The 71,411-nt window shown below is 47.5% G+C and overlaps 1 protein-coding gene and 1 pseudogene across 11 annotated transcripts; both read left to right on the top strand.

Annotated features, from left to right (window-relative positions):
* Window positions 1–29,134: 29,134 nt before the first annotated feature.
* LOC308251792 (ubiquitin-ribosomal protein eL40 fusion protein-like) lies at window positions 29,135–30,027 on the top strand (annotated as a pseudogene). Its single transcript has 3 exons — window positions 29,135–29,237; window positions 29,325–29,410; window positions 29,855–30,027. The product of its transcript is annotated as a ubiquitin-ribosomal protein eL40 fusion protein-like (transcript).
* A 12,231-nt stretch (window positions 30,028–42,258) lies between these two features.
* Window positions 42,259–70,465, top strand: CERS4 (ceramide synthase 4). Of its 10 annotated transcripts, none has more exons than XM_080675061.1 (13): window positions 42,835–42,941; window positions 43,312–43,438; window positions 62,674–62,767; window positions 62,858–63,031; window positions 65,039–65,156; window positions 65,938–66,056; window positions 66,152–66,209; window positions 66,813–66,863; window positions 67,186–67,278; window positions 67,478–67,606; window positions 68,010–68,116; window positions 69,789–69,945; window positions 70,025–70,465. In XM_080675061.1, the coding sequence occupies exons 4-13, from the start codon at window positions 62,859–62,861 to the stop codon at window positions 70,190–70,192; spliced, it is 1,173 nt and encodes a 390-aa protein (XP_080531187.1). In that variant the 5' UTR covers window positions 42,835–42,941; window positions 43,312–43,438; window positions 62,674–62,767; window position 62,858; the 3' UTR covers window positions 70,193–70,465. The 10 variants fall into 10 exon arrangements, with proteins under 10 accessions (XP_080531188.1, XP_080531183.1, XP_080531185.1 ...); XM_080675056.1 differs by having other exon boundaries at window positions 42,856–42,941; window positions 62,674–62,789; XM_080675062.1 differs by lacking the exons at window positions 42,835–42,941; window positions 43,312–43,438 and adding an exon at window positions 42,259–42,613.
* Window positions 70,466–71,411: the final 946 nt, after the last annotated feature.

Raw genomic sequence — 71,411 nt, 5'->3', positions numbered from 1 at the left:
TTGATTAGAGCAGAAATAGATGATACAGAGACTAAAAAAAAAAAAAATCAATGAAACAAAGAGCTGTTTTCTTTTAAAGGATAAACAAGATTGATGAACCGTTAGCCAGACTCATCAAGAAACAAAGTGAGAGGACCCAAATAAATAAAATCAGAAATGAAAGTGGAGAAGTAACCACCAACACCACAGAAATACAAAGGATTGTAAGAAGATACTATGAAAACTATATGCCAACAAGCTGGACAGTGTGGATGAAATGGAAAAATTCCTAGAAAAATACAATCTCCCAAAATTGAATCAGGAAGAATCAGAAAACCTGAATAAGCCAGTAACAACCAGGGAAATGGAAGCAGTGATTTAAAAAAAGACAACAACAACAAAAAACTCCCAGCAAACAAAAGCTGGAGTCCAGATGGCTTCACAGGGGAGTTTTACCAAACATTCAAAGAACTAACACCTACACTCCTCAAACTATTACAAAAAAAATCCAAGAGGAAGGAATACTTCCAAGCTCTTTTTATGAGGCCAGCATTATCCTAATTCCTAAACCAGATAAAGACACTACAAAGAAAGATAATTACAAGTCAATATCCCCGATGAACATAGATGCTAATATCCTCAACAAAATATTAGCAAATCACATCCAGCAATATATTAAAAAGATCATTCACCATGTCCAAGTGGGATTTAATCCAGAAATGCAAGACTGGTACAATATTTGCAAATCAATAAATGTGATACATCACATAAACAAACTGAAAGACAAAATTCACATGATCATATCAATAGATGAAGAAAAAGCATTTGACAAAATCCAACACCCATTTTTGATAAAAACTCTCATCAAAGTGGGAATAGAAGGAGCATATCTCAAAATGATAAAGGCTATATATGAAAAACCTACAGCCAACATCATACTCAATGGGCAAAAACTAAAAAATTTCCCCTAAGAAAAGGAACAGGACAGAGATGTCCGCTTTCACCACTCTTATTCAACACAGTACTGGAAATTCTAGCCACAGTGATCAGACAAGAAGAAGAAATAAAAGGCATCCAAGTTGGAAAGGAGGGAGTAAAACTCTCATTATTTGCAGATGACATGATACTGTACATAGAAAACCCTAAAGACTACACCAAAAAACTACTAGATTTAATAAATAAATTTGGCAATGTAGCAAAATCAACACCCAAAAATCATGGCTTTTTTATACATCAACTAGAGGCCCGGTGCACAAAATTCGTGCGGGGGGGAGGGGTGTCCCTCAGCCCAGCCTGCACCCTCTCCAATCTGGGACCCCTCAAGGGATGTCCGACTGCCCGTTTAAGCCCGATCCTGGTGGGATTGGGCTTAAACTGGCAGTCGGACATCCCTCTCACAATCCAGGACTGCTGGCTCCCAACTGCTCGCCTGCCTGCCTTCCTGATTGCCCCTAACCGCTTCTGCCTGCCAGCCTGATTGATGACTAACTGCTCCCCTGCCAGCCTGTTTGCCCCTAACTGCCCTCCCCTGCAGGCCTGGTCCCCCCAACTGCTCTCCCCTGCAGGCCTGGGTCCCCCCCAACTGCCCTCCCCTGCAGGCCTGGGTCCCTCCCAACTGCCTTTCCCTGCAGGCCTTGTCACCCCCAACTTCCCTCCTCTGCTGGCTTGGTCACCCCTAACTGCCCTCCCCTGCAGGCTTGATCGCCCACAACTGCCCTCCCTTGCAGGCCTGGTCCCTCCCAACTGCCCTACCTTGCTGGCCATCTTGTGGTGGCCATCTTGTGTCCACATGGGGGCAGGATCTTTGACCACATGGGGGCAGCCATCTTGTGTGTTGGAGTGATGGTCAATCTGCATATTACTCTTTTATTAGATAGGATAATGAATTCTCAGAAAGAGAAACTAAACAAACAATGCCATTTACCATTGCAACAAAAAATTAAGATACTTAGGAATGAAGTTAACCATGGAGGGAAAAGACTTGTACTCAGAAAACTGCAGGATGTTGAAAAAAAGATAGAGGAAGGTATAAACAAGAGGAAGAATATACCGTGTTCATAGATTGGTAGAATCAACATCATTAAAATGTCCATACTACCCAAGGCAATCTACAGATTCAATGTAACCCCTATTAAAATACCAACAGCATATTTCACAGACCTAGAATAAATACTCCAAAAATTTATAAGGAACCAAAAAAGACCCCGATTAGCAGCAGCAATCTTGAGAAATAAGAAAAAAGTTGGAGGAATCACAAAACCAGATATCAAGTTATACTACAAGGTCACCGTAAGCAAAACAGCCTGGTACTGGTACAAGAATAGGCATATAAATCAATGGAACAGAACAGAGACCTCAGAAATTGACACAAGCCATTATGCTCAATTACTATTTGACAAAGGAGGCAAGAGCATACAATGGAGTCAAGACAGTCTCTTCAATGAATGGTGTTGGGAAAATTGGACAGATACATGCAAAAAAAAAAAAAGTGAAACTAAACCACCAACTTACATCATGCACAAGAATAAACTCAAAATGGATAAGACTTAAATGTAAGTCGGGAACCATAAAAATCCTAGAAGAAACCATAGGTAGCAAAATCTCAGACATCTCTCATAGCAGTATGTTTACGGATACATATCCTAGGGCACAGGAAACTAAGGAGAAAATATACAAATGGGACTACATTAAAATAAAAAGCTTCTCACAGCAAAAGAAAACAAAAAAATGAAAAGAGAGCCCACTGTATGGGAGAACATATTTGGCAATGATATATCTGATAAAGGGTTAATATCCAAAATACTATATATGGTACTCATACAACTTAGCTAAAGGAAGACAAACAATCCAATTTTTACATGAGCAAAGGACCTAAATAGACACTTCTCCAAAGAGGACATACAGATGGCCAAGAGACTTGAAGTCACTGATCACCAGAGAGATGCAAATTAAAACGACCATGAGATATGACTTCACACCAGTCAGAATGACTCCCATCAACAAATCAACAAATGACAAGTGCTGGTGAGGATGTGGAGAAAAGGGAACCCTAGTGCACTGCTGGTGGGAATTCAGACTGGTGCAGCCATTATGGAAAACAGTATGGAGTTTCCTCAAAAAATGAAATATGGAACTGCCATTTGACCCATTGATCCCACTTCTAGGAATATATCCTAAGAAACACCAATCAGAACTAATGTATGCACCCCTATGTTCATAGCAGCACAATGTACAATAGCTATGATTTGTACACAGCCCAAGTGCCCATCAGTAGACGAGTAGATTAAAAAGCTGTGGGACATTTACACAATGGAATACTATGCAGCAGTAAAAAAGAAGAATCTCTTATCCTTTGAGACAGCATGGGGGGACCTGGAGAGTATCATGCTAAGTGAAATAAGTTAGTCAGAGAAAGCCAAGTATCACATGATCTCACTCATATGTGGAATCTAATGAACAAAATAAACTGATGAACAGGGAGGATCCAGAGACATGGAAGCATGGGACAGAATGTAGAATCTCAGAGGGAAGGCAGGGGAGGGTGGGTGGGTGGGAGGTAATCAACCAAAGATCTTGTATGTATATATGCATAACCATGAACATGGACAGTTAGGTGGTGAGAGCCTGGGGTGGGGGGCTGAGAGGGCTGGAGAGGTCAATGGGGGGGAAATGGAGACATATGTAATACTTTCAACAATAAAAAAATTTTTTTAAAGGCAGGGATGGAGAGTTTTTACTTCTAATTAGGAAAACAATAGCTTTCAGAAGCCCTAACATCACTTACATCTCATTAGTCACAAATGTGTCACATGACCATTCCTAGCACAAGGGAATCTGGGGACATTTGTATTTTAAATGGAGCATATTACTACCTGGCCTGTGTGTGGCTCAGTGGTTGAGTGTCGACCCATGCACCAAAAGGTCACGGGTTTGATTCCCTTTCAGGGCACATGCCCAGGTTCCAGTTTGATCCCCAGTAAGAGGCAGGCAGGAGGCAAGCAATCAGTGTTTCTCTCTCATCAATTTTTCTAGCTCCCCTTCCCTTCCTCTCTCTAAAATCAATAAAAACGTATTTTTAAGGTTTGCCAGTTTTTTTGATCTTTGCAATATGGAGGACTATGATACACTTGGACAGAGGACTCTGCATTCTTCCCCAGTTTTTCACATTTTAGGATTTTGTGCCTTTTAAACTGGAAAACCTTTTGGCATGCTGAGTTACTGTCATAAGTTGTACCTAGAGGGCTTTATATGTCCTTACCTGTAGCCATGGGACTTCTTGCAGTGCCCACCCCTTCCCCCGGCGAGGAATGTACTTCCCTGAAGAGTCATGGTGTGGAAGGTTCATGTTCTTTTTCCTTTGCCATGAAAACATATTTCCCAGATTAGGGCTGTTCCTTCAGCTTGGGTACCAGAAGGGTAAGACAGTGGAGCAGAGCTGCAGCAGCTGCCCTGCAGCCATGGATTGTAACATGAATGAGTAATAAATGCTTGTTGTGGTAATGGTAAAAAAAAAACAAAAAAAAAAACAACAAAAAAAACAAAAAAACAAAAACAAAAAAAACACGTATTTTTAGAAAAGTAAATAAATAAATAAATGGAGCATATTGCTGCCCCATACAAAATCAATGTTTTTAGTAATGAAGAAGGAAAATGAATATGGGGCAGGCAGCTAAGCATCTTTGCAAAAATACCTGCAAACAAATTTCTGAGGTGGCAGTAAGCCTCCATGATGGCCCCTGTGAGCCTCACCTTCTGGTGTTCAAGTCGCCTCCCCTATGAAGTCAGAGGAGGGGTGATCTGTGTGACTAGTGGAGTTCTGTAGGACAGTATGTGACTTCCAAGGCTAGGCCATAAATAGCATTGTAACTTCTGCCTTGGGCATGTAAAGGACTAGATAGTAACTATATTGTATGCTTTGCCGGCCATATGATCTTTGTTTCAATGGCTTGACTTGCTGTTTCCAGTGCAAATGCAATCACAGGCAACTTGTAAACAAATGAGCATGTGTTCCAATAGAAGTTTATAAAAACAGGCAGTGGGGCCCTAACTGGTTTGACTCAGTGGATAGAGTATCGGCCTGCGGACTCAAGGGTCCCAGGTTCGATTCCAGTCAGGGGCATGTACCTTGGTTGCGGGCACATCCCCAGTGGGGGGTGTGCAGGAGACAGCTGATTGATGTTTCTCTTTCATTGATGTTTCTAACTCTCTCTCCTTCTTCCTTCCTCTCTGTAAAAAATCAATAAAATATATATATATTTTTAAAAAACAACAGGCAGTGGGTCACATTTGATCCATAGCTTTAATTTTCAGCAACTAAATTTTGAGGTAACTTGTTATTCAGCAATAGCTAATGAATACAAGGTGATCTAAAGAGTTAGCCCGGCTGGTATGGTTCAGTGGATTGAGCGTCGACCTGTGCACCCAGAGGTTGCTGGTTCGATTCCGGTCAGGGCACATGCCCAGACTGTGGGCTCATTCCCCAGTGGGGGGTGTGCAGGAGGCAGCTGATCGAGGATTCTCTCTCACCGATGTTTCTATCTCTTCCTCTCTTTTCCTCTCCATCTAAACAATCAATAAAAACATATATTTTTTTAAAAAAAAAGAGTTAAATATCTAGCCCAGCTGGTGTGCCTCAGGGGTTGAGTGTCGACCCATGCACCAAGAGGTTACCAGTTTAATTCTTGATCAGGGCACATGCCCAGGTTGCAGGCTCAACCCCCAATTGGGGCCATACAGGAGGCAGCCAGTTCATATTGATGTTTCTCCATCATTAATATTTCTACCCCTCTCTATTAAAAATATCAATAAAAAGATGTGGTTTTTTTTAAAAAAAATAGTTGAATATCTACAGATCAAACTACACACTTCCATGTGACTAGAAGGAAATGGATTGCAAGTCTCTAAGATTTCAAAGCTCTTTTTAAGCTTAAGAGCAGTGGGAGGAATGGGCAAGAAATGTACTGGGTTATTTCTCTTTAAAACTTAAAGAGCTTATATGAATTGATTGATATGAATATTGCAACCAAGAGACAGAAAAGCCCATGGGCAGAGAAATCACAAATATCCAGGTGAAAAAAGCAAACCAATGGTGCTGATCCATCCAGGAAAGATGTCCAACCTCACAAGTACTCAAAGATAGTAGTTGCTAATTTAAAATGTGATATCTTTTTGTCTATTTTAATAGTGACTTTTGAAAAATTACAAAATTTGGCCCAGCCAGCATGGCGCAGTGGTTAAGCATCGACCTATGAACCAGGAGATCAAGGTCTGATTCCTGGTCAGGACACATGCCCAGGTTGCAGCCTCGATCCCCAGTGGGGGACGTGCAGGAGGCAGCCAATCAATGATTCTCTCTCATCATTGATGTTTCCATTTCTCTCTCCCTCTCCCTTCCTCTCTGAAATCAATAAAAAATATATATATTTAAAAATTACAAAATGTTGCTTTGGCTTGCTGCTTTTCAGCATAAAGCCTTCTGGAGAGCATTTGGCACCATGTGCCAAGAATCATAAAATGTTTATCTTCTGCAAGCCGGTATTTCCACTTCTGAGAATTCATTCTGAAGAAATATGAGAAGTAGGCAAATATGTACACATAATAATACTCGTGGAGCATTATTTTAATGTTCAATTAGCATACAGCCTAAGGGGCATTTTTTAATATATGGAGATTTTTCTAATGACATCAACAGATTTTTTTTCAACAGTGTGGAAAGTGTTTTCATATATTTTAAGAAAAAAGTTGCATACAGGTGGAATCCAATTTTTTTTTCTAAATTTTTCTGTAACTAAAAATCCTGCTGCCCAGGGAATGATGAAGAAGGTAAAGGAGGGTGAAGTTGTGGTGATGGAAGGAGACTAGACTTCAGGTGGTGAGCTCACAGTAGAATACACAGATGTCATATTATAATGCTGTACACTTGAAATTTATATAGTGTTATTAACCAATGCCACCCCAAGAAATTTAATTTTAAAAATTAAATTAAATATTTTAAATTCTGGGTAAATTCTGAGGATCTAATGTACAACATGGTGATTATAGTTAATACTGTGTTATAGATTTGAAGTTGCCAGACTTGAAGAGTGGATGTTTTTTGTTGTTTTTTTTTTAAATCCTCATTCGAGAATATTTTTCCATTGATTTTTAGAGAGAGTAGAAAGGAGAGGGAGAGACAGAGAGAAACATCAATGTGAGAGAGACACATCAATAGGTTGCCTCCTGCATGCATCCTGACCAGGGCTGGGGAACCTGCAACCAAGGTACGTGCCCTTGACCGGAATCGAACACTCTATCCACTGAGCCAAACCCGCTAGGATGAAAAGTGGATCTTTATGTTCTCCACAGAAAGGAAATGGTAATGATGTGAAGTGTTAGCCAGCTCTACCTCAGTTATCAATTTTAGTATATCCATGTATCAAATCCATCAACATCTTGTACACTTTAAACTCACACAATCACGCAAAATGTTCTATGTCAATTATATCACAATAAAGCTGGGGAAAAAAATAAATAAAAGGAGATCCTCCTCTGCCCCCCAAAGAAATAATGTACATAAAATTATTTTATATACAATAAAGGTCTCTAATAAAATTAGCTGTTACTAAAATCCTGCTGCCTGTGGAGCAACAGAAACACTCCATCATTGATGGTGGGGAAAAATGGTGCAGCCACTTGGAAGGTAGTTTGGTGGTTTCTTACAAAACTAAACATATTCACCATATGATCCAGCAACCATGCTCCTTGTATTTACCCAAGTGAGTTGAAATCTATGTCTACATAAAAACCTACTTGTGGATGTTTATAGCAACTTTACTCATAATTACCAAAATCACCAAGATTCCCTTCAGCAGGTGAATGGATAAACAAACTGTGTAAATCCAGACAATGGGGTATTATTCATTGTGAAAAAGAAATGAGCTGTCAGCCATGAAAAGATATGGAGGAAGCTTAAACGTCTGCCACTAAGTGAAAGAAGCCAGTCTGAAAGGCTACACGCTGCATGATTCCAACACTATGACATTCTGGAAAAGATGAAACTATGGAGACAGCAAAAGGATCAGTGGCTGCCAGGGTCTGGGAGCGGGAGGGATGAATAAGCAGGGCACAAAGGATTTTTAGGGCTGTGAAAATATTCTGTGTGATACTGTAATGATGGATGCATATTGTAATACATTTGTTCAAATCTATAGATTGTACAATATCAGGATGAACCCCAATGTAAACTATGAACTTAGGGTGATCCTGGATGCTGGGCAGCACCCAGGGAGGCCAAGGGAGGCCTCAACCCGATCCAGGTCCTTGTCATGGGACAAGAAGGAATTCAAGAGTGTGACACAAAGATTTAACAAAGCACACTAAGTCTATTAAAGCAATGGTGCGCACTTGAGAAGTGAGCGTGGGCAATCTTGGAGAACGAGACACACAGATAAGGTCTGGGGTATAGGTTTTTATTAAAGATTAGAGGCCCAGTGCATGAATTCATGCACAGGTGGGGTCCGGCCACCCGGCCCCAATCAGTGAGGATCATGGCTGGGCCTGTTGGGAAGAGGAGATGGTGGGAGGTTGGCCAACCTGCCCATCAGGGCTGGGCTGGTTGGGGGGAGGGGCTACGGGTGATTGGCCAGCAGCCCCGTCCCTGATTGGGGTGGGGGGCCGATTGGGGGTGGCCTGGCTATGGGGAGGGGCTGTGGGCGGTGGCCCAGCCCCACCCCTGAATGAGGTACGGGGGGGGGGGCCGATTGGGGGCCAACGGCCTGGGGGAGGGGCCATGGATGGTTGGCTGGCTGGCCCTGCCCCTGATTGGAGTGGGGTGGTCGATCGGGGGCAGAGCTGTCTGGGAGAGGGGCAAGTGGGCCAATGGGGTGGTGGGGGCCCTTCAGGGGCGGGGCCGGCTGGGGTCGGGGAGGGGCTGCAGGAGGTTGGCCGTGAGGGAAGGGGGGCCCCATTGGCTGGTTCCATGGCTGCAGTGGGCATCATAGAGACCGGTCATTACAGCATTCCGGTTGCTGGCTTTTTATACATATAGATAGGGTGGTCCTCTGCTTCTGACGCTGGTGGGCTGGTGGGGTGACCCCCCCCCCCCCATGCTGTTCATTCTTGTCTCCACACTCCAGATAACTATTTTTTTTTTGGTCCTCTTAATTATAGGAAATTGGGGAGGGGGAAGCGGGGGAACAGGTGGTCAGTGTGGGTGGAGTCTGCAATGTTCCTACATAGACAGAAAAGGCAGGGGTAGAGCTTGAGTCCTTTGTTCCCTGTTGTAACTTTCCCGCTTCAATAACAATGTGTCAATGTGGGATCACGGATTATAACAAATGCACCACTCTGGTAGTGGATGTGGTTCGTGGGGAGGCTGTGCACCGGTAGGGCAGGGGTTGTATGAGAAATCTCAGTACTTTCTGCTCAACTTTGCTGTGAATCTACAACGGCTCTAATAAAGTCTATTGAAAAAAGTAAAATCCTGTTGCCCTTATGCTGAATGAGAGAAGCCAATTTCTAGAGGCTACACACTGTGATTCTATTTATGCGACAGTCTCAGAAAGACTAGACTCCAGCGACAGAGGACAGAGTTGCCAGGGGAGGGAGGAGGTGAGATGATGAAGGTATAGTGTGAGGGCGTTCTTGGGGAGTGATGGAACTGTTCTATGTCTTGATTGTCATGGGTACATGAATCTATGCATATGTTAAAATTCACAGAACTACATAACAAAGGTAAAATGTTAACTTTACTTTATGATATACTTTTTTTTGGTTAATTCTCACCCAAGGATATTTTCTCCATTGATTATTTTAGAGAGAATGGAGGGGAGGGAGGGGAGAGAGAGGGAGACATTGATGTGAGAGAGACACATCAATTGGTTGCCTCCTGCACATGCCCTGACCTGGGCTGGGGATCAAACCTGCAACCCAGGTACATACCCTTGACTGGGAATCCAACCTGCAACCCTTTGGTCCAGGGGTCTACACTCTAACCACTGAGAAAAACTGGCCATGGCTGATATACTTTTTAAAATTTTAATGTAAAAAAGAAAGTTCTGTTGCCAGATCCTCAGCTAGTCCACAGGACCCTGTTGGGTTTTGTGCTCTGAATCAAGGATTGGCATGTCTGGACCTGCAGTAAGCTGCAGATGCTCGGAAAACACACACACACACACACACACACACACACACACACACACACACAGTTGCACATCTTGCCAACGATGTCTGGGGACTGCAGACCACCCAGGGGCCCTTCCCTACGAGCCCTACTGTGTCCTTGGCACCCCAGGACAAATTCTAGTGGCTCCTCAGATCCACCAACACCTCCCTCATCTGCAGGCCCTCCCATGATCCCACTGGAGTCATGGTCCCATCAGTCACCCTGGCATTTAGCCTGGGGAATCATTCTCCAGCCTTCCTCTCTCTCTCCTCCAGTCAGTCATTCAAGTCTGCTGACCTTACCTCCTGAATACCTCCCAAAATCTCTTCCAAAAGGTCTGCTATAGAAATATCTGGCAAAAGACTTGTGCCTAGCATATATAAAGAGTTCCCACAAATCAAAAAGAAAAAAGCAGAAACCCCAAAGGAAAAAAATTTGCTTTTAATAAAAAGAGATCTCCAAATGGCCATTAAATGAAAATGCTTGATATCATGACTCATTGGGGAAACTCAAATTAAAACCAAAATGCCATGGCACTCTATACCTACCAGAATGGCTAACAGGAGAAAAACAATCTCGAGTCATGCTGTGCTGCTGGTGGAAGTGTAAAATGGCACACTGCTTTCGAATACTGTTTGAAGTATTCATAAAGTTGAACAAACACCTACACTATGACTCTGAGGAATAAGCTAAAAGGAAATGCATATTTATGTTCATAAAAAATCTACAAGAATGTTCATAACACCTCTCCTTGTAATACCCCCAAATTGGAAACAATTTAAATACCCAACAAACAAGATGGGTCAATAAGTGCAGTGACATCACAAAATGGAACACTTTATAGCAGTGATTCTCAACCAGGGGTGACTCCCAACCTAAGGGGACATTTGTGGTTGTCATAATGTGGAGGGGTGGGAGGGGTGTGCTACTGTCATCTATGGGGACAATGCCCAACATCTTACAATGCATACGACAGACACACAAAGAATTATCCAGCCCCAGATGTCATTAGTGATTGAGCGACCCTGCTGTACAACGATGACAATAAACACAGACTAGAACAATTTGGATAACGCTCACCAGCCTAATGCTGTGCAAAGGAAGCCAGACATGAGAGGGAAAATGATTCTATGCTGTGCAAAGTCAAGTTAGTGGCTCCCATGGGTGGGATGAAGGAAAGGAGGCACAGTGGAGACTTCCAGGGGCTGGTGACAGTATGTTGTTGTCCTGGGTGCTGGCTATACAGCATGTTCACATTGTGAAAACTTTGTACTGTACAGTTGTGACTTATGTGCTTTTTCTGTTTGCGTGCTATATGTGAATAAAAGGTTCTAAAGTTAAAAACCCTCCCCCTTCCCTCCACCGCTTTGCCCTGTTCAGGCCTTTGCATTGAGCAACTGCCCTCACCTCTCCCCTGCCTGTCCTCCAGACAGCAGTCAGGGGATATCTAGGGCACAAAAATAAGACTGTGTCCCTTCCTGCTCTAAAACCTTTCATGGCTCCCTATTGCCCCCAAGATCAGATCCAAGTCTTTAAGGACATTCTTGGTGCTTCTTTTGCAGTTCATCTCTGCCTACCCTCTCTGCTACTTGCACCATGAAATTAACCTTTATCCCAGAACATGCTGCTTCAAACCTCCAGTGCTTTGCACCTGCTGTCCTCTTTGCCTGACTGCCCAGACACACTCTTGCCCTTCTAGGTTCAGCTCCAGTGTCCCTGCGCTGGAACCTCACCCCCCACCTTCCCTCTGCCCCAGCTCAGATCTCCAGACAGGAAGCTTTGGGATCGCAGCTGATTTTCTTCTAGTCAACACACACACACACACACACACACACTTTTGCAAAATACAAGAGAAAGCATTGAGTAATATGCAAAAGTTTAGCCACTCACCCTAGGATCCTTTCCTTCAGGAACCCCCTCCCCCCACCAGCCTCTGCCTAAAGACTGCCCCCTCCCCCATTGGCGGAGGACAAGGCAGAGACTCCAAAGGTCCTGAGCTTGAACACTGCCTCTCTGCTTTCCTGGCAGGCCCTTCCTGTGTCCCCCAACCCCACATCCCCAGGCTCCTCTCCCAGCTCTGCCTGTCCAGCCCTGGCTACCTCCTCCCACCTCCCCAATTTCAGAGAGTCCCCCCCCTTCCCCCCACCTCCCAAGCTTGCAGCTGTTGCTAACAGGGAAGTGGTTGGGAAGGAGGTTCCAGGGAAGTGGGTTAGGTCGGTCCCACCTCCAGCTCACACCCCCAGTGACAGGATTCAATCAGAGCCAAACTTTGCCCAGACAATGGGCTCCGTCAGTCCACCTGCCACTGACTCACTGCCAGTAGAGCAGAAACACAGCCCAGGGATTCACTTCCAGCTCAGCCGCTCACAGGCTCTGTGACCTTGGGACAGTGCCCTAACCTCTCTGTGTGTCTGGTTCCTCAGCTGCAAAAAAAAGAGATAAGAATACCCACTTCACAGGGATATTAAGAGATCAGATGAGTTTATTTAAAATAGTGTCTGGATGCTCCCAGGAACAAGCTGGAATTACAACTGAAATATGGAAAGGCTTCCTGAATAATCAATGGAAAACACACAGGAGAGAACCCTGATACCCAAGGACCGAAGATGGAGACCAAATAGAGACTGGTAGGAGGGGCAGAGGCATGAAAGGGCTGGCAAGGTGCCCACAGATGGCAACTGAAGTCCTGGAGAGATACCTCAGCTGTGTGTGTGGCGGAGGTGGGGGGGGGGGTGCCACTGAGAACTCTGGGATCTAATCCCCAAGCTGGGCTCCCCAGCAGAGAGCACCAAATCTGAGGAGGGTACCCACATAACATCTAGCTGTGAAAAGCAGTGGGGTGCTGTCTTCCAGGGAGTGGCAGCTGAAAAGTTTAGGCACCCTCTTGGAGGGCCAATGCACAAAAATTCCCTGTGGAGCCACCCACCTTGTGCTCTGGCAGAGGGAGGGTGAAGTGGAGTTGTGCTGTGAGAGCAGAACCCAGGACTGGGGACTCAGGGGATAGAGCTCAGAAGGCAGACACCCCCAGTTTCCTGGGCTGAGTCATTCCCTCACACAGTGGAGGACATCTTTCCCACATAGACATTCGCCTTGCTGGGGGGAAGACAATAGACACACCCTATTAGAAAACACCTTGCCCTGAGGCCACTTAAGAGATTAAGAGTAACAATTAGCCTCCAGGCAGAGGCAACTGCCCCACCCTGTTGAAAAAACTCTTGATACACCTGAGGATGATTGCTTGGGGGCAATTCAAGTCAGAATCATATTACTCTGTAGACAGAGGCAGTCTCTGGAGGCTTTGAGTCTTTGCCTGATCCAATTAGTTAGAAACAGCCTTTAACACCATCCTGCACTAGAGATTGAGAGGTGTAGAGGACCTACCTAAAACATAGTCACAAACCCAAACAGACAACCAAAATGAGGAGACAAAGAAACAACCCCCAAATGAAAGAACTAGAGAATTCTCCAGAAGAGATAAATGAAGCAGAGATAAGAAATTTATCTGAAACAGAGTTCAGAGTAATGATGGTAAAAATGCTCAACAGTATGAAAAAAGATATGGTAAATATGAAAAAAGAACAGTCTGAGATAAAGAATGACATAACACAAATAAAGAACACATTGGAAGGAACACAGCACATGAGGGGAAGCTGAGGACTGAATCAGTGAATTAGAAGACAGTTGAAAATATCACTCAATCAGAGAACCAAAAAGAAAAAACAATTAAAAAACAGAAGGACTTTTTAAAAAAATATTATTTTATTGTTTTTTACAGAGAGGAAGGGAGAGGGAAAGAGAGTTAGAAACATCGATGAGAGAGAAACATCGATCAGCTGCCTCCTGCACACCCCGCACTGGGGATGTGCCCACAACCAAAGTACATGTCCTTGACCGAAATCAAACCTGGGACCCTTCAGTCTGCAGGCCAATGCTCTATCCACTGAGCCAAACTGGTCAGGGCTAAAAAACAGAATGACTTAATGGAGCTGTGGGACAATGCGAAACATAACAATATTAGAATAGCAGGTGTGCCAGAAGAGGCAGAAAGGAAGAAAGGAATAGAGAAAGTGTTTGAAGAAATAATGGCAGAAAACTTCCCTAACCTGGCAAAGGAAAAAGTCACACAGGTCAGGAGGCACAAAGAACCCCAAACAAGAACCATGCCTAGACACATCATAATTAAAATGCCAAAAATTAAAGACAAAGTAAGAATCTTAAAGGCAGCAAGAGAAAAGAAAACTGTTACCTACAAAAGAGTTCGATAAGGCTGACACTGGATTTCTCATCAGAAACTCTACAGGCCAGAAGGGAATGCCATGAAGTACTCAGGGTAATGGAAAGCAAGGATCTGAGACCAAGATTACTATATCCAGCAAGGCTATAATTCAAAATAGATGGTCAAATAAAGAGCTTCCCAGACAAGAAATGGCTAAAGGAGTTCATTACCACCAAGCCAGCATTACAAGAAATGCTATAGAGATTGCTGTAAGGGATTGCTGAGAAGAAACAGAGAGAGAAACCGAGCTATACAGAATTAAAATGGCTATAAATAAGTACCTCTCAATAATAATCCTAAATGTAAATGGACTAAATGCTCCAATCAAAAGGCATAGGGTAGCTGAATGGATACAAAAACATGAACCAACTATATGCTATCTACAAGAGACCCACCTCAAAACAAAAGACACACACAGGATGAAAGTGAAGGGATGGAAAAAAATTTTCCATGCAAATGGAAAAGAAAAAAAAAGCTAGGGTAGCAATACTCATATATGACAAAATAGACTTTAAAATGAAGGCCATCACAAGAGACAACAAAGGTCACTACATAATACTAAAGGAATTGATCCAACAAGAGGATATAACCCTGGTAAACATATATGCACACAATATTCAGGTAGGTGCACCTAAATATGAAAACAAAACAAAACAAAAACAAACTTCTAGAGGACTTTAATAGAGAGAGTGACAACAATACAGTCATAGTATGGGACTTTAACACCCCGTTGACTTCACTGGACAGATCTTCCAGACAAAAACTTAACAAGAAAATAGACTCTAATGAACACACTGGATAAGATGGACTTAATAGATATTTATAGAACACTAGAGGCCCGGTGCACGAAATTCGTGCACGGCGGGTGTGTCCCTCAGCCCAGCCTGCACCCTCTCCAATCTGGGACCCCTCGAGGGATGTCCGACTGCCCTAAACGGACAGTTGGACATCCCTCTCACAATCCAGGACTGCTGGCTCCCAACTGCTCACCTGCCTGCCTTCCTGATTGCCCCTAACCGCTTCTGCCTGCCAGCCTGATCACCCCCTAACCACTCCCCTGCCAGCCTGATTGATGCCTAACTGCTCCCCTGCCAGCTTGTTTTCCCCTAACTGCCCTCCCCTGCAGGCCTGGTCACCCCCAACTGCTCTCCCCTGCAGGCCTGGGTCCCCTACAACTGCCTTTCCCTGCAGGCCCGGTCACCCCCAACTTCCCTCCTCTGCTGGCCTGGTCACTCCTAACTGCCCTCCCCTGCAGGCTTGATCGCCCCCAACTACCCTCCCTTGCAGGCCTGGTCCCTCCCAACTGCCCTCCCCTGCTGGCCATGTTGTGGCGGCCATCTTGTGTCCACATGGGGGCAGCCATCTTGTGTGTTGGAGTGATGGTCAATTTGCATATTACTCTTTTATTAGATAGGATTTCACCCCAAAGCTGAAGAATATACATTCTTCTCAAGTGCACATGGGTCATTCTCAAAGATAGACCACATGTTAGGACAAAAACAAGTCTCTACAAGTTCAAGAACTTTGAAATCATATCAAGTATCTTCTCAGATCACAGTGGAATGAAATTAGAAATCAACTACAGTAAAAACACCCCAAAACATTCAAACACATGGAGGCTAAATAGCATGTTATTAAACAATGAATGGGTTACCAATGAAATCAAGAAAGAAATGAAAATGAACACACAACAACCCAAAATCCCTGGGACACAGCAAAAGCAGTGCTGGGAGGGAAATTCATAGCACTATAGGCATACCTCACAAAAAAAAAAACAAACAAAACAAAACACAAGAAAAATCAGCAATAAACTATTTAACCCTATAACTTAAAGAACTAGAAAGAGAACAAGAAGAAAAATCCAGAGTAAATGGAAGGAAGAAAATAATAAAGATTTAGAGCAAAAATAAATAACATAGAGACTAAAAAAACAATGCAAAAAATCAATGAAATCAAGAGCTGGTTCTTTGAAAGAAAAAACAAAATTGATAAACCATTAGCCAGACTCATCAAGAAACAAAGATAGAGGACCCAAATAAATAAAATCAGAAACAAAAGTGGAGAAGTAACCACCAACACCACAGAAATACAAAGGATTGTAAGAAAATACTATGAACAACTATATGCCAACAAGCTGGACAATGTGGATGGAATAGACAAATTCCTAGAAAAATACAATCTCCAAAATTAAATCAGGAAGAATATAAAAACCTGAATAGGCCAATAACAACTGATGAAGTAGAAGCAATAATCAAAATGTCCCCAAAAATATTCCCAACAAACAAAAGCCCAGCTCTGGACAGCTTCACAGGGGAGTTTTTCCAAATATTCAAAGAACTAACACCTATACTCCTCAAACTATTTCAGAAAATACAAGAGGAAGGAACAGTTTCAAATTCTTTTTATGAGGCCAGCATGATCCTAATTCCAAAACCAGAAAAGATACAACAAAGAAAAAGAGAATTACAGGCCAATATCCCTGATGAACAAAGATGCTAAAATCCTCAACAAAATATTAGCAAATCGCATCCAGCAATATATTAAAAATATCATACACCATGATCAAGTGGGATTTATTCCAGGGATGCAAGGCTGGTACAATATTCTCAAATCAATAAATGTGATACATCACATACCAGTAAACAAATTGAAAGACAAATATCATATGATCATATCAATAGACAGAAAAAAAACATTCAACAAAATCCAACACCCATTTTTGATAAAAACTCTCAGAAAAGTTGAAATAGAGAAAGCATATCTAAAAATGATAAAGGCCATATATGACAAACCTACTGTCAACATCATACTCAATGGGCAAAAACTGAAACTATTTTCCCTAAGAACAGAAACAAGACAGAAATGCCCACTCTCACCACTCCTGTTCAACATAGTACTGGAAGTGCTAGCCATAGTGATCAGACAACAAGAAGAAATAAAAGGCATACAAATTGGAAAAGAATAAGTAAAACTGTCATTATTCACAGATGACATGATACTGTACATAGAAAACTCCAAAGACCCATCAAAAAACTACTAGATTTAATAAATGAATTTGGCAATGTAGCAGGATACAAAATTAACACCCAGAAATCTATGGCTTTTTTATATACCAATAATGAACTCACAGAAAGAGAAACTAAGAAAAACAATCCAAATAACCATTGCACCAAAAAAATTAAGATACCTAGGAATAAACTTAACTAATGAGGTAAAAGACTACAAGACACTGAAAAAAGAGATAGAGGAAGATGTAAGCAGATGGAAAAATATACCATGTTCATGCACTGGTAGAATCAACATCATTAAAATGTCCATATTACCCAAAGCAATCTATAGATTCAATGCAATCCCCATTAAGATACCAATGGAATATTTCACAGACCTAGAACAAACTCTCCCAAAATTCATCTGGAATTAAAAAAAAAAAAAAAAAAAAGACCCCAAATAGCTGCAGCAAACCTGAGAAAGAAGAACAAAGTTGGAGGGATCACAATACCAGATATCAACCTATATTAAAAAGCCACTGTTCTCAAAACTGCCTGGTATTGGCACAAGAACAGACATATAGACCAATGGAACAGAACAGAGGATCCAGAAATCGACCCAAGCCATTATGCTCAATTAATGTTTGACAAAGGAGGCATGAACATACAATGGAGTCAAGATAGTCTCTTCAATAAATGGTGCTGGGAAAATTAGACAGATACGTGCAAAAAAATGAAGTTAGACTACCAACTTACACCATACACAAGAATAAACTCAAAGTAGATAAAGGACTTAAACGTAAGACAGAAAATCATAAAAAATCTTAGAAGAAGCCATAGGCAGCAAAGTGTCAGACATATGTTGTAGCAATATCTTTACCAATCCAGCTCTGAGGGCAATGGAAACTAAAGAGAGAATAAACAAATGGGACTACATCAAAATAAAAAGCTTCTGCACAGCAAAAGAAACCATCAATAAAACAACAAGAAACCTACTGCATGGGAGAACATATTTGCCAATGTTATCTCCAATAAGGTTTTAATTTCCAAAATTTACAGGGAACTCATACAACTTAACAAAAGGAAGATAAACAATCTAATCAAAAAATGGGCAAAGAGCTCTAGCTGGTTTGGCTCAGTGGATAGAGCGTCGGCCTGTGGACTGAAGGGTCCCAGGTTCGATTCCAGTCAAGGGCATGTACCTTGGTTTCGGGCACATCCCCAGTAGGGGGTGTGCAGGAGGCAGCTGATCGATGTTTCTCTCTCATCGATGTTTCTAACTTTCTATCCCTCTCCCTTCCTGTCTGTAAAAATCAATAAAATACATTTTTTTAAAAATGGGCAAAGGACCTAAATAAACACTTTTCGAAAGAGGAAGTACAGAAGGCCAAGAGATATATGAAAACGTGCTCAAAGTCACTAATCATCCGAGAGATGCAAATCAAAACGACAATGAGGTACCATCTCACACCTGTCAGAATGGCTATCATCAATAAATCAACAAATGACAAGTGCTGGTGAGAATGTGGAGAAAAAGGGACCCTCTTGCACTGCTGGTGGGAATGCAGACTGGTGCAGCCACTGTGGAAAACAGTATGGAGTTTCCTCAAAAAATGTAAAATGGAACTACCATTTGACCCAATAATCCCACTTCTAGGAATATATCCCAAGAAAGCAGAAACCCCAATCAGAAAGGATATATGCACCTCTATGTTCATAGCAGCACAATTTACAATAGCTACAATTTGGAAACAGCCTAAGTGCCCATCAGCAGATGAGTAGATTAAAAAACTGTGGTACATCTACACAATGGAATACTACGCTGCTGTAAAAAAGAAGGAATTCTTACCATTTGCAACAGCATGGATGGACCTGGAGAGCATTATGCTAAGTGGAATAAGCCAGTCAGAGAAAGATAAATATCACATGATCTCACTCATTTGTGGAATATAATGAACAACATAAACTGATGAACAAAACTAGAGCCAGAGGGGGAAAAATATTCTAGAATATAATAGAAGTAACCCTGTTATTTGCAGATTTTTAACATTTCCTACAACTTTTGTGATACCATACTATGTTAGAATAGTTTTGGTAATATTACTATATGCAAAATCCCTTTTTTCTTGAAATATTAATGTTTATTGCATGTAATATTATATTTAAGATAGTTTTTCTTCAATAATTGGTGTTTATTGCATGTAACATTATTATATTTAAAATAGTTTTTCTTGAGATATTAATGTTTATTGTATGTAACATTATATTTAAGATCATTTTTCTTGAAGTGTTAATGTTTATTCCATGTTACTTTATTATATTTAAAATCATTTTTCAATAAATAAATAAAAATAAAATAATGTTTGGCACATGAGCACCCTGTGACAATTGTCAACTGTTGCTGTTTTTACTGGGCAAGAGGTTAGGATATGCCCTGTGTTTGGTAAATGGTCAGTAAGTGCAATAAGTGCTATTTCCCTCCATCCTGCTCCTCCTTTCTGATTGTCTCCATGCAGCTCCTGCCTCACAGTTGTCTGGAGTTTCAAGTTCAAGGTCTTGAAACCAGACAACCAAGGGATCCGGGCTGCCTGTCACTACCTGAGCCAATTAAGTAGAGACAGAGTTGAATCACATAAGGGCATTTACTCCAATAATGCCGGCAGTTCTGCCTCTTCCCATAAACTAGCTACTTGTATTGGGTAGAAAGATAAAGATTTCACAGGAAAGTAGGAATTACAGGCATGGGGAAGTAGACACGTTATAATGGCTGCAGGTTACAGGCAATGTGGGCTGGGTGGGTAGGTCGCAGAGGGCACCTCCAAGGCCAGATTGTTTCAGCAATAAGGTTGTTAATCTTTCCATGAAGATAGGCAGTTCTCAGAAAAGGAGAATGGACTGCATTCCAGTGTTAACTCTCATGTCCCGGGGCGTACAACTCTCAGTCGAGCTAGATGTGCTTTCTTTGACCAGAACAGAATAAGCATGGTTAACAGAGCATAATTAATATTTCTTATAACTATAGCTAGTTCCCACTATTCTAGTTCTGCCCCTAATAGTCTGAATTGGTCTTTCAGCCTCATCTGCCCAGCAAAGCTGCTGAATGGCCTCCTCTGCCTGGATGCTGAGGGTGGCCATGCAGCTGGCATGAGGGGGAAGTGGCGACAAGCACCAGCCAGATGTCCCCCTTGCAGTTAGGCTGAGCCTCCCCCATACGCCTTCCTCTTGCCCTCACCCACAGAGGCTGTCACGCCGGGGCACTGCATCTCCACTCAAACAGACACAGTGGGCTTCCAGCTCATGCCTTCCAGGACATCTGGACCCTCACATCCAGCCTAGCACCTCCCTCCAAATCTGCTGGCACCCTGTGCTGCCCACCGGTCAGCCCAGTCACAGAGGAACATCATGCTAGGTGCACAGTCCAGCCCCGCACAGGAGACCTTCCTCCCATCTCCCTCTCCTTCCTTCCCCTGGTCCTGCCAGCGCCAAGGGCCCTCGTGGAGACAAGGCTCGGGCCTTTCTGTTCCCCCTGGCACCTCCCATGACTCTTGTGAATGCAAACCAGAGCATGGCACTCTCTATAAGAACCTGATAGCGGTCCCATGAAGTCTGAGCCTGGATCCCACAGGCCTGAGTGGACAGTCCGCTTCAGACTGCCCCTCAGGTCACACTGGGCTTTCTGCTTCAATGGAGCCCTGTCTCCCTGGCACCCCCATCCCTGCCCAACTGCCCCTTCAGCAGAGGGACATTCCATCCTTGAGAAGGTCACCCCTACCTCATACCCACGTCCGGAACATTCTGTTCCCCACGCCCCCCATCACTCACCCAGCACACTGACATGGAATGGCCAACGGGCCTCCTCATGACCTTTGGATCACTGATCCCAGAGAAAAGGCACTCCAAAACATGAGCACCAAAACCCAGAGGAGAAAATGAGAGGGTCGGTTGGAAGCAACTGTGTCTTTCAAAAACAGTGTCCAAATTATGACAAAGAATTCATTCTACTTTCTAGTGAACAAGATGAGGGCTATAACTGGAATTACAGGCTAATTCTCAAACAAAAAAAGAAATGAATTCACTGGGGGTTTTTTGGAGGGGGCATTTTTGCCCCTAAAATTTTATATTTAATAATTCACATGCTATATTTCAATAGGGTTCTGACACCACACAGTCATTTAGGGAAAGAGGAACAGATGCACACACACAAAGAAAACAAACAAAAAATGCTTGGAGGGTATTTTAGATCAAATTATGTCCCCCCAAAAGATAAGTTAAAGTCCTGACGCCCAGTATCTGGAAATGTGATCATATTTGGAAATATAGCAGGTCCTTGAATAAGGTCGTGTCAGTCATTTTGTTATAACATTGAAGAGAATGGAACTCTTGCTTATATCAATTAGCTTTTAATAAAATTAGTTTTGTTATAAATCATTTTGCTTAAAGTCATAGAACTTATTGCATTGAGGACTTTACTATAGGGCCTTTGCAGATGTAATCAAGTTAAGATGAGGTCACCCTGGAGTAGAATGGGCCCTCACCGAATGGCTGGTGACCTTGTAAGATAAATTTGGACACAGAGATGGCCATGTGGATACAGACCTAGAAATCGGAATGATGTGTTTTAGAAGCCAAAGAATGCCAAGGAGTGCCAGCAGCACCAGAAGCTGGAAAGGTGCAGGAAAGAGTCTTCCCTAGAGCCTTTGGGGGGAGCATGGACCTGCCAACTCCTTGATTTTGAACTCTCAGAACCGCGAGAGAATAAATTTCTGTTGTTAAGCCACCCAATTTGTGGGACTTGGTTCTGGTGCCTCAGGAAACCATACCTATGTCCTGGTCTGACTCATGTGATATTCTGGTCTCTCCTCCTGGAGCACCCCTTCCCTCTTCACCAGTGGCCATTCTCCCCATGATCGATTATTCTTTGGACTGACCAACAAGTCTTCCTTTGTCAGTAACTCGTAGGCGTTTTCGTTTCCTCTCCACTGTCACTTCCTTCCACCACATAAAATCCCACCAAGTTGCAAGATTTGTCTATCATTGTGTCAATGTTGTTTTTGTGGAATATCTACAGCATTCCACAACCAGAGAGCAGCTGATTTAAAAAAATCCCATGCCAGGGGTGAGTTGGCACTGTAAAAACTTGGAGGTCTGTTTTCCTAAATCACCAATGTAGTAGTAAGCAGTTTCCATGTTGTAAAACCCTAATTTCTCTCCACACTCAGAACTACCCTCCTCGCAGCTGTGACATCCCTACGGATCTTCCCAACACTGCACATCAAAAAGATGGATGATGCAATAAGTGCTGTTGGGACAACTAGGAAAATAAAAGGTAAATCCATAGCTCACAATTGATCTCAGTATAAATTTCTGACAGATCAAAGCATCACATGTGCAAAATAAAATCATAAAAGTGCTAGGGGAAAAAACCACATGGGGGGCCTTTTAAAAATAACAGTTTGAGCCCTGACCAGTGTGGCTCAGTTGGTTGAAGCGTTGTCCCGTGCACCAAAGGATCAAGGATTCAATTCCCGGTCAGGGCACATATCCAGGTTGTGGGTTAGATCTCCCGTGGGGAGCATATGGGAGACAACTGATCAGTGTTTCTCTCTCTCCCTTTCCCTTCCTCTCTCTAAACTCAATTTTTTTAAAAGAGCTTCTATGTGTATTTTACCATCATTTTTTAAAAAGAGCCTCTATAAATAAATTTTTAAAAGTCTGACAGCTAAAAAAAAATTTCCCAGGAAAAGAATAGCAGTCCATCTTTTTTTAAAGAATGAGAAGATGCTCAGTTTCATCCTGTTATGCAAAGAGCCAAGGTCCAGAAGGCTTCAGTGTATAGTGGAACCTCGGTTCCCAAACTTAATTGGGAGGGCTGTTCAAAAACCAAATCATTTTTTCCCATGAGAAATAATACACATTTAATTAATCCATTCCAGACCCTCAAATTACTCCCTGTTTTGACCTTTCTTATACACAGTACATGTCTAATGTACTGTTTAATCTATAAATAAATACTTTAACAAAAAGGATGTGAAATGAAAATTTAACAAAAAGGAAATGAAATACACAGTAAAAAATGAAAATTTAATAATAATAAGCAGCAACAAAAGCAAAAAAAAAAAAAACCCACAAAAATATGCACAGCACAATTTTCTGATGTTAACAATGTGAGGTTTAGTGGTAAACTAACTCAGACTGGCACATCCTCTCCTTTGCTTGTTGCCTGAGAGACACGTTACTGGTCATACAGGTATCAGCATGAAAGGGTTGTCAGGTTGAGAAGTGAATTATTCAAGATGGAAGACAGTTGAGAACTGAGGTTTGACTGTTAATTCTTGCTGATTCAAAAAAATAAAAATAAAACCCAGAGGACTGGCTGTGAAAGACATGCGTTTATTAGGACCTACATGTGCAGAAGGGGAGGGGAGGGGAGGGCAGCCTACTGGTGAAGTCTCTGCCACACAGACTTTCTCACTACAGGATTATATAGAGTACAACAAGCAAAGCAAACAGAGTAATCGTGTTTACAATCCAGGCTCACATCCAGAAACTGTTTCTTTTTGGTCATTTCTTGAATGAGGAGTGGCCAGGCTCCCAAGGTTCCACAGGACACTTACAGATGGCCTTCATTATACAGTTTGCCCAAAGGGTGGGTGGGGGAGTTGGAATTTGGGAAGGGGCCTATGTTCTCACATACAGACAGTCCTCGGGTTATGTCGGACTTGACACAGGTCGTTTCGTGGTTACGTTGCCATCTCCCACTTATTTATTAAAAAAAAAAAAAAAGTTCTGTCATTTCGAAGCATGTACATATGTGCTTTATGTTTTTTATTATTTATTTACCACAAGTAAAGGTCAGGAATTGTTATCTTTCTTTTAAATTTTTTTTACTGTTTCACTTCATTACTGCTATGCATGTGCTCTATGTGAGTGACGTAGGTGCTTATGTAGGTGGGTTCCGACTTACGTCGAAAATCGCGTTACATCGCGCCGTAGGAACAGATCTCCAACATAACCCGAGGACTTATTGTATTCACATATCAATTCACACACTCCATCCCAACATGGGTACCTTTCTTCTCCACTCCATATAATCTGCCCATTACATCTTCCACAAACCCTGGGGAGGGAGAAAAATGGGTGAGGCATTGTATCCATATACCACAGCAACAATATACAGCAAAAGAACAACAGAATTATACATATCAGTATCAGAATATATAAAGCTGATCATCAGACCCAAGACAAGTTTCCAAACCATGTTGAGATAGGATCGTTGACTGGATTTGTGTTCCAAAACAGCCCAGCAGTAGCAGAGAGGGTAATCTCTGAATATACCCAATAATCCAAAACATTAGACTGGAGATCCACTTCTTCAACCCATCTCACAAAGCTGTCAGCCTGCACTGAATTAAGGAAAATAAGACAAATGTTTAACAGGAATCAACAGAGGCATATCAGCACCAGTGGGGAGTATAAAGACTGTTGCTCTGTCCTGTTTATCCTTGTTCAGGTGGTCTCCCTGGTCTCCTATGCCATAACTTTTACTGGCGACATCCCCTGGCCTAGAATGCCAGCTGTGAGAGGAAGAGTCTGAATCTGCCAGATGGAAATAATTAAGGTACCTACTCAAATAGGTTTCTTAGGGTTATTTACTTGAATAGTGGTTTGCCATTTACCAGTTACGGTAGGTTGTATAAGCAAGTCCTGGGGAAGACCCTCCCCTCATTGGGGCTGCAAGAGTGCACCAAAGGGTACAAGTTCGAGTTTCCCAAGGCCAGGTTAATACAATAGCTCCATGGTGTATGTCCTGGGGTGCTGGCACAACAGGTAATTCTTCATTCCCCAAGAAGGTCTTACCTTAAGATCCATTATTCAAACTTGCACTCTCAGTAAAGATGCCCATGTCTACTGCAGCATCTGGAATGCTGCAGGTCAATCTGGTAAGGCCTTTTTATTTACTTATGTTAATCCTCACCCAAGGATATTTTCCCATTGATTTTTAGAGAGAGTGGTAGGGAGGGGAAGAGACAGAGAGAAAAAAACATTGATGTGAGAGAGACACATTAATTGGTGGGTGGCCTCATGCACGCTCCAGAACCAGGGCTGAGAACAAAGGTTGAGGTTTGAGCCTGCAACCAAGATATACTGTGGAGGACAGTTCTCTCAGGCAGACAATTGCTATCCTGGTGGTATTTGCCTGGGAATAAGACAGTTGACACACCCTATTGGAAAACACCTTGCACCTTGGTGTGGAGTAGGTGAGGCCCATTAAGAGACTGATAATAACAATTAGCCTCGCCCTAACTGGTTTGGCTCAGTGGATAGAGCGTCGGCCTGCGGACTGAAAGGTCCCAGGTTCGATTCCAGTCAAGGGCATGTACCTTGGTTGTGGGCACATCCCCAGTAGGAGGTGTGCAGGAGGCAGCTGATTGATGTTTCTCTCTCATTGATGTTTCTAACTCTCTATCCCTCTCCCTTCCTGTCTGTAAAAAATCAATAAAATATATTTTTTTTAAAAAAACAAAACAATTAGCCTCCAGGCAGAAGTAACTGCCCTACCCTGTTAAAAAATTCTCACCACACCTGTGGAAAATTACCTGAGGGCTATTGAAGACTAAATCCAGCTTGGCCCACATGGCACAGCGGTTGAGCGTAAACCCCTGAACCAGGAGGTCATGGTTCAATTCCCAGTCAGGGCACATGCCTGGGTTGTGGGCTTGATACACAGTGTGGGGCATGCAAGAGGCAGCTGATCAGTGCTTCTCTCTCATCATTGGTGTTTCTATCTCTCTCTCTTCCTTCCTTTCTGATATCAATAATAATTTATTTAAAAAAAAGAAGACTTAATCCAATCAGTCTTCAGGCAGAGGCAGGTCTCTGGACACTTGGAGTCTTTGCCTGATCTAATTAGACCAAAACATCTTTTGACACTATCCTTCACTAGATATTGAGAGATGCAGATCTACCTAATACATAGTCACAAACCCTAACAGGCAGCCAAAATAAGGAGACAAGAAAACAATCCCCAAATGAAAGAACAAGAGAATTATCCAGAAGAGAAGATAAATGAAATGGAGGTAAGAAATTTATTTGAGCCAAAACCGGTTTGGCTCAGTGGATAGAGCATCGGCTTGTGGACTGAAGGGTCCCGGGTTCGATTCCGGTCAAGGGCATGTACCTTGGTTGCGGGCACATCCCCGGTGGGAGGTGTGCAGGAGGCAGCTGATCGATGTTTCTCTCTCATCGATGTTTCTAGCTCTCTATCCCTCTCCCTTCCTCTCTGTAAAAGATCAATAAAAATATATTTTTTTAAAAAAGAAATTTATTTGACATAGAGTTCAGAATAATGATAGTAAACATGTGCAACAGCATGAGAAAATATATAGTAACTATGAAAACAGAAGAGTCAGAAATAAAGAATTACATAGCACAAATAAAGTACACATTGGAAGGAATACACAGCAGATTAGGAGACTGAAGGATTTAATTAGTGAATTAGAAGACAGAGTAGAAAAAAAATCACTCAATCATTTTCCAAAAAGAAAAATCAATTAAAAAACAGGAGGACAAGTTAAGAAAGTTGTGGTACAACATGAAATATAACAATATTCTCATAGTAAGTGTACCAGAGGAGGAAGAAAGGTAGAAAGAGATAGAGAAAGTTTTTGAAGAAGTTATTGCAGAAAAATTCCCTCACCTGGTGAAGGAAAAAGTCACACAAGTTCAAGATGTACAAAGAACCCCAAGCAAGATGAACCTAAAGAGGCCCACTCCCATACACATCATAATTAAAATGCCAAAAATTAAAGACAAAGAGATAATCTTAAAGGCAGCAAGATAAAAGCAAATGGTTAATTACAAAGGAGCTCCCATAAGACTGTCATCTGATTTCTCATCAGAAACTAAAAAAGCCAGAAGGGAATGGCATGAAGTATTTAAGGTAATGGAAAGCAAGGATCTGAGACCAAGATTACTATATCCAGCAAGGCTATCATTCAAATAGACAGTGAAATAAGAACATCCCAGACAAAAAAAAAAAAAAAAAGGCTAAAGGAGTTTATCACAACCAAGCCAGCACTACAAGAAATGCTAAAGGGACTGCTGTAATGAGAAGAAAAAATAGAGAGAAAAATGTAGGCATACAGAATTAAAATGGCAATAAACAAGTACCTATCAATAATAACCTTAACAACTGAAGGACTTGTATGCATGCATATAAGAGTAACCAATGGATTCAAAACATTGGGGGGTGAGGGCATGTATGGGAGTGGGTTGGGGGTGGGGGGCAATGGTAAGATATGTACACATATAATACCTTAATAAAAATTTGAAAAAAAAAATAACCTTAAATGTAAATGGATTAAATGCTCCAATCAAAAGACATAGGTAGCTGAATTGATACAAAAACATGACCCAACTATCTGCTATCTACAAGAGACCCACCTCAGAACAAAAGACACACACACAGGATGAGAGTGAAAGGATGACAAATGTTTCCATGTAAATGGAAAAGAAAAAAAAGCTGGGGTAGCAATACTCATATCTGACAAAATAGACTTCAAAATGAAGGCCATCACAAGAAACAACAAAGGTCACTATATAATACTAAAGGGATCAATCCAACAAGAGGATACAACCCTGGTAAACATATATGTACCCAATATAGGAGCACCTAAGTATATAAAAAATACTTCTAGTGACTTTAAGGGAGAGATAAACAACAAAACAGTCATAGTAGGGGACTTTAACACCCCGTTGATTTCACTGGCTAGATCTTTCAAACAAAAATTTAACAAGTAGCCCTAGCCAGTTTGGCTCAGTGGATAGAGCATTGGCCAGAGGACTGAAGGGTCCCAGGTTCAATTCTGGCCAAGGGCACATGCTAGGGTTGCATGCTCGATCCCCAGTGGGGGACGTGCAGGAGGCAGCCAATCAATGATTCTCTCTCATCATTGATGTTTCTATCTCTCTCTCCCTATCCCTTCCTCTGAAATAAATAAAGAAATATATATTTTTAAAAAATAAATTTAACAAGTAAACAGTGACTCTAAAAGACACACTGGATTAGATGGATTTAATTGACATTTATAGAACATTTCACCCCAAAGCTGCAGAATATACATTTTTCTCAAGTGCACATGGGTCATTCTCAAAAATAGACCACATGTTAGGACACAAAACAAGTCTCTACAAGTTCAAGAACATTGAAATCATATCAAGCATCTTCTCAGATCACAGTAGAATGAAATTAGAAGTCAACTACAGTAAAAACACCCAAAAACATTCAAATACCTGGAAGCTAAATAGTATGTCATTAAATGAAGAATGGGTTACCAATGAGATCAAGAAAGAAATAAAAAACTTCCTAGAAACAAATGAACACACAAAAACCCCAAATCTCTGAGACACAGCAAAAGCAGTCCTGAGAGGGAAGTTCATAGCACTACAGGCCTACCTCAAAAAAACAAGAAAAATTAATAATAAACTATTTAACCTTACAACTTATAGAATTAGAAAGAGAACAACAAGAAAAGCCCAGAGTAAGTAGAAGGAAGGAAATAATAAAGATTACAGCAGAAATAAATGACATAAATACTAAAAAAAAATACAAAAATACAAAAAATAAATAAATAAAAGAAACCAAGAGCTGGTTCTTTGAAAGGATAAACAAGATTGATGAACCATTAGCCACATTCATCGAGAGTGACTTGTCAACGAGGCGGTGCAGCAGCCTCCCCAGCAGACACAGAGATGCAGATCTTTGTGAAGACCCTGACTGGCAAGACCATCACCCTTGAGGTTGAGCTTAGTGACACCATTGGGAATGTCAATGCTAAAATCCAAGACAAGGAGGGCATCCTGCCTGACCAGTACCATCTGATTTTTGCAGGCAAATAGCTAGAGGATGGCCACACTCTCTCAGACCACAATATTCAGAAAGAGTCCACCCTGCACTCGGTGCTTCATCTGAGGAATGGCATCATCGAACCCCCCCTCCGCTGTTGCAGAAGACCAAAGAAAAACCAAGTGATGCTTTAAAGAAAAGGAGTGACACTTTTTATTTACGCCAGCGGACTCAGGGAATAACTTTCCAAATCTGAGTAAAGTAACATGCAGGGGGCTTCTCTTTTATATCTTCCTGGGGTCTTTGTCCCGCAAATATGGATTATGTTTCTGATCCTTTTCGCAGGCCTTGCAAGAAGGCCCCCAAGTGTTGGGGGTCTCCAGGTCATATCTGATGGTCTGGCCTGGCGCCAGCGTTAATAACCCTTCCTCCGGGGCAGTGCACTGTTCACAGTTTTATGGCTTCTGTAACAAGTTCTGCAAGACCAGTTTCTGGGAAAGAGGTAGTGACTTAATTATAGGTTATCAAGAATGTGCACTGAGCTTGCTGGCATGGATTCCGATTGCTAGCCCCCCAAATATCAGGGTTACATTGGAATTAGCCCTTTTTAGCCTTCTCACCGCCAGCTCGCACAAAAGTACAACTGCAACAGGATGATCTGCTGCAAGTATTACACCCCCCTGCACTCCGTGCTGTCAACTGCCACAAGAAGAAGTGCGGCCACACCAACAATCTGCGCCCCAAGAGAATGTTAAATAAGGCCCTTCCACCAACTCCCTGGGTCCACAGGGCAGCCTGAACCTACCTGAACCTTGTGATCCTGGGGCCTCAGTAAAGTTTCTCTTTTGTCAACTGGAGCAGTAAAAAAAAAAAAGAAAAGGAAAGGAAAGGAAACGAAAGAAAAGAAAAGAAGAGAAAAGAAACAACGTGAGAGGACCCAAGTAAATAAAATCAGAAACAAAAGGAGAGAAGTAACCACTGACACCACAAAAATACAAAGGATTGTAAGAAAATACTATGAACAACTATATGCCAACAAACTGGACAATGTGGATGAAATGAACAAATTCCTAGAAAAATACAATCTCCCAAAACTAAATCAGGAAGAATCAGAAAACCTAAATAAGCCAATAACAACTGAGAAAATAGAAGCAGTGACTAAAAAAACAAAAACAAAAAAAACAAACCTCCCAGCAAACAGAAGCTCAGGTTTGGATGGCTTCCCATGGGGAGTTTTACCAAACATTCAAAGAAGAACTAACACCTATACTCCTCAAACTATTACAAAAAATCCAAGAGGAAAGAACACTTTTAAGTTCTTTTTATGTGGTCAGCATTATCTTAATTCCAAAACCAGACAAAGACACTACAAAGAAAGAGAATTTCAGGCCAATATCCCTGATGAACATAGATGCTATAATCATCAACAAAATATTACCAAATTGGATCTAGCAATACATTAAAAATATCATTCACCATGACCAAGTGAGATGCTGGTAAAATATACTCAAATCAATAAACATGATACATCACATAAACAAATTGAAAGACAAAAATCACATGATCAATAGACACAGAAAAAGCATTCAACAAAATCCAACACCCATTTTTGATAAAAACTCTCAGCAAAGTTAGAATAGAAAGAGCATATCTCAAGATGATAAAGGCCATATATGACAAACCTACAGCCAACATCATACTCAATGGGCAAAAACTAAAACCATTTCTGCTAAGAACAGGAACAAGACAGGGATGTCTGCTCTCACCACTCTTATTCAACACAGTACTGGAAGTCATAGCCACAGCGATCAGACAAGAAGAAGAAGTAAAAGGCATTCAAATTGGAAAGCAGGAAATAAAACTCTCATTATTCTCAGATGACATGATATTGTACATAGAAAACCCTAAAGACTTCACCAAAAAACTACTAGATTTAATAAATGAATTTGGCACAGGATACAAAATCCACACCCAAAAATCAATGGCTTTTTTTATACATCAATAATGAATTCTCAGAAAGAGGAACTAAACAAACAATCCCATTGACCGTTGAAACCAAAAAAAAAAAAATTAAGATACTTAGGAATAAACTTAACCATGGAGGTAAAAGACCTGTACTCGGAAAACTACAGAATGTTGAAAAAAGAGATAGAGGAAGATATAAACATGTTCATAAATTGGTAGAATCAACATCATTAACATGTCCATACTACCCAAGGCAATCTACAGATTCAATGTAATCCCTATTAATACCAACAGCATATTTCACAGACCTACAACAAATACTCCAAAAATGTATAAGGAACCAAAAAAGACCCTGAATAGCAGCAGCAATCTTAAGAAAGAAGAACAAAGTTGGAGGAATCACAATATCAGATTTTAAGTTATACTACAAAGCCACTGTAATCAAAAGAGCCTGGTACTGGCACAAGAACAGGCATATAGATCGATGGAATAGAACAGAGACCCCAGAAATTGACCCAAGCTATTATGCTCAATTACTATTTGACAAAGGAGGCAAGAGCATACAATGGAGTCAAGATAGTATATTCAATAAATAGTTTTGGGAAAATTGGACAGATACATGGAAAATAATGAAACTAGACCACCAACTTACACCATACACAAGGATAAACTCAAAATGGATAAAAGACTTAAATGTAAGTCGGAAAAACATAAAAATCCTAGAAGAAACCATAGGCAGTAAAATCTCAGACATCTCTAGTAGCAGTATGTTTACAGATACATATCCTAGGGCACAGGAAACTAAGGAGAAAATAAACAAATGGAACTATCTATATAATAAAGAGCAAGGGTCCTAACAACCGTTACGACCAAAGGCTCAACCAGACCGGAAGTCAGTGCTGGGTTGCCGTGGTGACCCAGCACTGACTGGGGCCACTGCCAGCACCCCGACCCAGCACTGACTGCCTAGGGGGCTGCGATCAGGCCCGAGAGAGGCCTGCAGAGAGAGAGGCAGGGTCTGATCCATAGCCTCTGTGGCAGCCGTTGATCAGAACTTGCCTTTCTTTCTCTCCCAACCTGGCCAACAGCCCTGCCTCCACCAGGGCTGCTGGTAAGCCCCGCCTTTCTGATCAGGCCCTGTTGATAGGCCCAGAGATGCTGACTGGCATAGAAACTGACCAATCAGAACCAAATCTGGGTGAATGTAAGGAGCCAATGGCTGCCTTGGAGGCAGAGCTTTTGACGCTGACTGGCATAGAAACTGACCAATCAGAACCAAATTGTCCAGCAGAGGAGGGCAGTTGGGGGTGAGATCAGGCCAGCAGGGGAGGGCAGTTAGGAGCTAGATCAGGCCAGCAGGGGTGGACAGTTGGGGGCGAGATCAGACCAGCAGAAGAGGGCAGTTAGGGACGATCAGGCAGGCAGAGGCAGTTAGGGGCGATTAGGCAGGCAGGCAGAGAGGTTAGGGGCAATCAGACAAGCAGGCAGAGGCAGGGGAGGGCAGTTGGGCAGTTAGGCAGGCAAGCAGAGGGGTTAGGGGCAATCAGGCAGGCAGGCAGGTAAGTGGTTAGGAGCCAGTGGTCCCAGATTGTGAGAGGAGTGTCCGACCATCGGTTTAGGCCTGATCCCACAGAGGGGTCCCCGATTGGAGTGGGTGCAGGCTGGGCTGAGGGAACTCTCCCCTCCATGCACGAATTTTGTGCACCAGGCCTCTAGTCCTATATAATAAAAGGCTAATATGCAAATCGACCAAATGGTGGAACGACCTGTCGCTATTATGCACACTGACCACCAGGGGGCAGACGCTCAACGCAGGAGGAGCACTGCTCAGCCAGAAGCCAGGCTTATGGCTGGTGAGTGCAGTGATGGTGGCAGGAGCCTCTCCCACCTCTGCAGCAGCAGCGCTCAGGACATCCACTTACTGGCTTATGGCATCAGTCAGACATCTCCCAAGGGCTCCTGGACTGTGAGAGGGCACAGGCCAGGCTGAGGAATGCCCCCCCACCCCGAGTGCCTGAATTTCGTGCACCGGGCCTCTAGTATCAGAATAAAAAGCTTCTGCACAACAACAAAAATGAAAAAGGAGGCCACTATATGGGAGAACATATTTGGCAATGATCCATCTGATAAGGGGTTAATATCCAAAATATATAAGATACTCATACAACTTAACAAAAGGAAGACCAACAATCCAATTAAAAAATGGGCTAAAGATCTAAATAGACACTTCTCCAAAGTGGGCATACAAATGGCCAAGAGACATGAAAAAAATGCTCAGTCACTGATCATCAGAGAGATACAAATTAAAATGACAATGAGTTATCACTTCATACCTATCAGAATGGCTACCATCAACAAATCAACAAATGGCAAGTGCTGGTGAGGATGTGGTGAAAAGGGAACCCTAGTACACTGCTGGTGGGAATGCAGACTGGTGCAGCCATTATGGGAAACAGTATGAAGTTTCCTTAAAAATCTAAATATGGAACTGCCATTTGACCCAGTGATCATACTTCTAGGAATATCTCCTAAGAAACCCGAAACACCAATCAGAACGAATCTATGCACTCCTTTGTTCATAGCAGCACAATTGACAATAGCTAAGATCTGGAAACAGCCCAAGTGCCCATCAGTAGATGAGTGAATAAAACAGCTGCATCCCTAACTGGTTTGGCTCAGTGGATAGAGCGTCGGCCTGCGGACTGAAGGGTCCCAGGTTCGATTCTGGTCAAGGGCATGTACCTTGGATGCGGGCACATCCCCAGTAGGGTGTTGCAGGAGGCAGCTGATCGATGTTTCCCTCTCATCAACGTTTCTAACTCTCTATCCCTCTTCCTTCCTCTCTGTAAAAATTCAATAAAATATATTAAAAAAAAAAAAAAAAAGAACTGTGGTACATTTATACCAAGGAATACTATACAGCAGTAAAAATGAACAATCTGTTACCCTTTGAGACAGCATGGAGGGACCCGGAGAGTATCATGCTAAGTGAAATAAGTCAGTCAGAGAAAGACAAGTATTACCTGATTGCACTCATATGTGGAATCTAATTAACAAAATAAACTGATGATGGGAGTGGATCCAGAGACATGGATGCATGGAACAGAGTGAGGACTCTCAGAGGGAAGGCAGGGGATGGTAGGTGGGAGGGAGGAAATCAACCAAAGACCTTGTATGCATATATGCATAACCCACAGACAATAGGGTCTGAGGCTGGGTGGGGAGGCAGGGGGAGGGGGAGGAGTGTAGGGGCGGGCTAGAGGGGGTTATTGGGGCGGGGGGAGGAAGAGGACATATGTAATACTTTCAAAAATAAAGATTTTTTTCAAAAAGAACAGAGACATGAGCTGAACCAATGGTGCAAAATATCTGGAAACTAGTCCTATTTCTGGGCCTGATGAAGACAAGCTAGGACTCTTGTCACATTGGCAAGAGACAGACCAACAAACACACAAAGAAAACAGAGACATACAGACAGACACACAGGGATACCCCGGAGTCAGACAGACACCTCCATACACAGGCACACATGCACCTAGATACACACCCAGACAATTACAGAGACATAAAGACACAGAAATACAGAGAAACATACAGAGACCCAGCAGACAGACAGATACATAGGCACTCAGCAAGCCCTCTTTCTGAAACCTTTTTCCAACAACCCCTATTTCTTGTCTTGCCTATCTCATCTTCTCTGCCCCTAATAGATATTTATGAAGCACCTGCTGTGCAGTGGGCCCTGTTCTAGGTGTTAGCATCACAGGGCAATCAAAGCAGAGTTCCTGCCCTTGGGGGGCAGACACTGTCCAGGGAGGCTGCCAGTGCAAGGATCAATACTGAACAAGAGGGTCCTGGCCAGTGTTACTCAGTGATTACAGCTGAGGGTTCAATTCCTGGTTAAGGGCACGTACCTGGGTTGCAGGTTCGATCCCTGACCCAGGTTGGGGACGCATGTGGGAGGCAACCAATCGATGTGTCTCTCTCATATAGATGTTTCTCTCTCTCTCTCTCTCTCTCTCTCTCTCTCTCTCTCTCTCTCTCTCTCTCTCTCTCCCTTCTACTCTCTGTAAATAAATCAATAGGAAAAATATCCTCATGTGAGGGTTAGGGTTAAGAAAACAAATTTTAAAAAATACTGAACAAGAGGCAGGAGGACTGGGGAGCCATCATGGGGATGGCAGGATGGAGGAGCTGGGGGCCTTTGACTAAAGGCCCAAGGAGGTGGTGAGGGGGCTTTGTGGACATGTAGGAAGAGCATTCCAGGCAGAGGGAACAGGCAGTGCAGAGGCCTTTCCATTCCCCATTCTTCCCCTCTAATCCCCTCCCCTAGTTCCTACTCAGGCCATTTGGAGGGGAACAGGTAAGACAGGCACACGGAGAAAGTAGTCTCTCCAGGTATCAGCCCCCTGTTGGGCCTGGTTACCTTCCATTCCACAGATGGGGACACCTCAGGGCTCAGAGAGGCTGTGTAACACCCCTGAGGGGGCCCAGGTCTATCTAAACTGGGGGCCTCTGTCTTCAGGGAGTAGATTCACCCCTATTGAGGGCAGGAATTTTTTTCAGTTACAGTTGACATTCAATATTATATTACCGTGTTTCCCCGAAAATAAGACAGTGTCTTATATTAATTTTTGCCCCCAAAGACATGTTAGGTCTTATTTTCAGGGGATGTCTTATTTTTCCATGAAGAATACAGTACACATTTATTGTTAAATGAAAATAAAGGAAATTTATTACCTGTATACGGTAAATAGTACGGTAGTTGTCAACACAAACCAGACAAACTGAATCTTACAGTATCAAGAATTTACTCATTTATTCAATGACAATCATGTCATCATCTTCTGGAACATCATCATAACAATCCAATTCCTGAATTTCCTGGTGAATTTCTTGTGACTCCATTTCTTTCAGAATCAGTGGACCAAATCTCTCATGTTTAGCAATAGCACTGTCTTTAAATGAGTACTTCTTGTCAAGGTAGCCTGCTCGCAGTGCATTTGCAATGCAACTGTCAGTGATTTTCTCCCATGAATTCTTCAAAGTCACAACTTCTTGCAGTTTAGGTTTCACAAAGTTTCCATGCTGATTTCTCTCCATTCTATTTTCAATGTAGTCATTAATTTCCATGCACAAATTGTCTTTGAATGGCTTGTTTATTGCAATATCAAGAGTCTGGAGATAGGCCGTCATTCCTGCGGGAATCATTATCTGATCTATTTCTCTTTCGTGAAGAAATGACTTCATGTCTTTAGCGCTGTGAGTGCTGGCTGCATCCCAGACTAGCAGACCTCTTTGGCTCCCTCGCATAACAAGCGGCAGCATTAAATCGACCCACTTCCTTATAACTGCTTGTGTGGCCCAGGCTTTTTCAGTTTCAAGAATAAAAACGCCCAAAACACGTTCAATCTTTTCCTTCTTGCCCTTAGAAATGATTAAAGGTGGGATTTTAGTGCCATCCAGATGAATTGCCAAAATACAGGAAACACGTGCACCTTCATAAGCAGTGGAGGGAATGTACGCTAAGGAGGCACCCCGCTGTTCAATTGTTGTTTGAGATGATTGGCCCATAAACACTGCAGTTTCATCCATAGCAATCATGTTGGAAAGATTGTGTTTAGAGAAGTCAGCATAATCAATAAAGGACTTGAATGCAAGTGCTTGCTTAATAACTTGAGTATCTTCCAACCTAAACAATGTTGGTAGATCTTCTTAAAGACGGTTCACTTCGCTGAAGGAAATTATCCAGCCAGTGTTGTGATGCTTTGAAGTCTTTGGGGGCTATGTCAAACTGTGGTGCCATTGCAAGGGCAAATTCTTGAATCTGAGCCCTATTCACAACCAAAGCCTTTGCTCTCCTGTCAACAACCCATTCACAGATCAGGTCTTCCAGCTCGGAAAATAATGGTTGCCGACCTGATCCACACTTGCGCTTTTTAGCATTTCCCTTGTCCACTTGTTCAATGAGGTTACCATACTCTGCTCGCCATTTTCGGACCAATCGGATACTCAACATCTTCTCTTTGCAGAAAGCAGTAAGATTTTGGCCCCAAGAGTCTTCCACGATTCCTTTCTTGTACTCCACGGGGTAGCTTTTTTTTTTTTTTTTTTTAAATATATTTTATTGATGTTTTACAGAGAGGAAGGGAGAGGGATAGAAAGTCAGAAACATCGATGAGAGAGAAACATCGATGAGAGAGAAACATCGATCAGCTGCCTCCTGCACATTCCCTACTGGGGATGTGTCTGCAACCAAGGTACATGCCCTTGACCGGAATCGAACCTGGGACCCTTCAGTCCGCAGACCGATGCTCTATCCACTGAGCCACACCAGTTAGGGCTCCACGGGGTAGCTTTTTCTTTTTGCGCTCATTTCTAGGGGTAAAAAAAAGGAATTGGGGTATCAAGGTGGGGGGAGGGGGATCACTCAAAATGACACAGGGGGGATCAGAGGGGGGGATCAAAATGGCACAGGAGAATCAGAGGGGGGATTACCATTTTAGTAACCCCTTTTGATCCTCCTGTGTCATTTTGATTGTCCCCTCTGACCCTCCTGTGTCATTTTGATTGTCCCCTCTGATCCTCCTGTGTCATTTTGATTGTCCCCTCTGATCCTCCTGTGTCATTTTGATTGCCCACTCTGATCCTCCTGTGTCATTTTAAGTGATCCCCCTCCCCCACCCCTGTGCCACTGAATACCTTCACCAGACATCCCCCCTACCCCTTTATCAGACATTTACCCCCTGGGGCCTGCCTGGGGACTGTCACTGGGCTTTCTGGGGCCTGGATCTGGGCTGGAACAGGGTCTGCCACTGACTGAGAACCTTCAGTCATCATGAAGGCGGCCTCGAGCATCAGGTAGTGTCACCAGAGACAGACCAGCACTCACCACCTTCGCCGCGTCCCGTTCACTCTAATCCTCCTGTTCTTCTACACGCATCTGCGAAAGTCTCCTCCTCTCTCCCGCCCCGCGCTCACCGCTCACTTCGACCTCCGCTCCGCCTCCACACAGCAGTGACGTCAGGACTCCGCATAAGGTCACTGGTTGCTAGATGCCAGTCGGGGCGGCCCTAGCGACCAGTTTATGGTAAATTAATTTTCATTCTGAGACAGAGCCTGGGGGCCTTATTTTCGGGGGATGCCTTATATTTCACCCAGAAGGAAACCTGTAAGTAGGTCTTATTTTCAGAGGATGTTTTATTTTTGGGGAAACACGGTAGTTTCAGGTGTACATCATAGTGGTTAGACATTTATATAACTTACAAGATGATCCCCCAATAAGTCTAGTACCCACCTGGCAACATAAATAGTTATTACAATATTATTGACTATATTTCCTATGCTATATATTATATTCCTATGAGTATTTTTAACTACTAATTTGTACTCTTTAATCTCTTCACCTTTTTCACCCAGCCCCCAGCCCCCCACCCATCTGGCAACCATCAAACTGTTTTCTATATCCATGAGTTTGTTTCTGTTTCGTTTGTTCATTTATTTTACTCTTTAGATTCCAAGGGCAGGAATCTTAATTGGCAAAGTCTGGGCCAGACAGGACAGTCAGACCCTGGGACAGCAGACACCTGCCCTGCATGATGCGCTGGAGTGAGAGTTACTTAACTGGATAGATACTGCAGGGCCCAGAGAGGCAGTAACAGACAGACAGACATTCAGGACTTCAGTCCCCAACCCTCCAGAACAGGAGAGCATCAGCCCCGGAGAGGGGGCCAGCCTGGAGCGGTGATAATTTGGAAAATGAGTCAACTTGGGAAGGGAGGGAGTGGAAGCAGGACTGTAAATAGGGGGCTCCGATTCTGTATGAGTCTCCTATGCCATAGGACCTATGGTTACAATAATAATCATCACATATGTATTATCTAATAGTTCTAGAGACCAGAGGTTCAACATGGGTCTCACTGAGATAAAATCAAGGTGTCTGCAGGGCTGTGGTCCTTCTGGAGGCTCGAGGGGAGAACGTTCTGTGACTCTTCCAGCTTCTAGAGCAGCCGTGGGCAAACTCCGTTCGGCTGTTCTATCCGGCCCGCGGAGCCGAAAGAGCGGAGGGTTCTCTTGCTCTCCCCTCTGCTCCTTTACTTTGAATTTATATTAGTTCACACAAACGCTCCATCCATACTTTTGTTCCGGCCCTCTGGTCCAGTTTAAGAACCCATTGTGGCCCTCGAGTCAAAAAGTTTGCCCACCCCTGTTCTAGAGGCTGCCTGCATGCCTTGGCTCATGGTCCCTTCCTCCATCTTCAAAGTCAGCAGCATAGCATCTTCCAGTCTCTCTAACCCTCTTGCCTCCCTGTCATAAGGACACTGGGCCCATCTGGATAATCCAAGATCATCTCCCCATCTCCAGATCCTTAAAATCAGATCTGCAAAGTCCCTTTTGCCATATAAGGTCACATAGTCACAGGTTCCAGGCGTTAGGACCCATGCACAGCACCGGATAGCTATTTTCCACCTATCACAGGGTTCAGAGTCCATGGTCCAGCTTCCAGGCCTGGCCATGATGACCTCAGGGTCTGAAAATGGCCAATGTGGCTGGGACAAGCGGACTGACAAGCAGTAGGGACAAGGAGATCTTTGGGAGTCACCTGGATCCAGGCTTATCAGCCTCCTCCTTCCTACCTCCTTGTTCCTGTGAAGTCCTAGAGGGGAGGAAGGGTAGGCAAGGAGCTCCTTCTCTCCCCTCAGGTCTGAGCTCTGGGCTTTCCTAGGGTCTCCTCCCAAAACACCCCACACTGAACTGGCCAGGCCAGCTTAGAAACAGCCCTATTTCCCCATTCCCACTAACCAGGCCCTGGCCTTCCCTGATTTCCCCCCCCCGACCCTGACAATTTTATCTTTAAATCTCTCTGCAGTCCCTCCTTTCATTCTGTCTGCAACTTCCATATCAGGCCCCAGCTGCTCTCACTGCCCACTCATTTTAAATCTGACCTGCCTGGGTCTAATTTTAAATTGTGCCTCACCCTAGCTAATTTGGCTCAGTGGCTAGTCCAGGGGTGGGCAAACTTTTTTACTCGAGGGCCACAATGGGTTCTTAAACTGGACCAGAGGGCCGGAACAAAAGCATGGATGGAGTGTTTGTGTGAACTAATATAAATTCAAAGTAAAGGAGCGGAGGGGAGAGCAAGAGAACCGGATAGAACAGCCGGATCCGGCCCGTGGGCCGTAGTTTGCCCAAGGCTGGGCTAGAGTGTCGGCCTGTGGACTGAAAGGTCCTGGGTTCGATTCCAGTCAAGGGCACATGCCTGGGTTGCAAGCTTGATCCCCAGTAGGGAGCGTGCAGGAGGCAGCAAATCAATGATTCTCTCTCATCATTGATGTTTCTATCTCTCTCTCCCTGTCCCTTCCACTCTGAAATCAATAAAAATATGTTAAATAAATAAATCTATACTAATAATAGAGGAATATGCAAATTGTCCAGGATGCCGTCACAGTAATGACCGAACAGCAGGCTGCATGGGGCAACCAGGCTGGCAGGGGGTTTAGTAGGGGACGACCAAATGACTGAACAGCAGGCTGCATGGGGCGACCAGGTCGGCAGGGAGATGGGCAGTAAGAGGCAACCAGGCCAGCAGGCAGAGGCGGTTAGGAGTGATCAGGCTGGCAGTCAGGTGAGCAGTTAGGAGCCAGTGGTCCTGGATTGTGAGAGGGATGTCTGACTGCCGGTTTAGGCCTGATCCCTGGGATTGGGCTTAAACCGGCAGTTGGACATCCCCCAAGGGGTCCCAGATTGGAGAGGGTGCAGGCTGGGCTGAGGAGAGTTCCACACCACCACCCCCCGGTGCACAAATTTCGTGCACGGGGCTGCTAGTAAATAACTAAATAACTAAATAAATTGTGCCTCTCCAGAGAGAGCCTTTGAGGGCCTACAGTCCTCTCCTCATTCACTTCCAGACCCTGACTTAGCTTAATCCCTACCCACTGAGGTCACCTCCTCCTCCAGGAAGCATTCCCCTCCATGGAAGGGGAATGGGGAAACCAGGAAAAGGAGAGTACCTCCCACCTGAAATCTTTCCCTGGTCCTGGCTCACCCCATCCTCTTTGGAAGGCCTCTCGCTGCACTTCACCAAGAATCTGCCACTTGTCCCCATTCAGTCATACACATGACTGTCCTGTTCTGAGCAGCCCCAGGTACAAAGCATGTGATACAAGACAGTTCCTAGACGCCACAACTGAGAAAAGTTACTGTTTCCTTTTCTGATATGCAAAGAAGTTCTTGGCTGGAGGGTGGGGCAGAGGTGGAGGTGGGGGATCTTTGGAGGGGACTGAGCCTGAGGGAGATAGGGAGGGGGACAGCAAATGCAAGGCCAGAAGCTGGATTGGAGGGGCAGGTTCCTCCAAACTTGCAACCAAGGCCTCTGCACCACCCCCCTCCAGTTTCTATGTGTGGAAATCAAGTATCAGTGACCAAAGGAACTTGCCTAGGGGCCCCACAGCCAGGAATACCAGGACTTCCCCCACCTCCCAGGGATCTGCTTCAAGGGAGAGGCTTTTTGTCCAAAGGTGAAACTACTTGCCCAGATGACACGGGCTGGCTAGTGGCTCTGGAACCCCCTTCCCTCCAACTGGCAACACCTGGACCCTGAGTGTCAGGTGAGCCTCAGGTGTGCAGAGAAGACTGGGGTTGTCCTCCATACACAGCTGACGCAGGCTTCATGCCCCTGCGCGCCAGCGAACTGCTGATTGGGGTCACTTTAGGTTCCAGTTGCCAAGAGGGGGCCCAGCACCTTCCTCTGTTGCCCTCTGCTGGGCTGCCTGACCCTTACACCCCACCCAACCGCAGACCTTTTTTTTTTCTCTCAAACTTCTTAAATTTATTGAGACTTGTTTTGTGTCCTAACATGTGGTCTATCCTAGAAAATGTTCCGTGTGCACCTGAAAAGAATGTATATTCTCCTGCTTTGGGGTGGAATGCTCTGTAGATATCAATTAGGTCCATCTGATCTAGTGTGTTATTTAAGGCTGCTGGTTCCTTGCTGAGTTTATGTCTGGAAGATCTATCCACTGATGTCAATGGGGTGTTAAAATCTCCTACTGTGACTCCAACCCGCAGACTTTGCCCAGCTGCCCTCCACGCCTCCCAGCCTCCAGAATGGCCTCTGGGCGCGCCTGGGCCCCAAGCTCCACGAACTGGACCCACATGGCCTGCGAGCTGGGACGGGACCTAGACTCCAGGTACTGGGAGGCGGCCTCTGAGGCCTGAGGCGGTGTCTGGGCCTTCTCTGCAACGCCCAGTCGTGCGCTTCAGCAGATCAGGGCGCCTCCGGAGTGTTAGCAGATGCACGGGTCAGAGCCGGGCCAGAAGAGGGGACTCCGGCGGGGAGCAGGAGTACGAGTAGCGAACGAAGGAGAAGCAGGGGGCCAGACTGAGCGCGCAGCGTACAGGACCGTATTCCGAGGCGAGCGGTAAGGTTCCGGCGAGAAATCTGAGGCTGGATCGCAGCCAAGAAAGCCTCGGGGCGGGGCCCGGCGGCGGGGAGGGTCTGCGGCGGCCCGCGGGCGGGAGGGAAGTGGCCCAGTGCCGGGAGGGAGCAGAGCGCCGCCAGGATCCAGCGTCCCGCCGCCCCCGCCCCCAGCCCCGCCCTTCCAGGCCCCGCCCCGCACCCCCCTCTCCAGCCTTTTCCCGCGGCCCCAGCCCGAGCGGTGCTGAGAGTCGGCTACCTAGCGCTCCCTGCGTGTTTCTTTTTGTGGCGTGCGGACCCCAACCCGGAGAGCTCGGCCGCCCGCCCTCCAGGTAAGCGAACCTCCCACCCCCAGAAAGCCGTCCGAAACGCCACCCTCGCGGCCGGCTCCAGCCCCTCCTCCACAGCCATGGCGGCCCCGGCCCGGCCCCCACGTGACTAAGTTCGGCCCCCCAGCGCCCTGCCCGGACGGCATCTTGGGGCTTCCCATCTGGTCCCAGGCCCGGGCTGCCTCCCCGAGAGACCCCTGCTCCCTGGAGGGCCCCGGCGCCGCGCGCTCCCGGGGATGCAGCTGCGAAACGGGCGGGAGGGACTGGGGGCCAGCCTGGCACCGTGACGCGAGGGAATCCGGCTGTGTGGACGCGGGGAGCGCTGCGCGAGTGTCGGTCCCTCACCTGTGAACCCATCCGGAGCGACTACTAGGTGCCACCGACGTGCCAGAGTTGGGGGTGCAGCCGGGGCCGCGTAGACCGCTAGGAACCGCGTAAACAGGAACCGATCGTTCTAGTCCCTGCTGAGTGCGGGGAAGACGACGCATCAGGGCGATGGGGTAAGTTAAGTCAGGGAAGGCTTCTCGGAGAAGGTACCGTCCGGGCCAGAGTAACCAGCCGGCGAGGGTTTTTTAGGCCCAGGAAACAGCAAGATTCTGAGGTAGGGCCCAGCCTGGTGTGTCTGCAAAGGCCAGCGTGGCTGAAGCGCAGGGATTGGAAGTGGGAGAGGTTGGCACAGGCCCCGAAGATGGATGGCGAGGAGTGTGTGGTTTCCATTCTCAAGCCTGTGGGGTCCACAGAGGGCTTAGAACAAAGTGGGTGAGGTAGTCTTAAGAAGATCCAGCAGTTGCTGTGGGCAGAACAGATGGGAGGAGGCTGCTGCTTTGGGCGAGACTGGCAGGGGTGGTGGAAACTAGGTGAATTGGGGGTTAATTTTGTCAGAACATCATTATCTCCTCCCTGCTCAGAAGTGGGGCATGAAGGAAAGTGCCCAGAGGAGATTGTTGGCTTGGGCAGCTGGGAGTGTGGAGGGGCCTTTCATGGCTGGCATAGGGAAACTGAGGGAAAAACGTGTGTGGGAGGTGGCAGGGGGGAGGGGGGGCTGTTTGGCCAAGTCTGATTTGCAAAACCTGAGAATGCCACCTGATGGGGGAGCCCAGGCAAGGTCCCAAGCAGCTGAGCCCCAGCTGGCCCCATGGAGGTGGCCTGGATCTGTTGCATGGGGCCATCTGAGTTAAAAATTCTGGAGGATGGGGCTGTCTTTGAAGCTCCTTGCAACCCCACCTCAACTCAGTCCCCTTCCAAGAGCAGCTGCTGTGAGTGCCTAGAGCCTCACGCAGCACACCTGGATCCCACGGGCCTAGCCAGACCGCAGGAGGAGGCTCTCAGGACCTTCCTTGCCTGCCCTCCCAGCTCCCAGCAAAGATGACTTGAGAGGAGAGGGAAGAGGCAGTGGAAATAAGCCGGGAAGCCTTGGTCCTTGAACTGGCCTTTTGGCCCCAGGGAAAGTTTTCTGAGCTTCAGTTTGTCCATCTGCAAAATGGGTCAGCAGTTCCTATCCCTGGGAGTGTTGGGGGTCAAAGGAAGCCTTGGCTAGGAAAGGACTTGGCCATCCCAGTGGCAGCCTCATGACTAGGGGGAGATGGGGATGACTCCAGCGCCAGTGGGAGTTCACAGCCCCATGAGCCTCCATTTCTTGTTCTGAGAAATGGGAGTAGGAGTTCGTAACTGCACCCATCTCCAGACCCAGGGCCATTTGCAGATTGAGTCAGGCGTGCAAAGTGTTTAGTTGGCCCAGTGCCTGGCATGGAGTGAACACTGGCACAGGAGCCGCTAGGATGACTGTAGTGGGTGGGGGTGGGGGTGGGGGAGCAGGCCTTGGTTCACTCCTCCCACCTTCCACTACCCCTGGGACACCCACAGGAAAGCAGGCGTGGGGGTGGGGAGGCAAGGTTCTCTCTTATCCAGGCACTGCAGGCTGTCCCCTTTCCTGCTGTGGCTGTCTGGAAGTTGCCACAGACCAGGTCCTGCCAGTTTGAGGTCAGTGCCCTCAGGCTAGTGACTTCACTTCCTTTGTGCTTCAGTTTCTTCCTTGCAAAATGGGAATAATAACAATCATCACTTCAGTGGTGAGCACATTGTCCAGCTCTTAGGCAATAGCATCTGGTAAAATAGAATGCCTGGGGTATGGGACCAGAGGAGTGACCTGATTCAGCCTGGGGAGGGGTCAGGAAAGCCTTCTTGGAGGAGGTGGCTGTTGGACTCATGAGTAAGGATGATTAAGAGTTAATGGGCAGAGGGAGGGGAAAAAAAGAAGAGTTACTGGGCAGAGACCAGTGAGCGAAGATGTGGAGGGGAGGAACTGCAGGGTACATGGGAGTTGCTGCCTGTAGGAGCCAGCATGGAGGCAGACACCCTGCTCTGGTCCAGATCATGATGGAGCTGGACCAGGTGGAAGTGTGGATGTGTGAGAAGTGGGTGGGTCCAGGGCAGATTTGCAGTTGGATGGGATGCATAAGCTGCTGCGTGGGAAGCAGGTTCATGTACAAGGTAACGATCTGTTTCTGTGGTGCTACTGGAGGTCCCGGTGGAGGTGAGATGCGGCTGGATGCAGGGCAGGCTTTGGAGAAGCAAGCCTGGAGCTTGGGACACATACCCACCTTGGGGGGTGGGGGAGAGGGGGAGTTTGGAGAGAGAGCGGAAGGAAACTAGGAGTGGGTGACAAGTCAAAAGCCAAAGGAGCCCTAGCTGGTTTGGCTCAGTGGATAGAGCGTCGGCCTGCGGACTGAAGGGTCCCAGGTTGGATTCCCGTCAAGGGCACATGGCCGGGTTGCGGGCTCAATCCCCAGTAGGGGCCTGCAGCAGGCAGCCAATAATTCTCTCTCATCATTGATGTTTCTATCTCTCTCTCCCTCTCCCTTCTTCTCTGAAATCAATAAAAATATATTTAAAAAAAAAAAAAAAAAAGCCAAAGGAGCAAGGGCTTCAAAAAGGAGGATGAGCCTGGCCGGTGTGGCTCAGTGGTTGAGCATTGACTAGGAAGTCACAGTTGGATTCCCTGTTAGGGCACATGCCGGGATTTCTGGCTGGATCCAGTGGGGCGTGTGGGAGGCAGCCAATTGGTGATTCTCTCATCATTGCTGTTTCTCTCTCTCTCTCTCTCTCTCCCTCTCCCTCCACCTTTTCCTCCCTCTCTTTCTTCCTCTCTCTGAAATCACTAAAAAAAAATTTTTTTAAAGGAGGAAGAGGTCAGCCTCAGCCATGTTTCTCAATCCCCCACTTCTAATCCCTCCCCTTGGCAGAGTCTTACTCCCTTATTTGTTTGCCCTTTCTACCCCCACCCCCACCTCAAGTCTTTCAGAATTGCCACTCTTCCTTTTTATTGCCATCCTTGAAGCTGCGCCTGAATCTGCACCTCAGACACAGTCTTATATGATGCCCTCACACCAGTTCCCCACACTGAACCAGCAGGAGTTTGGCTTTCTCCCCACCCTTCCTGGACTTTCAAAACCATATTTTGGCACAGGTCCTATTAGGTGTATCTGAGTAGGGGTCTCCTGTCAGCCATGCCTGGCTTTATCTCCTTTCCACCTTCATTCAGCCTGTACTTAGGAAGTCCCTGCACTGGGAGACAGTGGGGACTAGTAGTGAACAAAATAAAATCTCCCCCCTCCCATGGAATTGATGTTCTGGGAGGAGGGAAGCAGGAAGGTGATAAGAGACCTGAAAGATGAGAAGGAGCCAGTCAGATTGGGCATGGGTGGGCATCTGAAGGAAGAGCATTCAGGCAGAAGGACCAGCATGTTCAAAGGTCCTGAGGCAGGACCAGGCCTGACATGTTAGAGGTAGAGTGAGGGGGCTGGTGTGGCTGGAGCTGAGTGAGCGAGGGGGAGAGTGGAGAGTGGAGCCGATGAAGAGACAGCCTCTCAGATGCAGCAGCAGACCCTGGAGTGTCCTTGCTCCGGGACTGCTTTGCGGTTTGCAGGGAGGGGGTATTGCTTTGGTACTTTGTCCCTTGTGTGCACTGGTCATTCTGCTCTGAAGTCCTGGAACCCTGAAGGCTGAGGGGACTGGCAGGAGGAAAGATCACCCCCTTCCCCCTGCACTTGTGGGGCTCAGCTGACCTGGGAGATTCCCTGGAGGGAGTGGAGGGAAGTAGCCAGGGGGAGGGTAATGATGGGGAATATGGGGGTGCCAGGGGGCCGGCACTGGTGGCTGGGCTGCAGGCCAGGCAGATTGTACAGGGCTCAGAGCTGGGTGTTAAGGTAGGATGCTCTCAAAAGGTGATAGGAGACCTAAGGGACACAGGGATGGCAGGCAGGGGTCTGACTGGGCCTTCAGGACAAGCAGCAAAAACCTAGGCAGGCCCTGTAATGGTCCTGCCACCAGCCCACTGTCACTCCCTTTCCAGGTTGAGGAAAAGGACTTGCCCCTAACCTACCCCCCGCCCCACATACCCTATGAAAAGGCCTGGTCGTCTGAGCCTGGTGACCCTCCACACTCCCATCACTGACCCAGATATTCCCCAAACCCCTCTGGCTTCAGAGGCTTTGGACACTTGGACTCTGGAACCTTAATCGGAGCCAAGACACACCATGGTTGGGACTATTCCCTCCACCACCCCCATTACCCTCCAAAATGAGCAGCTCCCTTAGGCCCTGGCTCAGCCATGGCAGTGATCCTGGCAGGTGCCATGGGACCACAGTTGGAGCAAGGGAGTCAGGCAAAACTATTGAGATGGCAGGATACAGGAGCTTGAGTGGCAGGAGAGAGCAGGTAGGACAAGCTTCTGGAAATGTCTGCCTCTGAGTCTCATTTCTCCATCTGAGATATTGGTTAGATAATGGCTGTCACTTCCCTACCCTCACCTCACCTCTTCCCATTCTCCCCTCTGTTCCAGCCCCATCACTCAGGACCTTTGCACAAGATGTTCTAGCTGCCTAGAATGCTCTGTCCCCTTGGCTTCCTCCCTCACCTCTTTTGTTCAAATATCATCTTGTCAGAGAGGCCTTCCTGTTTAAAATTGCAGCCCTTGCCGAAGCCGGTTTGGCTCAGTGGATAGAGCGTCGGCCTGCGGACTGAAGGGTCCCGGGTTCGATTCCGGTCAAGGGCATGTACCTTGGTTGCGGGCACATCCCCAGTGGGAGGTGTGCAGGAGGCAGCTGATCGATGTTTCTCTCTCATCGATGTTTCTAGCTCTCTATCCCTCTCCCTTCCTCTCTGTAAAAATATCAATAAAATATATTTAAAAAAAATAAAATAAAATAAAATAAAATTGCAGCCCTTACTGATCAACTCCTGATCTTTTTCCTTCCTTATTTTTCTCTCTACTACCTGACATGAAACAAAATCTATATATGTAAAAGGCTAATATGCAAAGTGTCCCCTTGGGTATTTGACCAGGAGACCGGGAGTTCGATTGCTCGCTATGACATGTGCTCACCACCAGGGGGTGGCATGGAACAGGGCAGGCAACCAGTGGCGGTGGTGGGGTGCTGAGGGAGCGAGGGAAGGAGGAGGCGGGGAGGTCGGCAATCTGATTGGCCCTGATTGCTGGCCAGGCCTAGGTAACCTACCCGTGAACGAATTTCGTGCACTGGGCCTCTAGTCCTATCTAATAAAAAAAGTAATATGCAAATTAACCACCACTCCGCTATACTCACAAGCCACGCCCACCAGCCCATCAGGAGCGAATATGCAAATAAACCCAATCAAGATGGCTACGGCCACAGAGAACAGGAGGGAGGCTTGGGTTTCCCTAGCAATGGAGGAAGCCAAGCTTTCCGCCTGCCCTTGCCAGCCTAGGCCTCCACTCAAGGCTACAAAGTTTCAATGATAGAAGATACATAAATCCAAACAGAAATGGCGGCAGCCACGGAGCTGGAAAGAGCAGGAGGCTAGGGTTGCCCCTGGCGATGGAGGAAGCCAAGCTTTCCTCACACCCTGGCCGGCCCAGGCCTCTGCTTAAGGCTACAAAGTTTCAATTATAGAAGATACATAAATTCCAACAGAAATGGCTGCTGCCACGGAGCAAGCAGAAGGCTTGGCTCCGCTCCAGGCTACAAAATTTCAATTGTAGAAGATAAATAAACCCCAGATACCAGGGCTTCTGCTTGGGTCGCTGGGGGGCGTGGCCGGCCTGAAAACCACCACAGGCCCCTCGCCCAGGCCATCCCACGCCCCAAGGGAACCCCCACCCTGATCCGGGACACCCTTCAGGGCAAACCAGCTGGCCCCCACCCGTGCACCAGGTCTCTATCCTAGCTAATAAAAGAGTAATATTCAGATTGACCATCACTCCAACATACAAGATGGCTGCCCCCATGTGGTCAAAGATCCTGCCCCCATGTGGACACAAGATGGCCACCACAAGATGGCCAGCAGGGGAGGGCAGTTGGGGGCGATCAAGCCTGCAGGGGAGGGCAGTTAGAGGTGACCAAGCTGGCAGAGGAGGGAAGTTGGGGGCGACCAGGCCTGCAGGGGAGGGCAGTTAGGGGAAAACAGGCTGGCAAGGAAGCAGTTAGGCATCAATCAGGCTGGCAGGGGAGTGGTTAGGGGGTGATCAGGCTGGCAGGCAGAAGTGGTTAGGGGCAATCAGGAAGGCAGGCAGGCGAGCAGTTGGGAGCCAGCAGTCCTGGATTGTGAGAGAGATGTCCGATTGCCCGTTTAAGCCCGATCCCACCGGAGAGGGTGCAGGCTGGGCTGAGGGACACCCCCTGCCCCCGCCGTGCACGAATTTGGTGCACCAGCCCTCTAGTATATTAATAAAATATTTGTTGTTTGCCATCTCCAGCTCCCACCCTCATGGAGCTGAGGTACTGGATGTGGTGGGAATCCTGTGGTAGTCGGTACCCTGCTGGCAACCCAGTGTATAGCCAGCACCTGGCACACAGTCGGCACCCAATAAATGTTTGTGAAAGGATGACAGGCATCCCAGGTACATCCTAAGAGGCTTGGCTTGAAAGGGCAGGGACTCGGGGGAGGGGGGGGTGCATAGGGTGTCAGGCTGTGGAGACAGGTGGGCTTAGATTCAGATCCCAGCTTTCCACTTTCTATCCCATGCCTCAGTTTCCCCGTTGCAAAATACACACTACAGAAACTCCTGGCACTGGACGTCTGCTGTAGCCTCCTGGGGGCTTAGCTGGAGATTGGAAAAAGCTGGGGGCAAGTCAGACCCAGAGGGAGGACACTTAATACATCCCCACATAGTCCTAGAATTTTCAAGAAATGTGTTGAGAGTGGGCGGGGGGGTACTTTACTTGAGGTAGTCAGAACCTCTCCGAGGAGGTCATGTATATGTTGTTGTTGTTTTCTCTAAATAGATTGTTTATCTTTCGCTTTTGGACACAAAACGTTTCATAGACCATTTTTCAGGACAAATGCCATGACCCTTTAGGATGTGAGATAACAGTATCATTTTCCAAATAGCTTATTTCTGACTAGAGGCCCGATGCACGAAGATTCGTGCAAGAATGGGCCTTCCTTCCCCTGGCTGCCGGCACCGCCTTCACTCCGCCCAGAGCCACCTTCCCGCCTTCCCATGCTGCCCAGAGGCCTGGAGTTGCTGGGGCGGTGCAGAATGCCTGTGTCGTCACCATGGCGAGCAGTGCCTGAGTATGCAAATTAACCTGCCATCTTTGTTGGGTTAATTTGCATACTCACTCCTGATTGGCTGGTGTGCGTTGCAAAGGTATGGTCAATTTGCATCTTTCTCTTTTATTAGTGTAGATTCTGTAGAAGATGATTAAGTCCAATCTCCCCTCCACTGCTGAGTGCCAGGTTTTCTCAGGCGCTAAGAGCCTCTGGACTGCAAGATCATAAGGTGGTTCTTGGAGGAGGGGTCCGGTTGCTCACGCACATGCCTCCTTAATGTAGTTCTTCTCGTTGCCAAAGTCGCCATTCTGAATTTTGAACCTGTTGCCTTTTTTACACCACAAAATTCACATTGGTGGAGTAGTATGTTTATTCGAGAGCCTGTCTCAATAACACAGAGAAAAAGAGCTCTTCCTTGTGGCCCGAGTTGTTCTAGATTTGAAGCTGGCTCTGAGGGTTCAGGGTTTCCAGAACATTCTCCAGGGCTACAGGAAGAGTATTGATGCAATAGGAGAGATGCTTGTAGTGGTGTCTGCATTGAGACAGGAGTGAGACAAACGGGCTGTAACTGTTCACCTGGGTCAGCCTATTTCAACCTTGGGCTGTATTCATCCAGGACTCAAGTGAGCATAGCCAATTGAAGTTTTAGAAATAGGTACAAAGATTATGCCGCAGGACCTTCAGAATTTGGCCAGGAATGAATGTCATCTTGTTTTCACTTTGTTTGTTTTATGCCCACTGTCTGCACATGACGCTACAGCTGGCTTTTTCTTAGCAGGTACAGGGCAATCTGAAAATGAATGTACCTGAAGAAAAAAGTGAGCCTTTTGGGCCCTGGCTGGTGTACTCAGTGGTTAGAGCATTGGGCCATGGACCAAAGGGTTGCAGGTTTAATTCCTGATCAAGGGCACGTGCCTGGGTTGCGGGTTCGACCCCCTACCCCAGTAAGGGTATGCGGGAGGCAACCAGTTGATGTGTCTTTCTCACATCAATGTTTCTCTCCCCCCACCTCACGCCCCCTTCCACTCTCTCTAAAAAGAAATGGAATTAGAAGGAAAAAAAAGCGAGCCTTTGGAAGGAGATTGGTGGGTGTGTAATCACACAGGTGGGACAGGAGTGGGAGAAGTGGGGAGGATTGAGACTGGAGCTAAGTTGTTTTCCGAGGCCCTGGTGTCAGCAACCAATCAGTGTCTCAGCTTAGCCTTTTTTCTTTCAGTCGTCTTTGGTGGCCAGCTTCTGGGCACCTGTCCTGTGTCAGGTGCTGGGGACATGGAGAGGTCAGGCCCCATCATCAGGCTACTGGGGAAGAGACAGAGTTGCCCCACAATTTCTGAGAAAGGTGGTAGGAGAAGCCACGGTAAGGGCCCCTAACCCAGTGTGAGGGCACCTGGCAGGCTTCCTGGAAGAAGTGTGGAGAACATTCTTGAAGAACCAGAGGGGGTTGGCAGGCAGAGAGGGAAGGCATTATTGGTGGGGGAGATGGGGATCCATACTACTCCAGCAATCTGAATACTTCTGTAGAGTCATGTGAATTTTGTGGTGTAAAAAAGGCAACAGTTTCAAAATTCAGAATGGCGGCTTTGGCAACAAGACCTACATTCATTCATAATGTGCAAAGGCCTAAAGATGTGCCTGAGTGTGTGAGGCCAGGTTGGTGGGGGCACGTACAGGATTTAAAGCTTGGGGAGTGTGATGTGCATGGTAGAAGGATGGCATGGATGCTGATGGAGGGTGGTGGCCTAGGCAAAACCCACGGGCAGGGAGACCCGGGCAGAGGCCACAATGATTGAGATGGAGAGATGAGGCAATCAGCAGAGCAGGGACTTCCTCAACAGTAACTAGGGACATGGGTACAATTGCAGGACTTGATGAGTAGCTGAGTGTCCAAGGTGTGTGTGGAGGGGCCTGGGATGGGAAGTGGGATCTTGGCCAAGAAGCCTCAGGAGAAAGAAAGCATGTTCTGTGGGTGGGGGACGACTTGAGTGTGACAGAGCTAAAAGCCCACACCCAACTTTATTTCACATATTGTACTTTTCAGTTTTAGAATTTCTGTTGGTTCATTTTTATAGTTCCTGCTTCTCTGCTGAGGTGTCTTATTTGTTCATTCATTAGGAGGTCATTTTTCTTCACATCCTTGACTATACTAAGTATAATAGCTGCTTCAAAGCCCTTATTTACTCATTACAACATCTGGGTTACCTCAGGGTCAGTCCCCATTGATTTTCTTCTTTCTTGAGTATGGGTCATGGTTTCCTGTTTCTTCATATGTCAAGTATTTTGGATTGTATTCTGGACATTGTGAAAGATATGTTGCTGAGACTCTGGATTCTGTTGTTCCTCAGAAGAAGATTGATTTTTTTTTTTTAATTTTATCAGGCAATTAACCTATCTGGATTCAAGCTCCAAAGTCTGTTTTGCCATGGTGGTGACAGGTGAAATTTCACTCTTTCTTTTACCCTCAGTTGGGCTGGTTGGAGTCTGCCCGGGATATGTAGGGTTCAGCTTCTACAGTTTTTGTATAGAATCTGGAGCTGCTTTTTTTTGTCACTCTTATTTTTTGTACATGTTCCATCTGTTGTTGAGCTGTTACGGTCTCTGTGGGCTCTGTCTTCTCATTTTTCAAGCCAGTTTCTGTTTTCAGTGAATAACAGTAAAAAATGGGAAACTCATTTCATGCTGTTCCCTTTCTCCAGGTATGGCCTCCCATCCACCTTCTCCATGTTTTGGGTCGCCCTCGAGCAGTGATTGTGTGCACTACAGGAATGTTCCCTGTTTGCACTGACCGTGGAGTAGACACAAGCAGCTATTGAGCATAGACAAGTTTCTGGTGCAACTGAGGAACTGAATTTTAAATTGTATTTAATATTTAATTTTAATTAATTGAAATGTAAATAGTCACATATTAGGCTAGTGGCTCCCACATTGGACGTTGCCGCACCAGAGCTTTCAGGTACAGTACGTCCTCACTTAACATTGATCGGTTCTGTGACTTTAAGTGAAATGACGCATACCAAAGCCAATTTACCAAAGGCTAATAAACAGAGTTAAGTTCCTACAGCATTTCATCAACATTATACTGAAATGACATTATTTGAGGACTTGCTATAGTTTTTTTTTGAAATATATTTCTTTATTGATTTCAGAGAGGAAGGGGGAGGGAGAGAGAGATAGAAACATCAATGATGAGAGAGAATCATTGATCGCCTGCCTCCTGCACGCCCCCTACTGGGGATTGAGCCCACAACCCGGGCATGTGCCCTTGGCCGGAATCGAACCTGGGACCCTTCAGTCCACAGGCCGACGCTCTATCCATTGAGCCAAACTGGCTAGGGCAGCTATAGTTGTTTTTTAATATATAGTCTAGCGTTTGTTATCTCTGAGAGGACTGGTCTGATGTGGCTAACTCCGCTGTTACCAGAGCAGAAGTCTTGGAGGTTGTCCATTTTGTAACCTACGTGTCAGGCCATTAGTGTATCTCTATGTCTCTGCTTTTATTTTTTTTAGTTCAATGATCCTCCCAAGTCAGTGAACATAGCTTTTCCTCTTCTTTCCTCCTCCTTTGATAATTTTTCAAATTACAAAATGTTTTTAATTGTGGTAAAATACATATAACAAAAATTGACCATCTTGGCCATGTTTAAGGGCACAATTCAGTACTGTTAAGAATGTTCACATTGTTGTGCAACCTATCTCCACAACTTTTCATCTTGCAAAACTGAAACTCTTACCACATGAAACAATAACTTCCCATTGCTTTGACTCCCCTAGGGACGTCCTGTTGGTTTCCTGTCATATTTGTCCTTTTGTGATTGGCTTATGTCACTGCTCATAATGTCCTCAAGGTTCATCCATGTGTCTTCCTCCTTTTAAACGCATACCTACTATTTCATTGTGTGGAATGCTGAGGCGCCTGATTCCCAGATGTTGGACATCAAAGTTCCTTCCAGTTGTCACTGCAAGGGCAAGAGGGAGGACTCTGAGGGGCACAAGGAAACTAAAGAAGTGATGGTGACCCTTGAACAAGACGGAGTCAGGGACCCTGACCCCATGAACATTTGACAATATGTCTTTAACTTTTCTTTTTTTCAATATATATATATATATACTAGAGGCCCCCGGTGCACGAAAATTTGTGCACTCGGTGAGGGGGCAGGGTCCCTCATCCCGGTCTGTGCCCTCTCGCAGTCCAGGACCCCTCAGGGGATGTCCACCTGCTGGCTTAGGTCCGGTCCCTGGGGGATGGGGCCTAAGCTGGCAGTCAGACATCCCTCTTGCAGCCCAGGAGCTCTCAGGGGATGTCCGACTGATGGCTTAGGCCCGCTCCCTGGAGTGAGCAGGCCTAAGCTATCAGTTGGACATCCTTAGCGCTGCCGAGGAGGTGGGAGAGGCTCCCGCCACCACCGCTGCGCTTTCAGCCATCAGCCTGGCTTTTGGCTGAGCAGAGCTCCCCCTGTGGGAGCGCACTGACCACCAGGGGGCAGCTCCTGCATTGAGTGTATGCCCCCTGGTGGTCAGCGTGCATCATAGCAACCAGTCGTTCCGGGTTGTTCCGCTGTTAGGGTCAATTTACATATTACCCTTTTATTATATAGGATACTAGAGGCCCATTTCCACTTACCTCAGCTGATTGCCCTGCCCATCACTGCTCATAGCTCGTTGCCTTGCCCTCCCCCGCTGGTAGCTCTCTGCCGCTAGTAGCTCACGCCCTGCTCGCTGCGAGAGCCACTGCTGGTTTGGTCATGTTGGCGTTAAGGCGTGACGGCCACAGGCCTTTTATATAAGAGATATATTTTTTATTGATTTCAGAGAGGAAGGAGGGAGAGGAAAAGAGAGACGAAAACATCAATGATGAGAATCATTGATCTGATGCCTCCTGCACATTACCTACTGGGCATGTGCCCTTGACTGGAATTGAACAGGGATCCTTCTGTCCGCAGGCTGACGCTCTATCCATTTAGCCAAACCAGCTAGGGCTATCTTTAACTTTTGACTTCCCCAAAACTTAACTACTAATAGTCTACTGTTGACTGGAAGTCTTACTGATAACAAACAGTCGACAAACGCATCCTATGTTTTTACAGTAAACTAAGTAGATAAAAGATAATGTTATGAAGAAAATCATTAAGAAGAGAAAACATTTTTAGTTCTGTATATATTTATCAATATGTGAGTTTGTCTCTGTTTACAAGATTTGTAAAATCTGCATATAGTGTGGACCAATGTAGATCAAACCTGTGTTGTTTAAGGGTCAGTTGTATTCAATGTCTTGATTAAAGTGATGATTTCATGGTTGTGCATATATGTCAAAACACATTGAATCACATGCTTTAAACATGCCATTTCTTACATGTCAATGATACCTCAATGAAGCTGTGTTGTTGTTTTAATTGTAGTAGTCCAGTAGGGCTGCCTTTATACCCTCATCTGTATTCCTGACCCAACCCTATGCAGGTATCCATCAGATCCGGCTGCCCCCACCTCTGCCTGCCTTTGAGGCTGGGGACTGCTCATTTCCCCCCTCAAACCCCCAAAGACCCGATCCTCCCTCCTCCCTCAGTCCTTGAAAGCTCCCTGACTGTCCCCCAACACACACCCACATTAGGTGATGCTGGGGACCCCAGAGGTCTCTTTACCTGGTGCTCACTGTTGAGGGAGACTCAGAGCTACCTAGCTCTCTAAGCTCCATGGGGTCTGACCAGGGCCAAAACACAGCTCTTAAGAAAGGCTTGAGGCCCTAGCGGGTTTGGCTCAGTGGCTAGCATCGGCCTGTGGGCCAAAGGGTCCCAGGTTTGATGGGTTTGATTCCGGTCCAGGGCCACGTACCTTGGTTGCAGGTTTCTCCCTGGCCTGGGCCCTAATTGGGGCTCGTACAGGAGGCAATCAAGTGTTTCTCTCACATTGATGCTTCTCTCTGTCTTTCCCTCTCTCCACTCTCTCTAAAAATCAATGGAAAAATATCCTCAGGTGAGGATTAAAAAAAAAAAAAAAAGCTTGAGTAGGGGGCTCTGCCGAGGGTGGGAGGGCAGAGAAGGGAAGTTAATCTGATCAAGGTCTTGAAAGGCTAGCAGGAACTGGCCCAGCGAAGGGGTGGAGGCATTTCTGGCAAAAGGCTGATAAAGACCCTGGAGGCTGGACCACCGGGGGAAGTTCTTGAGCATCCTAGGACCTGGGTGGTGGTTTTTTTTTTGGTTTTTTTGTGGTTTTTTTTGGGGGGGGGTGGCGTGGAACACTTGAAAGGAGCTGTGGGAGGGAGGGAGGGAGCAGTGCTAGGAGAGCAGGCCTGCCAGGCAGCTGTAGAGCAGCAACTTCATGGCCCCACTGTTGGTTGTTTGATTGTGGGGGAGGGGGCACCAGGGGAGTGGGTGGGATGGATGAGGTCATGAAGGGTGGCTAGTGGGCTGGGGATACCAGGATATCTGATTCAGTGCACCCAGGCCCCTGAGCTTGCCAGGAAACCTTGATAGGCAGAAGCAGGCCTGGAGAGGCCTCCACAGGGTCCTGATCCCCCTGAGGGAGTTTCCAACCCTGGCTCTCTCCTTTGCTGGCTGAGTGACCTATTTCTAGTAGCTTCTGGCTTTGAGCCTCAGGCTGCCCAGTTTACAGGGAGACAGTACACCTACTTAGTGGGAATCAAGCTGACCTTGCCTGTGTCAGAAAGTGGCATATTTTTCTAGGAACTTGGACCACTTGACCTGAAGTCTTCCCATCCACCCACTTGTCAATGTGTCTGTTCTATCCACTCATTCATCTACTTATTAGTCGGTGCCTAATGTTGTGCCAGGCCCTGTCTGAGGACATAGCAGTGACTAAAACAACATCCATGCCTTCATGAGGCTTATGCCTTGTAATGAGGCAGACAAACAGGTGAATAAAAAAACAGATCAACTGAGATGACGGGGCTAAAGGAACGAAACAGGGTAAAGAGATGGACTAATAACGTGGCTTCTTTGGTAGTGAGTGATCTGAGAAGGCTTCTCTGAGGAGGTGATGGATGAGCTGAGAAGAATGATGGACGAAGGCATCCCTGGCTGGTGTGGCTCAGTTGGTTGGGCGTCATTCTGGGCACCAAAAGGTTTTGCCCAGGTAGGGGGCATGTAGGATGCAGCTGATCGATGTTCTACTCTCATATCCATGTTTCCCTTTCTCTCTCCTTCACCCTTTCTCTCTCTCTAAAAGTCAGTATTTTTTAAAAATAAAATAAAATAGGCTGGGGCAAGGTAGCACTCTGGACTTGGGGTCCCCTCTTTGGATCTTTGCAGGGAGAAGTATATGGTAGTGTCTCCTGCACTGGCTGCATCGCTGGTTATTAGCACCCTTTGGGCACCCTGTTCAGAGAGGTCCAGAGTGGGAGCCAGGGCCATCTGGAGGGGACAGCCAGGGCCCAGTACAGGGGCAACTGTGGTTATCGACAAACAATCCCCACTTAGCACATCATGTGTTCTTTGCCAGGGCCTCCAGCTGCAGGAGTCAGGTGACTCCAGGCAGCAGGCCAGGCTGTAGGGGGGGGGGGGTGATTGTGTGTGTGTGTGTGTCTATCTGTCTGTCTGTCTGTCGTGTGTCTGTCTGTCCCTGGGCTGGACCTGGACATCTGGAGTCTAAATTGATTTCCTATTTCAATTAAACAACTCAGGCTAGTCCTATTTCCAGCCAGATTGAAAATAAGACAAACTTGTGTGCACAATCCTGCTCTGGTGGGACATTTGAGGGTTCAGGGGACTAATAAGGACCATGTGAGCTCTTTCAGACTCCTGAGGCGGGCCAGGGACCCTCTGCTCTCCTGCCCCTCCTCACGTCAGCACAAGCCCTAATCTCTCTCTGTCCCCCAATCTGGGAATATTTTTAGCCACTAAGAAGGATTATCAGTCTAGCTCCAGGTGGCAGAGGCAGGGCTGGGAATAAGGCCAAAGAGGCTTCAAAATGCAGCCGGACTGATGGGGATGGGGATGAAGGCTCAGGCTGGCCCAGCCACCCATATGGTCATTCTCCAAATGGCCCCTCTGTGGCCCTCACTGAACCCAGCCTGAGTTCATTAGGTACAGCTTTAAAGCCAGGGCCTGTTCTGGAAGAACCACCCAGATCTTGCCAGCCTTCCTTTCCAGAACGCTCTCTAGCCCACCCCTCTCTACTGCTGACAATCGTGCCTACTCCTCTCCTCGTGTCTTTCCAGCCACCCCATGTGGAAGGGCCTGTGGTTACTCCATTTTATAAATGAGGAAACGGAAGCACAGAGTAGCCAGTCAGCAGCCCGAGGAAATGGGTGAGACAGGAACGCCGTGTGTGGCAATACCGGCATGCAGAGTGTGTGGTAAAGCAGGAGACCTGGCTGTACTCATTCCTCAGACAAGGTAGCAGATGTCCAAGGAGGCAGAGTGTCCCAGTGGAGGTGTCCAAAAGAGAAAAAGCGAAGACTGAGGAGCAGTGCCCCCCAGAACCCCACTTCTTCCCATCCTTTGGGAAGAGGGCATGTGGTGAGGGATCAGGAGTGAAAGAGAAGTTCAGGCCTTGCTGGCTATAGATACTTGTTTACAGCCGCCCCTGAGCCCACCCTGTGTGTCAGGCACCTGACCCACCAAAGGTGGGTGAAGAAATTGAGGCCCCTGGACTGGGAGCATTGGACCTGGGACTTGGCCACTTTGCTGGGCTCCGGACCCTGTTCTCTTCCCAAACCGATGTCCCTTCTTTACCAAGAGGGTGGAGGAGTCGGGGCGGGGGGGGGGCGGGGGGGATGACAGACATTGGGGTTAGAGAGAGGTAGGACTTCCAGGGCCAAGACCTCTGCAATCAGGGTAGGGTATGCCAGTCTGAAGCCACCTTGGAGGCTCTCTGGTTTGGAAAGTACTTTTTCAAAATGACTCGGGGCCAGAAAGGGCTGGGCCTGCTTCACCTGAGGGGACGGGTTTGAGGCTGGTTATCCTTCTTCACCTCTCACCGCCTCGGAAAGACTGCCTGGCTAGCTCCCAACACCACAGTGAGCCAGGCAGGTCTTGGAGAGGTTCTTTAAGTGGATCCAAGGTTGGGGCAGTCGGGTGGTGCCTCCAGGAGGAAGTGACAACTAAACCACCTGCAAGGGCAGAGACCTTGCCCTCTTCCCCCACCATTCTGTGCCCTCGGCACCCAGCCTGGGGCAGTAAACATTATCTGGGCCTTCCAGGCAGGGGACAGCATTTGTAAAGCTGGGTGTGTGAAATGGTACAGTGTGATGGGAGCAAAGTGTCAGGCGATGAATGGTGGACTTTGAGGCTGCACACATCAGCAGTGGCCTGAGATTAGGAGAGGCCGTTGTTGTGTGCCTTCCCTGGTCTCTGAAGCACCCTGGCTTCAGTGGACCCATCTGGCACCCACGGGTGGGGAAGAACATGGGGCTGGGGATCTGGACCCCTAGCCCACTCCCATCTGCTCTTGGTGGAGGGTGTCTTATCGGATGGCTGTAACAGCTCCTGAGGAAGAGGCTGGAGATGCCCTGCGGTGGATGTGTGAGACCAGGAAGTCCAGGATGGGCGTGTGTCCTCGGGCCCCAGTGGGTACATGGTATCAAACCAGCCTTTCCTGTTAGTGAAGATGGTTTCTTTGCTAGAGGGATCAACCACCCGGACAGAAGTCCTCCCATGTGCCTTTCCATCTGTCTATCCTGTCTGGGTTATCTGAGCCTCGTGGGTCAAAACTATCACTGTGCTCGGCTGGCGTGGCTCAGTGATTGAGCATCAACCTATGAACCAGGAAGTCGCGGTTCAATTCTCTGTCAGGGCACATGCCCAGGTTGTGGGCTCGATCCCCAATAGGGGGCGTGCAGGAGGCAGCCAACCAATGATTCTCATCATTGATGTTTCTCACTCTCCCTCTCCCTTCCTCTCTGAAATAAAAAAATACATATTAAAAATAAAAAATAAATAAATAATAAATAAAATGCAAGTTTCAGGGAGGTAATTCTAAAAAATAATAATAATAGTAAAAAAATAAACTCATCAATGCCTCACATCCTTGACTGCTTTCCAGGTTACTGCTGTCTAGCGCCCCTCCCCCACCAGTGTCCAGTGGCAGTGGTCACTACTACTCCCTCACTGAAGCCTGAAGGCTGGTGCCTCGGTGTGATTGGGGTGCTCCTTAGCCACACCCCGCCTCACACACACGTGCAGTTCCGTCCATGCCCATGGATTTAAACATGGGCCACGCACTCATGAGTCCTGCCTGGCCTTCCCCACCCTTACCCCAGACTTAGGAGCTCCTGCCTCCTTTGCGTGTCCACGGGGACATCTGACAACGCCCCAGCTTTCAACACTGAACCCAACTACCCCAAAATCCTCTCACCCATTCTGGTTCGCCCACTTCCTCAGACTCTTAAGAATTTTTATTTTTTTCTATATTTCATTTGTGATACTGTGATTAATAATAATAAATACAAATTTGGCCTTTGTCCTGGCACAGAGCTCCTAACACTGTAGGAATTGAGATGGATAAAGTTATCTTGTCATGTTAATGAGGTGACTTTTGGAAAGCCCCTTAGTCACCTAAGGATGGGGGCTGATTGTCAGGGGACCCAGCTATGTGTCCTTCCCACCCCAAGACCTCCCAGGAAGGGAGAGGGGCTAAAGGTTGAATCAATCACCAATAGCCAATGAGTTAATTAATCATGCCTGTGTAGTGAAGATTCCATAAAAAACAATAGGACAGGGTTCGGAGAGCTTCCAGGCTGTGAACACATGGAGATTTGGGGGGATTGGTGCCTGGAGGGGGCATGGAGCTCTGTGCCCTTTCCCCATACCTGGCCCCACGCATCTCTTCCATCTGGCTGCTCCTAAGCTATATTCTTTACAAACCAGTGGTCTAGCAAGTAAACTGTCTCTCCGAGTTCTGTGAGCCGCTCTAGCAAATACATCAAACCCGAAAATGGTATGGTGGCAACCGGATTTGTAGCCCTTTGTCAGCCAGAAGCCCAGGTGAAGGTGGGGGAGGCAGTCTTGCAGGACAGAATCCATAACCTGTGGGATCTGACATTGTCTCCAGTTAGGTGTCAGAATTGCTTGCTGGTGCGGGGAGAAAACCCACATGTCAGACCTAAAATCAAATTTGTAGACCTTTAAAATATATATAATATATATTTTATATATATATATATTATATATATTATATATATATAATATGTATATATGTGTTATTTTTTATTTCAGAGATAAAGGGAGAGGGAGAGATGATAGAAACATCAATGATGAGAGAGATTCATTGATCAGCTGCCTCCCATATGCCCCCTACTGGGGATCAAGCCCACAACCTGGGCATGTGCCCTGGCCGGGAATCAAACCATGACCTCCTGGTTCATAGGTTGACTCTCAACCATTGAGCCACGTCAGGTGGGCAGAACTGTAGAGACTTTTTAAATACAAGTGTTTTCACTTGCACAGAGAAAAGGGCCCACATCAGACATGCACAGCTCAGTGAATTTCTTAACTGAGGGCTGAACCTTCCAGCCCTCTGCAGTCCCCTCCGGTCACTCCCTGTCCCTAAGAGCAACCCCTCTCCTGATGGCCAGCTCTGTGGCCAGCAGAACAACGCTCCTTAACGATGTCCATGTCCTAACCCCTGGACCTGGGAATATGTTACCTCACATAGAGAAGGGGAGTTAGTTTGCAGAAGGAATTAAGGTTACTAACAGGCTAACCTTGAGGTGGGAGATGACCCTGGATTACCTATGGGGCCCAAAGTAACCTCAGGGGTCCCTACAAGAGGGAGGCAGGAGGATCTGGAGAAAGGGAGAAACTGAGCTACTTAAGACAGCAGGGTCTGCAGATGGGGCTGGTCCTGTGATAGCCCCTGGGGGAAAGCTGGCTCCCCTTAGTTACTGCTCCGTTACAGGAAGCTCAGTCTTGCTGTTGGTTCTCTCACCCAGCTGCCACCATGGTTTGGGGTAGCGAATGAGACAGTGACATTCATTCCTCATAGGGAGTCCACATTGGGAAGGGTAGCCAGCGAGGGAGTTACAGATTTCCTTAAATTTTTGGTATTTGGGTTGCATTTCCGGACATTTGACAACTTGCGGTCGTGACCCTACTTCCTTAACTTCTGGCCATCATTGTCTTGTCTGTCAAGTGCAGAATAATCACTGCTGTCATAAGCCGTGTTGTCAAAGGTCCGTAGGCGCCAGGCTAAGCACTTTGTGTACCTAACCAGGCCCAGCTGAGAGGTGGGTATTACTGTCCCTGTTTTACAGATGAACTTGAGGTTCAGAGAGATCGGGTCATTTGTCTGAAGACACACAGACCAAGTTTCTCCTAACACTGGCTGTAATAAACTCCAAGCTGCAGGTGCTGGGGGCATGCGGGCCAGGTGAGGGGCCTTCCAGCTTCACCCACCCTACACGGTGAGCTCCCCCTAACTGGACCGTCTGTCCGCAGGATGTGGTCTAGTCTGAACGAGTGGCTGTGGCAAGACCGCTTCTGGCTACCTCCCAATAACTCATGGGCTGACCTAGAGGACCGGGATGGCCTGGTCTATGCCCACCCCCAGGACCTGCTGGCAGCCTTGCCCCTGGCACTGGCCCTGGTAGCCATGCGCTTCACCTTCGAGAGGTGAGTGTCGGTTGTGGTCCTGTGCGACCACCTTGTGCGGGGCTTTGTCCTGATGTGTCTCTGGCTTTGGACCAAATTGCCCCTTACTCCATCCTGCCCCTAGCTGCCATCACTCACGTTTCTTCTGGTCTCTAGTGGCTGTTTTATCGCAATACTGACTGCAGCTCTAGTCCGGCTATGCCAGCATCTTCAGAAAACGGATGGGCATGTGCCCAACAAGGACAGGTCTGCAGAGGCCAGTCAGTCAGTAAGCAGGGAAACTCCGGTCCACTCCCTCCTCCTCTTCCGCTGCAGGCAAGCCAGTCCCTCTGCAGGCAAGCCAGACCCTCTGCAGGCAAGCCAGTCCCTCTGCAGGCAAGCCAGTCCCTCTGCAGGCAAGCCAGACCACTTCTCTCTGGTTCCCCATTGCTCCTTCTGTCACCCCTCCTCCTACTGCCCTTTTTAGCCAAAGGAAGGAGCATAGGCCTCCCTTTTGGGATTCCCTCCACTCACCCCCAGTCTCCTGCAGCCTGGCACCGACCCCTCCTGGTTGCCAAACCCTGTAGATTTTCAGTCATTTCTCAGATGACCCTCCTAGACCTGCCTTGCCAGAGGAGGACCCCACTCCCTCCCCTTTCTCCACATGCGCTTCCTCCACTTCTCACACCCATCCCTGGTTTGCACACACTCCTTTGCAGCTCCTTTAAGGCTGGGTCCGAGGGAAGCCTGCCCTGCCCCTCCCACCACAGAGCCCTTAATCCCCTTCAGCCAGTTGGGTCTCCACCTCTGTCTAGCCCTGACCGCAGGGACATGGGAGCATCCTGCATCTTGCTTTCTCTCTTCCACGCATAAGGAGCTTCCTGGATATGGGCTCCTTGGACATGGGGGACCCACTGATGTATTTATCTTACAGGCACCCTTTGAGCACACGCTGTGCCAACCGCTGCTCTAAGCAGTGTATGTGTCTTAACCCACTTTGCCCTCATTGCAACCCTGAGAGGTGGCACTACTATTACTATCCCCATTGTACAGAAGAAAGGGAGGCACAGAGATGTCAGGTGACCTGCTTGAGGTCACACAGTGGGTTGGCCAGTAGAGACCGAGGCTTCACCTGAGGGATTCTGAGAGGCACAATTAGCCAGTCCTTGATGGGTGGTCTGCTTTCCCACAGGGTTGGGAAGTGCTGGAGGGGTGTGCCCAGGTTCACTACTGGATCCCCAAGGGGGGAGGTTTGCATATTTGACTGATGGCCCCAACTGATGTGAAAGCGTTACCACATCCCAAAGGCATCAATTGCTGCCAAGGGCAGTGGGAGTGGGTGGAAGGCAGGGTTTTCCCCTTCATTAAGGGAAAGTGAATCCTGGATTTGAATTCCAGGTTTTCCACTCGCTGTGTCACCTCGGGCACATTTCTGACCTCTCTGAGCCTTTGTCCATCAGGACACGGGGATGACATAGGGTTAAGTGCATAGTGCTTGACAGATCGTAAGCCCTCAACACATGTCAGTGCATGCTGTTCTCCCATCACGATTGAGTCTGGGATGCATTCCTTGCAGGGCTGCTCTGAGCCTCAGTTTCCCAAATGAAGCCTCGATATTAGAATGATAGATAAGAAATTCAGTTCTGACTCCCTGGCCTTAGGACCCCGCTGTGGGCAATGTGATGATTGATCAGAGTTTAGCTCCTCCAAGTGTCCACCCTGGAGTGGGGGAGGGCGAGAGAGGGGAGGGGGGTAGCCCCAGCCTGGTGGGGGCCGGGCCAGGATGTAGGCCACCATAAGACAGGCAGTGAGGGGACTCTGACGCCTGGTTTGGAATTAGATTGAATGAAGGTGATATGGTACCCCAAAATTGACCACACGCTGATTCTGAAGACCAGTCCAGCTATCTTTCTTATGTTCAGTTTAATGCAGCAGCAATCCTCCAGGGTCCCAGGGTATGACCTGGCCCTTCCGAGCCTCAGTTTCCCCGCCTTAGCATGTACATCCCTTCTCACCTGAACTGACAAGCCCTGTGTCCCCTGCACCCAGACTCATCGGCCTGCCCTTGAGCCGGTGGCTGGGTGTGCAGGATCAGGCCAGGAGACCCGTGGAACCCAACGCCACACTGGAGAAACACTTCCTCATGGAAGGATGGAAACCCGACAAGGTGAGGACCCCTGCTACTCTCTTCCGTCCCCATCTGCCTTTGTGGCTGCCGTGTGGCTGGGGCTGCGAATGGTATGTAGCCCGCTTCCTGGGGACAGAGAAAGCCCAGGGCAGCCCCTCACCCACTCCCACTCCACCTGGTCCCTTATCAGTGAGCTCAGCTGACCAGTGGGCAGCTCCTGGGCCTGGAGAGGGTGAGGGGAGGGGGTTTCTCTCTTGTTCTGGGGAAGAGTGGAAGGGCTGACTATTCTGGGGGTTCTGCAGTCATGTGACTCTTCCTCAATTCCTGCCCATGACATAGCTGCCCGGTGGACGGGGTCTGGGCTGGGTCCTGAGCGGGAGGAGGGAGGGGAGAGGTCTTCCTACCCTGGGGGGAGGAGGGGCTCAGCTCCTGCAGAATAGAGAGCCTTGTGATCAGCCCCCCTCTGCAGGGAGGGGTCAGGACAAGGTCTCAACTGCCCGCCTGGAGTAGCTGAGAGCGCGCTCTCCTATAAGGGGTTCAGGAAAACCTCTGGGGAGCTGCTCCCATGCCCCAGCCCCTTCCTTAATCCGTCTCCATCCGTCATCTGCCTGTCCTATGAGCAGGGCTGGGTTCTCATAGGCCTGACTGTTTGGGGAGCCCTACCCCATACCCCACAACTCCCCTATCTCCATAGGTAGACAGCCCCACACGTGAGGTCTGGGGCTGCAGGGGAGGGAGTAGCAAAGCTGGGTCCCACCTTTCCTGGGACAGGAATGGGACGCCACCTCTCTGACCCTGGCCCCCATCACCCCTTTCCTAGCCCCGGATAGCTGTTCTGGCCACGCAGTGTGGCCTCACACTGCGGCAGACCCAACGCTGGTTCCGAAGACGCCGGAACCAGGACCGACCTTGCCTGACCAAGAAGTTCTGTGAAGCCAGGTCAGCCCAGGGTGGGGCTTGGTGTAGGGAGGTGTGGGGGCGGGGAGGGTCTGCTGTGTCAGCAGCTGCCTCAGGGGCTCCCTGTCTGTCTGCAGCTGGAGGTTTCTCTTCTATCTGTGCTCCTTCATTGGTGGCCTCTCCGTCCTCTACCACGTGAGTGTTCTGACTGCTTCCTGTCCCTCCACCTGTCCCACAAGCACCTACTGTGCACTGGGCCTGGCTTGGGGGTGAGGGGGTGGAGGGTGTGAGCAGTGGGGAAAGCTTATGCACAGAAGAGGGAGAGAGAACTTGGCAAACATCATGGTAGATGTTCCCTCAACAGGAGCCTGTTGGGACCTACTGTAGTTGGGGCTGGGGATCTGGCAGTGAGTGAGAGCAGAGAAAGATCAGAGCCGAGTAGCCTGGCTGGTGTTGCTCATTGGTTGGGCATCATTCCATGCACCAAGAGGTTGTTGGTTTGACTCCGGTTAGGGCACATGCCTAGGTTGCAGGCTCGATTCCCTGCAGGAGGTGTGCAGGAAGCAGCCAGCTAACCCATGTTCCACTTTCACACCGATGTTTCTCTTTCTCTTCCCCCTCTTCTCTCTCTAAAAGTCAATAAAAATATTTTTTTAAAAGAAAAAAAGATCAGAGATGAGTGACAGCAGCACCTCAAGGGCCAAGGAGGTCCCAGGCCTGGGGTAGGGAACTGGGGTCTGATCTTTGGGCAGCTTCAGATGTCTGTGTGTGTCCCCCTCTTTCCTTCCCTCCCCCCAGGAGTCATGGCTGTGGAGGCCGGCAATGTGCTGGGACAATTACCCAAACCAGGTGAGTGGCGGGGGTGCCTGGGGGCTGGAGAGAGGATTGGGATAGTCAGAGTCCCTGTGGCCAAAGGCGGCAGAACCACACCTGGACATGACAGTACGATCCCCCTCCAAGTCCGGCTGTCTGTTTCTGCCTCCCCTGCGGAACGCAGAGGGGCTAGGAGGCAGGAAACTTGGAGCAGGAGGGGCCCTTGGTCATCTCCAGGGATACGGATCTCACACCTCTTCGCTCATTAGGATTCAAGTGTCCTGGTTTTGAGTGAATTGGGGAGGGGCCTGAGGAGTTCTACTCCCTCAGCTAACCCTGTCCCACCACCCGACCACAGCCCCTGAAGCCGGCCCTGTATTGTTGGTACCTCCTCGAGCTGAGTTTCTACATCTCACTGCTGATCACATTGCCCTTCGACATCAGGCGCAAGGTGAGGACCGGCCAAGATTCCCGCTGGGGGAGGGATGTCCTGGGGGACTCCGGATCCAGTTTCATTTGGGAGGGATGGCCTCACCCCTACCTGGAGACCCTCTGGTACCTCAGGCAGGAAGCATGGTGCCAACCAATCCCCGAGAGGGCCCCTCTGGCCACCCAGCCTTGTCCCAGGGGTCACCCACTGTCTCTCGCAGGATTTCAAGGAACAGGTGGCGCACCACCTCGTGACCATCATCCTCATCACCTTCTCCTACAGCGCAAACCTGCTGCGCATTGGCTCGCTGGTGCTGCTGCTGCATGACTCCGCAGACTACCTGCTGGAGGTGGGCCCAGCCCACCCCTCTCAGCATCCTTCCCCACCCTCCCAGGTGCCCCTGGAGATGGGGCCCTGCCCCTCAGTCTTCCAGTGAGGTGAGGCCCCGCCCCCTCAGCTTTCCGGGGAGAGGAGACCCCGCCCTACTCAGGCTTCCTAGGAATTGTGTTCCTGACCCTCTTTGTCTTCCTAGGAGGTGAGGCCCACCCCCTAAGATTCCTGGAAGGTGAGGCCCCACCCTCGTTCTGGTAGTTGAAGCTTCTCACTCAGAGACCCACTTTGTACCTTTCTAGGCAGTTCCTGGAGATCAGGCTCTGCCCCATGGCACCTTTTCCTTGAGAAGAGGCCTCACCCCTTCCTACCTGGTTCCCCTCCCTACCACCCGCCTGAGTCCTCTCTGCTGTCTCCCCCAGGCCTGTAAGATGTTCAACTACACGCACCGGCGGCGAGTGTGCAACTCTCTCTTCCTCATCTTCTCCTTGGTCTTCTTCTACACCCGCCTTGTGCTCTTCCCCACCCAGTGAGTCAGACCTCTAGTGGGGGGCTAGGGAGGTGTGGGCGCAGCTGGGATCCAGACCTGCCTCACCCTGGTTCCAGACCCGGGGAGCAGGGGGTGTTGGCTGGGAGACTTCCCAGAGGAGACAAAGAAGGGTGTTGTGTTCCCAGCCCCAGGCACAGCACGTGCTAAGGGCCAGAGGCAAAAGGCAAAAGAGACCGAAAACTGGGCTCAGTCCTCATCCCCTATGTGCCTGGAACATGGAACAGATGGCAGGGTCGGTCACCAGCTCACTCAAGTGTGCCCAGTTTATTTGCTGAGCCTCTCCCAGCAGAGGGAGCAATATAAAGGTCTCTGCTCACATGGAGCTGACATTGGGGGAATAAAATAAGGCAGACAAGTAGAAAAGAAAGCGTGTGAGGGAGTGGTGATCGTGTTAAAGAGATAGTAAAGTCAGGCACAGGAAGTGTGTGGGTCTTTGGACGGTCAGGGGTGTCGCTGACAGCGCTCATACAGGAAGACTGGAGTGAGGTGAGGGCGAGGACAGTGCTGATCACAGCAGAAGAGCAGTGGGAAGACCACAGGCAAAAGCCCTGAGGCTGGACTGGGCCTGAGCAGCAAGGAGGCCCATGTGACAGGAGCAGAGTGAGCTAGACACCGAGAGGGAGGTTGTGAGGGCAGGTAGGGGACCAGACAGGTTGTGCAGGGCCTTATGGGCCACTGGGAAAGACAGGTTTTTACACCAAGCGAAGTGAAGGATTCTGAGGAGGGAGAGGACCTGACTCAGGTGCTCACAGGCACCCTCTGGTGGCTGCAGAGAGAATAGCTGGTGAGAGCCCCGGAACCAACACCCTGACCGCTACCCCCCATCCCAACCCTGGCCCAGGAGCCTGGGAGCCAGGGCAGAGGCCACTGCCCTGTTCCAGGGGAGCGATGATGGGACCGGTCCAGCACAGGTGAAGTGGGTGGACTCAGAGATGACTCAGGGTCATGAGATGGTTATGAGCTCAGAGTTGTCATGTCAGGATCAGGAGCTCGGCTCTGGCTGTGTTGGGGTTGAGGGGCCTCCAGAGACCCCCAGAAAAGACGTGAGGAAACAGTGGGCACACCAACTTGGAGAGAGATGAATATTCAGTGTTTGCAGCCATGAGACTGGACAGGGTCATCCAGGGACCAGGTATGGACAGAGAGCCCCAGTGCTGGAACCCCTGATGTTTGCAGGTCAAGGCGAGCCTGCAAGGGAGATGCAGAGGGAGCAGCATAAAGTGGGGGGTGGGAGTGTGGGTCCCTGAAGGTATTTGAGGAAAGGGTACCAGGGAGAAGGGAGGACCAGCTGGGCTCCACTGCATGAGCCAGGCAGATCTCCTTACAGGCTGCTCTGGGTGAGGGTGGCGGGGGTGAAAGCCTGCTGAGGCGGGGGAAGAAGGGGCCTGAGAAGAGAAGGAAAGGTGTGGAAAGACCACCAGCAGAGCAGTGGGAATACAAAGTGCTGCTCCCTTGGGGCTCATGGTTGTGCACAGGCCAGTTGGTAAGCTTGTGTGACCTGCTCACAACCAAGTGAGAGGGGGCATTTAAATGCCCAGCTGAAGCATTGGTATCACTCTGGGGACCACGGGGAGCCATCGAAGGTTCTGGAGTAGGGAAGGTCACACAAGTTAGAGCTTTTCCCTCCTGCCTGCCTACCTGCCTGCCCCAGGATCCTCTATACCACATACTACGAGTCCATTGCCAACTCGAGCCCCTTCTTCGGCTATTACTTCTTCAACTCGCTTCTGGTGATACTGCAGCTGCTGCATGTGTTCTGGTCTTGCCTCATCCTTCGTATGATCCACAGCTTCATAAAGAAAGGCCAGGTAGGGTCGAGCGAGGGTGGGCTCCTGTACGCCACCCTGGAGCCCCAGCCGAGCCTTGTGCCCACTCCTTGTTCCCCAGATGGAGAAGGACATTCGCAGTGATGTGGAGGAGTCGGCCTCAAGCGAAGGGGAGGAGCATCCGCAGCTCAAGAATGGAGCAGCTCAAGGCCCCCAGGCAGTTCCCACTGATGGCCTTCGGAGCCGGGCAGCTGGGCAGCTGGCCAATGGGCACATGTTGGTCTCATAGCTGGCTGAGGATTGGCTGTAAGGGCTGCCCCAGTGCCTTGGATTTGTGGGGCGCCTGGACTGGTGGCCTTTGGGCCAGCTCTGTGGAGACAGAGAGGGCCCCACCCCAGGGTGGGAGGAGGGCTGATGATCTGTCTCCAGCCTCTTCCTTCTGCCTACCCTCCCACCTTCCCTCAGGCCACTAGACAGAGCTGGGGTGGGCAGCAGCAGGGTGCTGCAGCCCACCAGAGCCGTCCCCAGGCAGTGAGGGTACAATAAAACTTGAACAGAGCCAAATTCTCTGCCTCAGAGTTTGTGTCCCTGTCACAGCTCCTCAGAGGCCCGAGGAAGCCAGGACTCTGCATACCCCACTGATAGGACACTCACTGCCACCCAAAGACACACGCCCAGTCCCACAAGACCCAGACTACAAGCAGCTCGTGAGCGTGAGCCATCTCCTGCCACCCAGAGCAGCCTTCAGCTAGCCACTTACCCAGCTTACAGCTGGAGGTCACAAAGGTCAGAGGCCAAGTAAAAGGGCGAAGGGGAGGTTCATACCTATCCTTGCAGCTCTTGCTCAGTGCTGGCAGAACACCACCCTAATGGTCCTCCGGGCCTCCCTGGAGACAGGAAAATAGGGCCCATGAGTGGGGCTTCCCATGCGTTTCCCCAGGGTCAGCCTGGGTGAGGTCACTTTCAGAGCTCTGCAGGAGCTGAGACAGGCTGGCTGTGTCCCATACCCCGAAATCATAGCCAGCCCGGCCCCATGCAGGGCCAGAACATGCTGCCCTCAGGAGAACAACAAAAAGGAGGAGTGGTAGAAACTAAAGAAGTAGGAAATGGCAGAGGAGGGCACTGCGTGGGGGCCAGGGGGAGAGGAAATGGGTTAGAGATGGAGGACAAGTCATTGAGAGGGGAAGGAAACAGTCAAAGAGGAACAGATCCAAGAGAAATGGCTAGGAGAGGGGGCGTGGAAGAGGGACAGGAGAGGCAAGGGAAGACACCTTGTCAAGACGGCTGAGGGACAGGAGCGGGGAGGCCAGAAGAGAGAAGGCATGCAGGTCTTGTCTTCTGTGCAAACCAACAGGAGAGAATGGAGTGGGGACACGTGGCAGAGAGGAGGAAGGTCTCTGCTTTGTCTCCACTGAGAGAGACAAGGGTGGAGGAAAAGAAAGAGATTCAAGAGAAAGGGTGTTTAAGATGATGGAAAGAGGGACTAGAAAGATGGGAGGGGGAAGAAC

The sequence above is a fragment of the Plecotus auritus genome, assembly GCF_963455305.1.
Source record: "Plecotus auritus genome assembly, chromosome: 6".
Classification (NCBI taxonomy): domain Eukaryota; kingdom Metazoa; phylum Chordata; class Mammalia; order Chiroptera; family Vespertilionidae; genus Plecotus; species Plecotus auritus.
The sequence above is the reverse complement of the archived record's forward strand: the minus strand, read 5'-3'. Positions and strand labels throughout refer to the sequence as shown.

What these genes read in the sequence shown, in the direction of transcription:
- CERS4 (XM_080675057.1), top strand. An exon ending in GCCTCTCCGTCCTCTACCAC is followed by an intron (nt 66,210 to 66,812) that starts GTGAGTGTTCTG and finishes CCCTCCCCCCAG; the next exon opens with GAGTCATGGCTGTGGAGGCC. An exon ending in GGGACAATTACCCAAACCAG is followed by an intron (nt 66,864 to 67,185) that starts GTGAGTGGCGGG and finishes ACCCGACCACAG; the next exon opens with CCCCTGAAGCCGGCCCTGTA.